The sequence below is a fragment of the Vanellus vanellus genome (assembly GCF_965231255.1).
Source record: "Vanellus vanellus genome assembly, chromosome: 1".
Classification (NCBI taxonomy): Eukaryota; Metazoa; Chordata; class Aves; order Charadriiformes; family Charadriidae; genus Vanellus; species Vanellus vanellus.
The window spans coordinates 85128004-85200092 of record NC_138905.1 but is presented as its reverse complement, the minus strand read 5'-3'; the positions used below and the strand labels follow the sequence as shown (position 1 = coordinate 85200092).

General features: G+C 40.6%; 2 protein-coding genes across 4 annotated transcripts; one reads left to right on the top strand and one right to left on the bottom strand.

Annotated features, from left to right (window-relative positions):
- Positions 1-14473: 14473 nt before the first annotated feature.
- On the bottom strand, positions 14474-25590 carry RAD51AP1 (RAD51 associated protein 1). Of its 3 annotated transcripts, none has more exons than XM_082498751.1 (9): positions 25527-25590; positions 24621-24670; positions 23249-23390; positions 22318-22427; positions 21928-22005; positions 21127-21261; positions 17022-17177; positions 15995-16141; positions 14474-15149 (listed from the first exon to the last, which is right to left on the bottom strand). In XM_082498751.1, the coding sequence occupies exons 1-9, from the start codon at positions 25544-25546 to the stop codon at positions 15022-15024; spliced, it is 966 nt and encodes a 321-aa protein (XP_082354877.1). In that variant the 5' UTR covers positions 25547-25590; the 3' UTR covers positions 14474-15021. The 3 variants fall into 3 exon arrangements, with proteins under 3 accessions (XP_082354877.1, XP_082354878.1, XP_082354879.1); XM_082498752.1 differs by having other exon boundaries at positions 21928-22002; XM_082498753.1 differs by lacking the exon at positions 14474-15149 and adding an exon at positions 15301-15478.
- A 142-nt stretch (positions 25591-25732) lies between these two features.
- FERRY3 (FERRY endosomal RAB5 effector complex subunit 3) lies at positions 25733-47547 on the top strand. Its single transcript, XM_082482385.1, has 14 exons — positions 25733-25834; positions 27095-27289; positions 27584-27729; positions 29144-29325; positions 30958-31057; positions 31148-31269; positions 33562-33668; positions 34407-34604; positions 38030-38158; positions 39287-39355; positions 40924-41126; positions 44996-45053; positions 46265-46332; positions 47304-47547. Exons 2-14 carry the CDS (start codon positions 27112-27114, stop codon positions 47394-47396), a joined length of 1653 nt encoding a protein of 550 aa, XP_082338511.1. The 5' UTR covers positions 25733-25834; positions 27095-27111; the 3' UTR covers positions 47397-47547.
- Positions 47548-72089: the final 24542 nt, after the last annotated feature.

Sequence of the window (72089 nt, the reverse complement as noted above, 5' to 3'; positions counted from 1 at the left end):
CTATTATTTGGGGAAAATACTTTAATAATACTCTCTTCACATGCATTATAAATACAGAGAATGTTAGGGAGATTTCAAAGGAGAACTATTTCCTTAACCACTACATATTATTGTAAAAAGAATAATTGGGATTGAAGTAGATGATCTCAAGATGTGCCTTCCAACCTAAGCAGTTCTGTGACTGTAATTTTGCAGTATCACTGCTAACCGTACACGCAAAGGTTGTGCTGACCTGTCTTTTGTGCTGGTGTTACCACAGTCTTGTCTCACACTTTGGACAATAATACTCATTTTCTTACCCTGTGTCAAAGATACCCCCTGCATGTTCAGCTGGAGTGTAAAATGATGTCATAATCAGAACAGTAATAAATCATATCACCTTGACAAAACCAGAATTTGCTCATAAATCCTTTTTCCTTACAGGGAGATGCACAGAAAGGATAAAGAGTGTACAGAGGAGCTACTGCAGTATGCACTGGATAACATGTCTCAGGAGTGATACAGATCAAAATTCGGGAGTTAGGCACAGTTCCTGCTTAGGAACAGCCTGCCTGTGATGTGTGGAGGACAGAATGCTTCACATCATTTTAATAACATACTTTGCCACTCTTTCTGGAGCAGCTGGAAAAATCTGCCTCCAAATTTCTTTGGCAAGAAAGATGAATCAAAGCAAATGAAAAAAGGGGAAGCAGTAGCTGATCTCAGCAGAGACAAGCTCACTCATGTTCCAAAGTGTACACAGTTCAGCAGAGAATATTTTTATCAGCAAAGAACTCTACTATCACTTATTTTTTATTACAACCTCACTAGGGCTAATGAAGATACAGTGCACAAAGGTGATAAATGAGGAGAATCAGACTTCCTATAAGCAACCTTATAAATTGGGGGTGGAAAACGTATCCCATACAGATCCTGATTTTTCTTTAAATGATGGTTTCAAAACTACTCAGTGCTATATCTGTATCTTGCTGATTTAAATGTTCCCAGGAACTTTGGCAGCTCTCCACTTCACATTTACAGTTCTGTTGCAGGTAGCCTAAATTCAGCCAGCTCTTAGTAAATATATCTCATCTGGCTTTGCTTTATGGGCACACTTCAACCTTCCTAGAAAAGGCTTTGTGCCATTGCATCTGCCCAGCGCTGGCTGCGGGGATCTGTCAGAAGGGCAGATGGAATGGGTGGGGGCAGCCAGGCAAGGCACAAGAGCGCTAAGACCCATCCACGTGGCAGGAAAATGAGCTCAGAAGTGTTCACTTAAGGATCTGTCTCTCAGTCATACCAGCTGGCCTGCCTTTCCAAAACCCGCAGGCTGGCAGTGGCTTCATGGTTACTTCTGCACAGCCGTGTGAACACAGACAGAGAGAACATCTTTTACAAGGGATTTGAGTTCTACCTAAAACCACCACAAAAAAAACCACCCTAGGTATTATTAAAATTATTATGATCAACCTGCCCTGTCGTCATATACGCAGACACAGAGCTTTAGCATACACCATGTTCTGCAGAAAATTAATGCCTTTGATTGATGTCAGATATGAGTAAATTCAATGAATGCTGAAGTAGTCAAGGACAAGCAGGGTTTTAAAACTCTGATGGTTACAAAATTATACAAAATAAAGCTATCATTATGATTTCCATCTTCTCTTCGATTTCTTGAAAATGTTATAACATTTAACAAGCAATATTCAAAGATTTCTTAAAGCCAGAGTAACCCATAATCAAGCAGCCTGTACACTGGAGGCAGTGAATATGAAGAATTTCAGTAGAATTTCTATGGATGAGGTTCTAATATTTAACTATATTTAAATATTTCAGAATATAAGCATTTCCTTTGGAGCTCTCTAGCTTATGGGACTGAAATAGGGGTTTGGGAAAAGAAAGACGATTACCAAAATTGTTCTTTTTTTAAGTTTGGAATCTTATGACCAAGCACAACTAGCTATGAATTGTCACTATAAATGGAAAATGGGGAAAGAAAAATGCCTGTGAGTCTTCAACTAATGGTCCTTAATGGTATTTTAACAATACTATTTGGACACCAGTGCAGGAAGTGAGAGACTCTGCACCTTAAATGACTATAATTCCATTGTCTTGCTACATTTGAGACTAAGGCAGTCTTCAGTGTCAAAAGCCCTTCTGTCCTCTTACCATGACATGATTAAACAAAGACATATTTAATGCTCAGCCAAACTCTTCTACATTGAAGACAATGTGCCTCAGCCACCCTAAAAGGCAATTCTCCCATTATCTTGGCTCCCGCTTAAACAGAGATACTCCCCCATGTCAGGAGAAATCATCCACCTTGTTAAAACAAAAAGCCACCGAGTGCAAAAGATGACAGGTAAAATTAAGTCTCTAAATGCCAAGCAGTGAGAACACATTAAGTTCTTCCTAGGATATCCATCATAGGTCAGCTCAGAATTGCTCCGTTCAGTGAATTCTGATAGGCTTTTCCAAGATCACCAGGAAATAATTTATTTTAAAAAATAAATAAAATTAAAAAATCAAAATAAAAAAAAATCTGGTGAGGCCACAACTGGAATATTGTGTCCAGTTTTGGGCTCCCCAGTTCAAGAGGGACAGGGAACTGCTGGAGCGAGTCCAGCGAAGAGCAACTAAGATGATTAAGGGCTTGGAGCATCTGCCTTATGAGGAAAGGCTGCGAGAGCTGGGACTCTTTAGCCTGGAGAAGAGAAGGCTGAGGGGAGACCTTATTATGGCGTACAAGTATCTAAAGGGTGGGTTGAAGGAGGATGGAGCCAGGCTCTTTTCAATGGTTCCTAGTGACAGGACAAGGGGCAATGGGCACAAATTAGAACATAGGAAGTTCCGTTCAAATACACAGAAAAACTTCTTTATGGTGAGAGTGACAGAGCACTGGCACAGGCTGCCCAGGGAGGTTGTGGAGTCCCCTTCTCTGGAGATTTTCAAGACCCGCCTGGATGCAGTCCTGAGTAATGTGCTCTAGGAAATCCTGCTTTAGCAGGGGAGTTGGACTAGATGATCTCTAGAGGTCCCTTCCAACTCTGAAACTGTGATTCCATGAAAAATCAATCTTAGTTATTACTGGGTATTATTGCTTTGAGCAACCAGGTCTCGTGGAAGGTGTCCATGCCCATGGCAGCAGGGTTGGAACTAGATAATCTTTAAAGCCCCTTCCAACTCTAACCATTCTATGATTCTATGATTATCCTCAAAAGACCTGACCAAAAGCCTCCTGAAATGAAGACTGATCAAAATTTCAGTTGGCTTTGAAGCAAACTTCAAAGTTCTGCACCTGGTGGCCTAAATCATGTTGCTATCGTTAAGAGTGAATTTCCTGAATTGAGTTGGTTTAAATTCAATGTCATATTCTGAGAGGATAAAATGTAGGTAATTGGCAGATACCCCTCACATACCACATCTTTTCCTATTGGGCCATGTTATCCCAGATAAAATGCTAGATAAAGAAGAAACTGCATATATCCAACATTGCTATTGTCTGCTCTCCCCCACCAGGGGTTTAAATAACACACGCTTCAAAAAAATCTTTCATACACCAGACTAATATTTAAAATTAATAACAGCATTCTGGACAGGTCCAGACTGAGAACAATTGAGATCAAGAAGTCCAAGATGTTTCTTCATGCATACTGAGACAGACTACAGCAGGACAGAGAAAAGCACTGTAGTTTCATGAGCATTTAAAACAAGCACTGTTGCTAAAAGAGGGCTGGGGAGGGGGGGAGAAGTCTGCTTCTCCCTTTGCTATTTATTCTTAATCCTCAGCTGTCCCTTTCTTCATGCCAGCACAAATGTTCATGAAGTCTTACAATAAATTGGATCAAAAAATAACTCAGGTTAAAATTAAACCAGCAAATCAAACTCAGCTTAGTTTTAACCTGCATCAGTCCTCTTCCAATTCACCATAGAGTGGCAGGAAACATTGCCTGCAGTTAAGGACAAGCGACCGGGGTCAGGGACATATTTGAGTGCCTTTTTCAGTGGTTATCTGTCTATGCTGCCTCACCATGCTGACAGAACTACCCTATTGGTAGCATCTCTGTTGTGCTTTGACACTGCCATTACTGTCTGACATTTAAACTGGGAGGACAGAAATATCTCAGCAAGCTGTGGCCTCTTTTTCTGGGATTTTTAGAGTAGAATAATTAATATTGTCAATTCCTACCTGCTTACAGTCTCAAAGACAGCCATACCAGTTGAGGAAGACAAGTCAGGAGGACAAGAGAGAGATAGCTGTCTTACCGCTCATGAATAATTCTTAGCCATGAATTCTGTGTCAACCTAAAAATTTTCACCACTTTATTATTATTATTATTTTATTATCATTTATTTAGCAGAACAAAAGGATTGCAGCCACTCTAGCCGGTAAGTCAGCTTCAACGGGGACTCGGCACAAGGGCCTCTATACAAACACATGTAGCATGGGGAAGAAACAAGACAAGTTAGAGACATGCACACACCTCAGGGCTATGATCTTATTGGAACCACAGAGACGTGGTGGGATGGCTCCTATGACTGGAGTGTTGGAATGGAAGGACACAGACTCTTCAGGAAGGACAGGCAGAGGAAACAATGCCCTCTATGTCAAGGACCAGCTGGAGTACATGGAGATCCACCTGGGGATTGATGAGGAATCTACTGAGATCATGGGTCAGGATTAAAAGGAGAGCAGGGGCAGGTGATGTTACAGTGGGGATCTGCTTGACGCCACCTGACCAGGATGACCGAGCAGATTAGGCCCCCACACATAAGGAGCGGCATCGCATTCACAGGCCCTGGTCCACTTGGGGACTTCAACCACCCCGATATCTCTTGGATGGACAGCACAGCAGGGCAGAAGCAATCCAGGAAGTTCTTGGAATGCATTGATGACCACTGCCTTGTCCAAGTGGTAGAGGAGCCAACGAGGAGAGGAGCTATGCTGGGACCTTGTCCTTACCAACAATGAGGGGCTACTGGGGAGTGTGAAGTTCAAGGGCAGCCTTGGCTGCAGTGACCATGAAATGGTACAGTTCAAGATCCTTAGGGCAGCAAGGAGGGTGCACAGCAACCTCACTACCCTGGAGTTCAGGAGACCAGACTTTGGCTTCTTGAGGGATCTGCTTGGTAGGGTTCCATGGGATAAAGTCCTGGAGGGAAGAGGGGCCCAAGGAAGCTGGTTAGTATTCAAGGATCACTTCCTCCAAGCTCAGGAGTGATGCATCCCAACAAAGAGGAAGTCAGGCAAAAAAGGCAGGAGGCCTGCATGGATGAACAAGATGCTCCTGGACAATCTCAAGCAGAAAAAGGAGGCCTACAGAGGTTGGTAGCCAGGACAGGTAGCCTGGGAGGAATACAGAGAAGTTGTCCAAGCACTCAAGGATCAGATTAGGCAAGCTAAAGCTCAGATAGAATAGCCAGGGACATCAGGGGCAACGAGAAAGGCTTCTGCAGGCTTCTACTTTTATAGATATGTCAATGATAAAAGGAAGACTGGGGAATATGTGGACCCTCTCTGGAAGGCAACAGGACACCTGGTCATCTGGGATATGGAAAAGGCTGAGGTACTCAATGGCTTTTTTGCCTTGGTCTTCACCGGCAAGTACTCTAGGCACACTGACCAAGTCACAGAAGGCAAAGGCAAAGGCAGGGACTGGGAGAATGTCAGGGGTCAGTACTGGGACCCCGGATGTTTAACATCTTTGTTGCCAACATGGACAGTGGGATTGAATGTACCCTCAGCAAGTTTGCTGACGACACCAAGCTGTACAGTGCAGTCGACACACGGGAGGGAAGAGATGCCATCCACAGGGACCTGGACAGGCTTGAGAGGTGGGCCCATGCAAACCTCATGAAGTTCAACCAGGCCAAGTGCAAGGTCCTGCATGTGGGTCAGGGCAATCCCAAGCACAAATACAAGCTTGGCGGAGAATGGATTGAGAGCAGCCCTGAGGAGAAAGTCTTGCGGGTGTTGGTGGATGAGAAGCTCGACATGAACCAGTAATGCACACTTGCAGCCCGGAAGGCCAACCATATCCTGGGCTGCATCAGAAGTGTGGCCAGCAGGTTGAGGCAGGTGATGCTGTCCCTCTACTCCACTCTCTTGAGAGAGACCCCACCTGGAGTACTGTGTCCAGTTCTGGGGCCTCAACATAAGAACAACATGGACCTGTTGGAGCGAGTCCAGAGGAGGGCCACGAACATGATCAGAGGGCTGGAGCAGCCCTCCTATGAAGACAGGCTGAGAAAGTTGGGGTTGTTCAGCCTGGAGGAGAGAAGGCTCCAGGGAGACCTTGTAGCGGCCTTCTAGTATCCGAAGGGGGCCTACAAGAAAGCTGCAGAGGGACTTTCTACGAGGGCATGTAGTGACAGGACGAAGGGGAATGGCTTCAAACTGGAAGAGGGTAGATTTAGATTAGATACCAGGAAGAAATTTTTCCCTCTGAGGGTGGTGAGGTACTGGAACACATTGCCCAAGGAAGTTGTTGAGGCCCCATCCCTGGAAGCATTCAAGGCCAGGCTGGATGGGGCTTTGAGCAACCTGGTCTAGTGGGAGGTGTCCCTGCCCATGTCACAGGGGTTGGAACAAGATGATCTTTAAGGTCCCTTCCAACTTAAACCATTCTGTGATCCTATGATTATTTTAAAATTGATTTTTATTAAATATTGAAATGGTATTACTCTTGTGATTACATTTGGAAGAAAGTAAAAGCTTGTGTACTTGCTCTGTAGAGCTGTGATGCACACATTAGCTGAAGGAGTGCGAACAATCCTCAGTCTTACTTAGTTTTGAAATGACCATACAGCATGTTGTATATAGCATGAACTTGTTTAGCTTCTAGTTTCTTTTTTTTTTTTCATATTCCATAAAGTGTAGCTATTCAATAGGAAGGTCCACACAAGCATTCAGATTTCCAGCAGTCAGTTCATTGGATCACTGATTTTCCCTGGTAGCACCAAAATAACAGATCAAAATCTATGCCAAAATGCTAATGATAATTAAAATAATAATTGTCAATAGTCAAGCAGAGATTATTTTTATTGTCAATAAACAACATAATCAGAATTGGAATAATTAACCAGAATTTGACTAATCCAGCAAAGTAAAGTAAAAATCACATGTAGCACCCAAAAGAAATCACAATATCATGAAATCAGCTATGAATTCCACCTTTAATGACTTATTATTGAGAATGAATTGACAACATTAGGAGTACTGTGATTACTTGAGTTCATGTAAGAGCAAGGCAGCTATTCTGCAGTCTGAGTGTTTTAGATAGCTGTTAAACTATTGATATATGGAAGTTGTTGCTTATGTCAAATTTGATTGTAAGAAACATTTAATCAAAAAAAGATATAATTTTGATTTTTCTTCTCATTCTTATTCTATTCCTACCTCTATGACTCTCTCAGTGACTGATTCCCTCACTTCCATTGACCTTTAGAAGAAAAAAAAGAGACTACTTTCCCCATGTTGCATATGGATCATCACTCTGCTTGTGATCCTCCAGCAAAACAGAATCCTTCCAATCCCCTTTGTAGTAATACAAGACATGTAACACACGGCACAGCATGGCTCACTGACTAGCATCAGTTAAAATATATAAATGATTGTGTAGAGCAATTACTTCATTTTTCTATTACTTGTGCAACCCCGAGTTAGAAAAAATATCAATTTTGGAAGGGAAGAGAGGATTACTTGAGAACCTTGCATTATTGCTGTTACTTTTTGTTTTCATGCAGGGAACCCACAGTTAGCAGTTCCCCAAGTCAATAGACCCCTGGGTCTCCTTTAGTCATCAAGGAGACAGATCAACACATCTTTGACAAATTTGGACAATCTTTGGGCAACAATGGTAGAAGGTTGTCAAGAATATGTTGGCTGTATCACAGAGGAAGCTGGGAGGTGCAATGCACTGAAGAACACGGGGTGTCAGGCTGTGAAGGAGGGTGAGAGCCACCTGCTATGGTCTTCTGAACATCCTATACAGGCAAAATCAGGAGAGAAGCACCTTCTTGAGACAGCAATCAAATGTGCAAGGTGAAAGGAGCAAGCCAAGCTAAGACATGGACTACCCTGCCACTGTAGGGTCCTCGATCCTCTCTGACTGCTGAGAGGGATGCTTGTCTTAAGGCACAGGAAGACAGATTTCCCTCCACTTCTTCAAGTACAAGTTCATAATTGCAACTGGTCGTTGTGAGAGGAGCACAGAGAATGAAGGAAGATTTGAGTGAGTACCTACCATCTGGACCTGGACAATAGCTGCCAATTGCTAGGTAATTTCAATACAAGGAAGCACTATGGCATTCTGAATTATTGGTAAATTAAATCTATGCCTCCATCTTCTGAGATCTACACAGTTCTCTTACCTTTGATTGTGCTGAATGCATTCCTTTTCCCAACTTAGCTATGCTGGGGAAGACGACAGATCTGCCTATTCTTACGTTTTCTGGCTTGTAGGTAACTTTGTTCCTATGAAATGGTGACAGAGAAACTGAATCAGCTGCACCGCACTGACAAATTACATCAATATTATTTTTACGCAGGTAAGGGTAGGTAAAAATGCTTGAGAAAAATTATATCAAACATCTGGAAAAGAACTATATGTTAAAGCTGGTAACTTAATGAAATAATGCAGGAAATGCGTACTAACATTATTACGCACTTCCTCTATGGAAATGTATTTGACTATAAATGTGTTGTTGATATACTTTGACAAAAGGTAAGATGATTAATGCTTATTACATTTCCATTTGTGTTTCTATACTAGATGTTTTAGATTCAAAAAAAGATAGTTGGAAAATAGTTAGCTAGAATACCTTCTGGTTATTTTTTATCCTGCTCAGCAAAACATACTAGGTGTTTAAAGCTGCAAGATACATTAGGGCACTAGTACTGTAATGTAATGTAATATTTTATTTATTAAGTGATAATTGCATTTTTTATAAAACAGTTGTGTTCAAAGAATAATAGACATCAAATATGGAAAAGATTTATAAGATCATCCTCAAATCAGCGCATACTTGTTTTCTATAGGAATTAGAGTCAAATCTCACTTTTCTAAGATTGACAGTTACTGGATAATCAAATGCTAGGCTGTTGATAACTGAGAAGCACCAGTCACTGCTGATGCAAGTACAGTATAGATATCTGAATGTCTTCATTTTTATTTTGCCTTTTGTCTACCTCCTCTGGTGCCCGCATATGTCATCCAACTCTTTGATATGCGTACACTTTGCAAATACAATTGTTAACCATATAACTCTACAGTACTGGAATAACGTCCTAATGTACTGCCATCTAACGTTGATTTCTGAAATAGTTAAAACTTCTGTTCACTTTCTAAGAAACATGCACCTGTCTTTTAACATTTCTGCTGAGATGGGGTTCACAGGGTGTTTCTAAGAGAACTACCAGATTACAACTCTTTAGCATCCTTCCGTTTAATGAATCCTGCAAAATTAACAGAATTAAAGGAAGATTTACACAGATCTAGTGGAAGTAAAAAAAAACATGAGATAGCCAAGAGAGATCCTTCATCTGTTCAAAGAGGGAAACAGAAAGACAATTTGTCATCTTTAGCTCTACTTTACAAGATGGTCTACCTCCAAGCAGACAAATATCATATCTTTCATATTTGATCAGTTCTACTGTCTCATATTTCAGATGACTTCTTTGTGTGTCAGAGTCTGATAATTTTGAATGGCACCATAGATACAATTGCCTTGGCCCCAAGGACTGTAATTATGAAAAAGAATCTGGTGAGAGGAGTTATGCCTGAGCATTAAATAGAGAGAAGCTTAAATACACTAAGGAACATGTAGATTCTGTCCTTTACACACAATGCCGATTTGTCAAGCTTTAAGTCCTTTTGTGCTTCAGTCGAGGCTAGGGAAAGATACTCTTTAACATTTTAGATATTAGAGTTATAGTCAAAAGTAATTAAAATAAAAAACAAACAGTGGGAAAAAGAAAGTTAAGAAAATGAAATTTCAGATTTTCAATATCCCAAATTTATGGGAACAATGCATGTTCAAAGTCTTTGTTTAAAATGTAACATCGTGAATATTGGGTGTGTGAAGAGTGAAAGCTTCGGCACAGCAGAGATAGCCTTAATTCAAAGATCTGTTTTTTTCACAGCTTTTTGGCTTCCTCTCAAGAGAATGATGCCACACATGAGTGGAGACAGACCAATAATTCTTTGAAGTAGCAGGACAAACTGTTTTAAAATGCAAAGAGCTGGTTTCTGCGCAGAGGATCACAGGAAGTGGTAACATTTGTTTTTCATCTTTGTGGTTTGCACTGATAGGTCTACTAGTCTGTTGGGTAAAAGAAAGTTGAGACAACAAAAGTGACCAAACATGAAAGACAGATGACATTTATCTGCCTAGAGATAGTGCATTTTGTAATTTATACCCAACCCCCCATCAAAAATTAAAGAACAGCTTAGGGAAGAGCAGCCCACAGAGTTGCATGGAATTCCTGATGCAATTAATCTCAGGAAATGGAATTTGGCCATTCTTGTTGCTATTACAAAAATAACGGGAAAAGGTTTATTTCCCTTATTAGATTTCATGGCTCTGAGCAAGCATTAAGTTACACCTTTATTATTTAGCTACTCAAAAGATACAGAATTTCACAGTACATCTGAGAAGAACCAATACAGACCAGGGAAATGAGGGCTGGGTTTCAGACCTTTTGAACCGTATGATGAATTATTCATAAGATGAGAGTTTCTGAATCAAAAGTAAATTCATTTTTTTTTCAGAAATAATAAAAGTTGAAATAGTGATTTTTGTCTTACGATGGTAACGTGATTGGTAATATATCAAGAGCAAACAGACAATGAATCTGCAAGCAAAAAATCAGTGAAGCCATTAATGGAATGCTTTGCAAAGGCATGGATTAAGGATGATGGCAGCAGCACATGTATTTGACTGAGTATTTAGTGGTAGCTAGTGATTTTCCATATTTCGTAGAGATTTGACACATATCATCCTCTGCACGTGCCATATTCTATAAGATAATGCTAAAGAATGGAAGTAATCATCAGGCATTGGAACGCATTGCCCAGGGCAGTGGTGGAGTCCCCATCCCTGGAGGCATTTAAGGGTCATGTAGGTATAGTGCTCAGGGACATGGTTTAGTAGTGGGCTTGTCAGTGTTAGGTTAACAATTGGACTTGATGATCTTACAGGTCTTTTCCAATCTAGGAGATTCTGTGATTGCTCAGTAAGAATTGCTGGTCTGTTAAGTTGCATTAATTTCTCAGCAGCAAAACTTTGTCATATGTTGCTTCCCAGATACGTTACCAGAAACGGGAAGACAAGACAGAGAAACACAAAGGAAAAACTCAGACTGATAAAACTGTATTAAGAAAATATGTTGGTTAACCATGAGTTGGTTAACAAAATTTTGAGGAAGGGGAAGAATTACACTGCATAGAGAGATTCAAACAATGTGACAACATGTCAGCATTAGACTTTGATTAAACTCCAGCTCTACCAAGTGTGAAGAGATCAGTTTATAGCTGGAGATGTAGGACAGTGTGACAAGCCTACTGGCTACATGAAAAGCTCAAAGATCTCATCTTATTACCACTACTGAAAAGCTTTCTAATAGTGTGCTCCACTAGAATCAAGTTCTGGAACAGATGACCCAAGGAAGCTGGGGGATCTCCACCACTGAACATAGAAACAAAGCCTAAACAAATTGTTTTCCAGAACTTATGAATAAGTAGAAAAATATTTTATAATAAGCACACTAAACAACAGCTTTTTTAGCACAGATTACTCACACATTCTATAATCTATTGCACTAATTTACAACTCATCAGTCATTGCAACCAATTATCTATCCCAAACTCCCTCAATTCTAATTATATACAATGATTTTGTTTTATTTTTCTTAATGTTGTGTGTGCTGGTTTATGTCATTAAATAATTTACCTTTGTATACAGACTAGAAAACCAGGATAAAGAAAAAAATCATATTCATAACACTGATAAAAATCTATTTTGAAGACGACTTCTTACTCTTCCAAATCAAAGAGGTGGCATAGGTGTCCCCAGACACACAGACTTATCCCACCAATCCACTGTACTAAACTTTTGCACTGTAGGTTTCTGCTGGTCTTGTTTGCCCAGTGATCTCCTCCTCTTTTCTGTGGCATTATCAGTACTCTCAAAGAGTAGGAAGGGAGAGATGCACTGATGACACTGAACATCTGGAAGTACATAAATCTGCTTTATGAATATTTGAAGCAATTTCACACTGCTGTGTGCTTAAATTTTAGAAATTTTTAACTGGTTTTTTTTTTTTTTTAAGCTTGTCTCAGACCAAGCCTATGTATCAGTCTTGGAGCACAGTGTCTTCAGGCTTTTGGAATTCTGCGGAGTGTTTTTGTGATGCAGCCCTGTTCCGTATGACCAACCTGCGTCCCCGTGGGCACAGCTCATGCAGATGTGCTAAGGCAGCTTTCAACTGCCATGCAGCTGAATCCATCTCTAGGATTATCTGAAGCCACACTCAATGCTGGAAGACACCTCTGCGGTTCTGAAGCAAGAGGTGATTTCTAGCTCAGACAGGGTATCTACTCACAGTCATGACTTTGAGGGCATTGGCAGCAAAGCTTCCATCTACAAATAGTGATCTCTTCTTTAACAATCTTATTCTTTTTTACTAGTATTAGTAAAAAAAGATGCAGTTCTGAACAGCAGACACACAAACCGACACACTTTGGTTGCTTTACAAATTGAAATCAAAACACATTTCATGTTCATACCATTGCGCAGCTTCTGAAGGAATGATGCACGGATAATTTTATGTAGCGTTGTTTAAAATTTAGAGCAATGAGGGAACTGTAAATGTTATTTTGAGAAAAAAAATTAATTTTCCAAGGTTGAAAGCAGATGGAATGACACAGACAACCTCTCCATTACTAGCAGAAAAGAATAATTACTGTAACAATTACAGCCCCTAAATCAATTTGGCTGCCTTTGACCATGTCCTTTAATAACCTAGGACACAAAAGAAGTAGTCTTTTATAAAAATAATCTGCACCTACCAGCAAGACCTGTTTTCTTCAGGTCAGGTACAGGATAGCTTTGAAACATACAATCAAGAATATTTACTAATGCCCTTTCAAAGACATTTTTTCTAATTGCCTATGGGGAATTTTCACTCAGGAAAAAAAAAAAAAAAGAAAATGTAGAGAAGTACTGGAAAATCCTCATGAACTGGAAACTCATACAAACTAAAGGAGGGGCTCAAGGACAGGTGACGGACTGAAAATTCTGTAAACCCAAGGCGCTCCGTGTTTCTCATTTTGCTGCAGCTGCTTATCCACTGTATACCTCAGAAAGGGGCTACGTAAGTAAACACAAAGGGAATCGAGGAGAGAAATAACCTAACATACATATTACATGCTAATTGTCATGAGTGTTACTCTTGGATACTTACCTTTCCTCCTGTGGGAACCCCTGCTTCACCCTTGTTTGGGATCAGTTTCAAGCTCATCTGATGGCAACCTGCTGCAAACTTGTGTTTTTTGATGTGGCATTTGAGCAAGTTAAGACAACTCACGAAGGAGTTAGACAAGCACTAGAGACAGCAGGCACATGCCTCCCCTCCTAAACTCACTTCGCCCAGCTCACTGGAGCACACTTCACTCAGGGCTATGTGATTCCATGGCAGAAGTCAGGCATCCAAAATGTGGATGATGTGAGACTGTATGTCACAATGCCCACGTTTCCTTGTTTCTGAGAAACACATTCTCATCCACAGATTTCTTGTCATTCCTTCCATAAGGCAATATGCATATTGCTTTTAATAAACGGGCATTTATTACTATCTTTTTTAATGATGTAAGTACTATACAGTTAAAAAGTAATATCTCATACCATAATTTTACTTTTGGCAGCACCCTCCTTTTGCCTGTGTAATTACTCTGAATAGGGCTATATTTGAGCAACCTGGCCAAGTGGAAGGTGTCCCTGCCCACGACAGATGAGCTGGAACTAGGTGATCTTTAAGGTCCTTTCCAGCTCTAACCATTCTATGATTCTATATATTCCATTCAGTCATGACCAGATCCCTTAAGTAATACAGGGAGAAATGCATCTGCTGTGTCATCAGACACAGTCAATATGCTTAAATAGGAAATTATTTACATTGTGGATTAATAAGTTTGAAAGCTCAGTCTCATTACTCAGTATCCTTTCAACACTTCAGTATCATTTCATTTCATCACATCATTTCAGTATCATTTCAACACTTTACAAAATCCACTAACTATGCATGGTATCATGGTCTTCAACAAAGACCAAGGAACTCAAAGGAAAATCCTCACTGTCTGAGCCTGACTAATGCTGCTGACTTCCAACAACAGTATGCAGATGCAGAAATATTTGCTGGACTGTAGCCAAAATTTAGAATCTATTTTCAAAATTAATCAAGTCAATTAATATGATTAATCATATTATATAGAGTATTTTATTTTTTTTAAAAAATACATTCTAAAAGACATTTATAATTATAATACATAAAAAAATTCCTTAAAATCCACATATAAGATATGCAAACATTAACAGATTTTGAGAGTGACAAACTTTCCAAGAAGAGAGTGGAAAGTGATAACTCTTCCAAGAAATATTTTTTAAACTATGACTTTCACTTGTGTTAAGAATACATTTGAGATATCAAATTCTGTAACTCACATAGTGCTGTCTCGACTATTTTAATGCCAAGAGTTTAGATACCAGAGAAATAAAATTATCACAAACCCACAACTCTGAGTATAATACATCAAAGAGCTGGTGACCCAGATGTCACCTTGATTAAATAATACTATTATTCAGTAGCATTTAAGGATGCCTAGCACTTTGCAGAATAAAAACTCATTATAATATTAGATACATACATAAACAACTGTTCTCCAAAGTGGCTGACGCCATGAAGCTTTTGCTGCCCACCCTCTATTTAGAAGTAAAACACTTTCCGAAGCCTTTTCCTTCATGTGGCACTTTGTCACTGACCACTTAACTGCTGGTAGCACTGGGATGCAGTGGTTTGACTCTTGCTAGTCTGGAGAGGCCGAGTCTAAGACACTGAGTAGGTGACTTAACCGAAACATATTTCATAGAGTTATTACTGCTTCCCGATGAAGCTGAAAATAATTTTAAAACAAAAAGAAGGTGTAAGAAGAGGGGAAAAAATAATCATAAGACTATTGTCTTTTATAGATTGTATAGCAGAACAAAAAAAAGTATTCTAAAGATATTGCAAAAAGGTCTGAGCAACATACTGCACACGAAAATCAGCGTACTCACCAGGAATCAATCTATTTGGGAGCCAATGCAGCAAGTATGGGGCACAGTTTTAAGTAACTAGCAACACACTGGACAAGCACATAGAAACTGCTCCCAGTCTACTGTGCGTTTTCAGGTGCTCCAGAGAACTACACAACTGAACACAATTCCAAGTGGGAAAAGAAGGCTTGAAAGAAAGAAGCCAAACAGAAAGAAACGCGTTCAGAAAAGAAGAGTAAATATGAATCAAAATAAGAGGTAGAAGTCAGCAGCAGCATGCTCAAACACTTTAAGAAGATAAATCTTCTAAGCATTAGCTTTACTGATGCAGTTAAAACACTCTGAATTCTTTCTAATATTATTTATTTAGAATAGATAATAATGCAGCAAATACCAGAAATAAAGAAAACTCTTAATAAGAGGGAAATAGTCACAAGACAATCTCTTGATTAAGACTTGATCCACATTTTGGAAAATATTTTATTAACCTCCCCACATAAAGTAAGGATAACACTGTAAGAGGGAAAGAAGCAGGGAGACATATTTTTTTTTTTTTCCAATCTAAGGTCAAAAGAATACCTTTCATTATAAGAGGGCAGTGATTTTTCTGAAATACTGTTTATTCTTTGGTTTGCTTTTAGGAGAGATTGCTAAAAACTGAGTCAACTAATGTGTCTGTTTATAATTACAATCTTACAGGTACCTGGTGGTATCCATTTAGGCTTCTTGTCTGTTACAGGACTTGATGTATGTAAAGGCCTCCCAATGGGTTCTGAAGAACTGGACATCTTCTTTTGTGTTGGCTCAGAATTTTGTTCCATTATCCGTGAAGGAGAAACTACAGCTGATACTTAGTTGGAAAATAAAAGCCACCTTAGAAAGATACTTTAACAAAGAAATCATCCACACTGCATAAGATGATAGATCATTGTACAGCACCAGCCCTCTGCATTGAGTGAAATAATGAATAAATTGTCACATCTTTAACAGTATATATTAATACAGTTAGTCCTATCATACTCTGGAATTTCAAAACTGATTTGAAAATAATCAGTGTAACAATTTCTTGTTGAAGACCTGCCAGATACCAAATTTCTAAGTGGAAAGTTTCTTCTGTCAGCTACACAAAGCAAACCAGTCCTTGTCATAACTAAAACTAATTTTAAACCAAATTACATGTTCTAAACTCAGGCCTGAAATTAAAACACATTACCAAGTCAGACACAAGATTAACATAAAGATAAGAATTTTCTTAAGCTTTTAAAGTAAATTGCGCTAGCAACATAGTGAACAATTAACTCTGAAGGCCATGGATGTTTGGTAGTTTTCACCAAGTGGTTAGTAAAATTAGCATTGTTTAGCTATCTTTGAGTTAAAAATTTATAAGTGTGACTGCAAGAGGAAGCACTGAGATTGTAACAAAAAAAAAACAAAAAAAAAACAAAAAAAAAAAAACACAAAACAACTCAGGTTGTTATTTAACCTTTTCTTAAAAGCTACTATGGATATATAAAAAGAAATAAACTCCATCTATTCACTTTTGCCTGCTTTTATTGTAAGGAGTGTTAGTTTACTATAAAGCAGTTTTTCGTTCAGGAATTTTTTTTTCTATTCTCCTCCCTTTACTCTTCATATAGTCAGTTTCTCAGCCAAATTTATTTATTCCTTCAGTGAAAATAAAAGGAACTTTATTATAAAGAAATCTATTTCAAATTCACGCACAAACTTACCTGTAGTATTAATCTTGGATTTGGGAGTTTTCTTCTCTCTTTCAGCCGGCATCTTTTGTCTGGTTTTCTTTTTATTTCCTTTGGCTTTCTTCTTTTCCATAGCAAAGTCTTCATCATCACCTTCACTGTAATCTGAATCTTCTTCTGACTCCTCACCTACAGCAAGGAAAAGGGATGTCATCTCTTAACAGGCAATGCAATATACTACTACTACAGGGCCTTTTAATCACATTCTGGACATAAAGAACCAGGATATCTTAAAGATATAGTAAAAAAAAAATTCACATATTTATATGCTGACCTGAGAAAGAAATAGCCTCCATAAAACATTTCATACATAATTCTGGGCTCCCCAGTTCAAGAAAAACGGGGATCTACTGGAGAGGGTCCAGCAAAGGGCTACAAAGATGATTAGGGGATTAAAACATCTCTCTTATCAGGAAAGACTGAGGGATTTGGGTCTTTTTAGTCTAGAGAAAAGAAGATTGAGGGGGGATCTTATTAATGCTTACAAATACTTAAAGAGAAAGTGCCAGGGGGATGGGAACAGTCTTTTTTCAGTGGTGCCCAGTGATAGGACAAGAGGTAACAGGCACAAAATTGAACATAAGAAGTTCCATCTAAACATGAGAAGGAACTTCTTTACTTTGAGGGTGGCAGAGCACTAGAACAGGCCGCCCAGAGAGGCTGTGGAGTCTCCCACTCTGGAGACATTCAAAACCCGCCTGGACGCCGTCCTGTGCAACTTGCTGTAGGTGACTCTGCTCTGGCAGGGGGGTTGGACTAGATGATCTCCAAAGGTCCCTTCCAACCCTGACCATTCTGTGATTCTTGCTCTGCACTTTAATAACGGAACGCCCTGGTATAAATGTATACAGTGATGATTTTAACAGCAGAATTACAAGTATTCCATTTGTGCAAGATGAAAAAGTTAAAATTATTTGACAGGGTTTCTGGTTTTTACATATTCTTAGTCATGACTATTTAAAGTTGGAAAACACTATATCTAATTTCAGCTGTAAGAAAGATTTTATAGATTTATTACTAAAGAAAACCCACCAGACATTACCAAATCTTAAAAAGAGTTTATGGGCCAGGATTAAAGGGAGGGCAGGGCAGGAAGACTGAGCAGATGAGGCCCTCTATAGACAGAGAGGAGCAACCTCATGTTCACAAGCCCTGGTCCTCATAGGGGACTTCAACCACCCAGATATCTCTTGGATGGACAGCACAGGAGGGCATAAGCATTCCAGGAGGTTCCTGCAATGCATCGATGATAACTTCTTTCTCCAAGTGGTAGAGGAGCCAACGAGGAGAGGAGCTATGCTGGACCTTGTTCTCATCAACAAGGAGGGGCTTGTGGGGAATGTAAAGCTCAAGGGCAGCCTTGGCTGCAGTGACCATGAAATGTCAATATCCTTAGGGCAGCGAGGAGGGTGCACAGCAAGCTCACTACCCTGGAGTTCAGGAGACCAGACTTTGGCTTCTTGAGGCATTTGCTTGGCAGAGTACCATGGGATAAAGCCCTGGAGGAAAGAAGGGCCCAAGGAAGCTGGTTAGTATTCAAGGATCACTTCCTCCAAGCTCAGGAGCGATGCATCCCAACAAAGAGGAAGTCAGGCAAAAAAAAAGGCAGGAGGCCTGCATGGATGAACAAGATGCTCCTGGACACACTCAAATACAAAAAGGAGGCCTACAGAGGGTGGTAGCAAGCACAGGTAGCCTCGAAAGAATGCAGAGAAATTGTCCGAGCAGTCAAGGATCAGGTTAGGCAAGCTAAAGCCCAGACAGGGTTAAATCTGACCAGGGATGTCAAGGGCAACAAGAAAGGCTTCTACAGGTACGTCAGCGATAAAAGGAAGAAAAGGGAAAGTGTGGGCCCTCTCCAGAAATAAACAGGAGACCTGGTCACCTGGGATATGGAGAAGGCTGAGGTACTCTACAACTTTTTTGCCTCAGTCTTCACCAGCAAGTGCTCTAGCCACACCAACCAAGTCACAGAAGGCAAAGGCAGGGCCTGCTAGAATGAAGAACCACCCACTGTAGGAGAAGACCAGGTTCGAGACTATCTAAGGAACCTGAAGGTGTACAAGTCTGCAGGTCCTGAGGGAATTTGTGGATGAATTTACCAAGCCACTATTGATCAAATTTGAGAAGTCGTGACAATCCGTTGTAGTTCCCACTGACTGTAAAAAGGGGAAATATAACCCCGATTTTTAAAAAGACTTGGGAACTACAGACCAGTCAGTCTCACCTCTGATCCCAGCAAGATGATGGAGCAGATCCTCCTGGAAGCTCTGCTAAGGCACATTGAAAATAACGAGGAGATCAGCAACAGCCAACATGGCTTCACGTCTGACATATTTGGTGACCTTCTACGATGGGGTTACGGCCTTGGAGAATGGGGGAGAGCAACTAGCACCATCTACCAGGACTTATGCAAAGCGTTTGACACTTCCCACATGACATCCTGGTCTCTAAATTGGAGACACATGGATTTGACTGATGGACCACTCAGTGGCTAAGGAACTGGCTGGATGGCTGCACTCAAAAGGTTGTGGTCAACAGCACCATGTCCAAGTGGAGAACAGTTATGAGTGGTGTGCCTTAGTGGTCATCGGTACTGGGACCAGTGATGTTTAACATCTTTGTTGGCAACATGGACAGTGGGATGGAGTGTACCCTCAGCAAGTTTGCTGACGACACCAAGCTGTACAGTGCAGTCGACACACTGGAGGGAAGAGATGCCATCCACAGGGACCTGGACAGGCTTGAGAGGTGGGCCCATGCAAACCTCATGAAGTTCAACCAGGCCAAGTGCAAGGTCCTGCATGTGGGTCAGGGCAATCCCAAGCACAAATACAGGCTTGGCGGAGAATGGATTGAGAGCAGCCCTGAGGAGAAAGTCTTGGGGACGTTGGTGGATGAAAAGCTCGACATGAACCAGTAATGCACACTTGCAGCCCAGAAGGCCAACCATATCCTGGGCTGCATCAGAAGTGTGGCCAGCAGGTTGAGGCAGGTGATGCTGTCCCTCTACTCCACTCTCTTGAGAGAGACCCCACCTGGAGTACTGTGTCCAATTCTGGGGCCTCAACATAAGAACAACATGGACCTGTTGGAGCGAGTCCAGAGGAGGGCCACGAACATGACCAGAGGGCTGGAGCAGCCCTCCTATGAAGACAGGCTGAGAAAGTTGGGGTTGTTCAGCCTGGAGGAGAGAAGGCTCCAGGGAGACCTTATAGTAGCTTTCCAGTACTTAAAGGTGGACTCTTTATCAGGAAGTACAGTGATAGAACAAGGGTTAAAGGTTTTAAACTGAAAGAGGGGAGATTTAGATTAGATATTAGGAAGAAATTCTTTACTGCGAGGGTGGCAAGACACTAGAACAGGTTGCCCAGGGAAGTTGTGGATGCACCATCCCTGGAAGTGTTCAAGGCCAGGCTGGATGGGGCTTTGAGCAACCAGGTCTAGTGGGAGGTGTCCCTATCCATGTCAGGGGGTTGGAACTAGAGATTTTTAAGGTCTCTTTCAACCTAAACCATTCTATGATCATAATATGCAGGCATTCAATACTAGGCTGCTACCAGAAGCAGAGTATGAGGCTAGGCTGACCTCCAATCAGATGCAGCATGGTTTTCTAAGAGTTGAGAATTGGAGGAAGGAAAGAAGGGAGGCTGCTTATATTTTAAAGTAAGCTTAAATGAAGCCATTACTGAAAGCACTAACACCTGACACTACTCCAGAGTCACTGTTTTCAGACAAACCCCAGACAACTAGAAAAAAGAACAGAGGCTCTTTAAAGAGATGATGCTTTCCTGGATGAAGCACGTAGAAGAAATTTGTTCTGACATATTGCAGCAAATGCAGAGAAGCAGTGTCATTCTTGCCATTTTGGGGAATGTGCATGAATAAGCTCCAATGTTTAGACTTAGTGTCAAAGTGCAATTAAGATGCCATTAGTAGTAAAAGATAATGCTTTGGGGTGGGGAGGGGGAAGATACAGTAGAAGCAGTACGCACTTCATTGTAAAATATAAACTAAATGTAAGGCATCACATTCGAAGAGCATCTAAGAAAAGGGTTTTTTATAGAGAAGAACTTACTGGGTACAGACTCTGGCTCAGAGTCAATGGCATGCTCTCTGTCATCACTGTCAACGGTCACTGGAACTTTAGATGTTGCTGTCCTTTGCCTACCATCACCCCTAGGTACGTCATCATCCATAACCTGATTGAGACCTAGAGAACAGAAGGTAGTCGAATTAATTCAAATTCTCAGTAAATCTATTCTCCTTCTCAAAAAGAAGCAGGTATTTGAGTCCCCAGAATTCACTACTGTGATTTTGAAGTATACTATAGAGAAGTATATCACTGGCACTTGTTTTCAGGTGATTCTCATTTTAATCTTTTAACTGACCAAATTGTACTTTCTGGTTGTGAAAGTTAATCTGTATTTATCTGTAATCAAGCTAACAAAAGGACAGAAGAACAGAAATAAAACTGGAAAAATGAAAAGTTTCCAATAGCACAGCAAATGTGTTTGGTCACATTTATATGATGCATAGGCATTATGAACACACGAAGGAGCTGAGGGTAAGTGTAGCTTCATGAAGAAGTAAATAAACTCAGCATCCAAACCCATCACACATCCATTGCTTTTCCAACTAAATTTTAGCTATATGTACCAATCTCATTCAGCAATCCACAGGTTTTCCCATTTTAAGACTGGGACCAAATTTTTAATGAAAAAATACACCCTTCATCCTTCTGTTTTTATTTAAGATTAAAGATTCTTTTTTCCCACCTAATGAAAAACAGAAACCAATAGAAACAAAGAAAAGGTAAACTACTTAAATGTATCTTGAAATGCCATTTCTGAAAAGACAGAGTATGAGAAGAACATACCTAGAAGTTCACTGTCTACACTGCAGTTGGAAAAAGGGGGTCTCCTGCGTACATTTTCTGATTCAATATTCGTACCTGCTTTAGGATCCAGAAAAATATTACTATACAAAAAACACATTATAAACAGTCAACATATTAAGAAATTAAAATAGCTAACATTTTTATCGGTCTAATCAAACTATATGTTTGGAAGATCTTATAAAAGAGTTGTTTTTCTCACAGAAAAACACAAGAACATAAGACGACAGGCACTACCTAGAAATTCTGATTTCCTTATCATGATATCTTGAAACAAAACATGACTTATAACCTATTTCACTGTAAAATAAATTGTCATGTTCAAATTCACTACATATAAATAGAGACTGTTGCATTGAACTGTAAAATAACCTTGTTCTTCAGAATTTTGCACCTCAAGGACATTTGCAGATTTTTCTTTGACGGATAAGGCTAAGGCAACTTCCAAATCTCTTTGATAAAGTTTGTCATCCAAGGATATCCTGGGAAAAAAAAAAAACAAATACGCTAAATAATAAAACAATGACATGAAAGTTACAGATCTATTTCTGACTCACTGAACTTTTAAAAATTCGAATACTTGTAAAGAGGTTAATATTTCAATACATACTTGTAGCGTATCATATTATAAATATTACTTCCTGAAATGATTTAGACAAAGTAACACTAATAATTAAAGCACACTATACTCAAAAGTATTATGACTGCAAAACATCGTGTGTATATATATATATATATAGAGAGAGTAATAACTGGTATTATCACAGAAAGAAGTGGTTACGTTTGCTTGAAATACCACACTGAAGTGTAATACTTATACACAACTTTACTACCAAAATAATCAGATTTCTTTTTTCATTTATATTGACTTTGTATTTTTTATCCTGCTTTAAAGACATTCTTTTTTAAGTAGTCAAACTTGTCTTTATATTTCTCAGTTTTAGGAGTCTCTAACTCAGAATTGTTATTTTGCACTGTAGAGATATCAGGACAAGATCAGACATGTAAACCTGTTTCTGCACCTATGTAGGCCGCTTGCTGGAGTTTTTTATAGCCCTAACAAAATAGGCATAGCTCACTACCAAACTCAGCAAGTTTTCCTGACTCTATGCATAATTACATTATGCCTGATTTGCAACCCTACCAATAAGGCTGAAAATCTTTGTCACACTAATATGTTAGTTGTTTATTCTCAGCTGCTTAAAACTCCAGGGGAAAAAAAAAAAAAAAAAAAAAAAGAAAAAACAAATACTATTACTGAAATCCAGCTTTACAGAGTTAACCACATTTCAACATTTTTAACCTTTTACTAGGTGTCTGCTTTTGTGACGGAGTCAATTCTTTGTGTGGCTTTTTTTGCTTCTCTTTTTTCTCCTTCTTTGGATCCTTGAGCTGTGTTCTGGATTTTTTGCTTGAAGGTGCAGCTATACATGCAAAGTCTTCATCTGTTTGGGAAACAGCAACAAGCTTTAATGAGTTTTACTATATTCTTTCATATGACCAAAAAGAAGTCATTAAACTTAATTTCATCACACAATGAAAATATACCAAAGATAACCTTTTTGAAATTAATTGCATTTTAAAAGAACATAACTATACTAGTCCTTGCATTTTAAAAGAACATAACTATACTAGTCCTAAATATAGTTAAAATGAAAATTTAACAAGACCAGTTTTGCATATACTTTTATTCAGTTATTATTTCAGTTTTTATTACCAATTTGGCAATAAAGCTTCAGTGGCCAATGTGTTACCAGATTTTCAATAACTAGAAGTTCACCTTTTGTATATGCTGAACAGTAATCAATTACAATAGTAATCACTGCCATTAAACAGTTTTAGAGTTCTTGGTGTTTTGAGAATTGTTCCCCTTCTTAAAAAATGTCAGCTGCTCCCTTTTTTCTACTATTTTCATATTGCCTCTTACTAAATACAGTGCATTTCTTCAATTTTCAAAGAAAATTTAGAAGGCATGAAAACTGCCTTTCTTCCAGCTGAAGACATTGCAGATCACAGTGCAAAATAAGAAAAAAAATAATAATCTTCAGTAGTTTTTAAATGATAGGAAACCCTAGATAAGATGACTAATGTTTCTGAGAATTTACTTTTCTTTAATATTACAAGTGGTCACTTATAAACCAAGAGAAGTCATGCACCACACTTAAACTCCTGAAACTAAGAATCCCCATTAATCCACACAATTCACAAGAGATCGTCAATATTATTTACTTTTGCCCTCCCCTTCCCACAAATTCAAATTGTTCCCTAGATCTTGCAAACAGCATGGAAAATAAACAAAAAAAAAAAAAAAACAATATGAAAGCAAACAAGTTCTGTAAGAAAAATGCTAACGCCCATTAGGGCTTAGAAGTAAAGGAGGGCTGTCGTGAACATGAATACCCTGCAATCTATTTTTCTTATAAATGGAACTCAAAATTTGACTCAAAATTTGTTATTAGGTATCCACCAGTTTCCTGACACACTGCTGTTATACTCTGGTTTACAGCCATCATATTCTTGTTGAATTAGGATATTTAACAGCATGCCCAGGTTACTTCTACTGAAAACGAGTTAATAGCCTTCTCAATGAAATAATTCATTAAAAACACTCTTGATGGTATTTTTGGTGGTTACATTAGTGTTTGGCATCTTAGGTATGAGAACATGCCACTTACCATCATCTTCCAAATCCCCAAATTGAGAATAATCCACAATTTTCTTGTTCCTGTGGCAAAAAAACACAATTAATCCTTTCAGGCTGAGCACCTTGACTTGCTCACACCTGATTTTTGAGTCAATCGTGTTTTACAAGAAAAAAAGCAGGTGTTCAAATGTATGCATAACCAGTGCTACTGTATACAAGACGGTTATTAGGAAGAGAGTCTAGATTTTTTTTTAGAAATCTTAAAACAACAGTGCTTTTGGGTGTTCTCGTCGTGGGAGCACTGCATTCTCCCTAAGCACAGGCCGCCGCAGAGCCGCGAGCGTGCAACGGCAATGACTTCTCTCCTGGGTCACTCTCAGGCACTCGAGATGCATTTCCCGTGCACCTCCGACGCCGTTTCCCTCGTGACGCTGCCGCCGGCCCAGCTGTGACCCTACCTGGGGGGGGGGGGGGGTGCAACACGCAGCACTTCCAAGCCCACCCCCCCTTAGCCAGGAACCCACCCGAGGGGACGCCACCCACCGGGGCTGCTCTTCGCGGGACGCAGCCACCCACGCTGCCCGCCCCGGGGAGCAGCCCCGCGCTTCCCTCTAACTAGAAGGGAGACACCGCCGGCCCGCACTCGGGCCCCGCTTTACAACAGCCCGCGGCTCGGTCTGACGGCGGAGGGCTCCGACGGGCACGGCGGCCGCAGGGGCGAGGGGCGGGCGGGGGGCCCACTCGTTCCCTCAGCGGCCAACGGCCGCAGCCGCCGCGCGCGCCTGATGGCTTTCTAGGAAACACCGCCCAGCAGCCGCTGGGCGCGAGCTGCCGGCGCCTGCGCGCCTCGGTGCCGGGCGGCGGCGGCACCTCGCGCCCCCCCCTACCCCACTCCGCACGGCGCGCAGCCCGCGCCGTCCCGCGCCGCTGCCCGCACCTCCTCACCGGCCGCGCCATCCCCGCTCCCGGCGGCGCGCGGCGGCGGCGGACGGCCGCGGGGGCGGGGCGCACGCGCCGGTGACGACACTGCCGCCCCGCCCCTCGGGCGCCGGCAGCGTCCCGCAGCGGCGACGGCACATTCGCCGTACCGCGGGCGGGTGGCGAATCGGCGGCTCCGAGCCTGCAGGTTCTAACGGGGAGGTGGGAACCGCCCGGCGTCGCCGCCTCCCCCCTCAGCGGCCCGGCCCTCCGGCGCCACCGCCCGCCGCGCCCCCTTACCTGCCCGCCCGTCCTCCCGGTACCCAGGTGAGCGCGGAGGGAGGAGGGCGCCGCTCCCGCCCTTTGCTGCGGGGGAAGCGGCTCCCGGCCCTGTGGGCGCTGCCCCATGCGAGCTGAGGGGCTGTGTTGAGCCTGGGGGTTTGGAGCCTTCCCGGGGCGGGGGCGTGACGGTGGACGGGGTCCCGCAGGTCTTTCCCTCCCGCCGCCGGCTTTGCTTCCGCTTTTTCAGTGGCGGGAGCTAACGTTGCTTCGCGTGGCGTGGGCCGCCCATCCGGCGCCCGTGGTGGAGCTGAGGGCACCGGCACCGGCGGTGGAAAGGGGGGTTTGGCCCTCTCTGCTGGGGCCGAGCGGCTGCTCGGCTGTGCTGGGGTCAAAGGCATCGTGGTGTTGTCCTGAGGCGATTTGTTAACTGATTTGTTTAATCCGCTTCCAACACGTAGGTTTGTTCACAACAACAACAACAACAAAATCCCAATCCCTATAAACTGGTCTAATTAATTTTGCTGGGGAAAACATACTTTTTTTTTTTTCTTTGGTTTTCTCCTTTTCTTCTCCGTGGACAGTGTTTTTTAGCACTGGTGATGTTTCAGCTGGTCTAGTGTGTCCAGCTTTGCAGGTAATATTCAGAAAAGAGGACTGTAAATTGAGTGGAGGAGCCCTAGTGGAGGGAAAAATTAGTGATACAGGTATATGCTCCCATCCTGTATTTTCATCCTGTAGACATTTCTCTTGCTTTTCCTTTGGCTTATTTTTCTTGGTATTATTTAGGAATAATGACAATCTATCCTAAAGCAGGTTATAAAATGGCAAAATTAACTTTTTCTAAAAATTACTGCAAACTGTGTCCCCCCCGCCCAGTCTACTACCCACAGAAAGGAGAAAATAAAATCCTAATGCACTGTAAAGGATTTCAGATTTTGAGACATGCATGACAGCAGTTACAGTGTCTCAGTTAAAGTTGGCTATTTATGAAGATTCCTTCTGTCCTGGTTCTTCCTTTGAGTCAGGAGGCTTATACTGTAATTTGTAAGAGTAATTACCCAAATTCATATATTGATACACTCAATTACAGTTTGGAAGCTTTCAGTGTTTTGGGAACTTTAGTTCCAACCTATGTATTTGCAAGTCAAAATTGAGATGACTATGAAGAATTTGGGGGTTTAAGTTTTCTTGCTAGAAGCTTGAAAGCTAGAAGCTGTTTTATTAACACAGCTGTGGTTTTAATTAGCATTTTTTACTGATGATTTTACAAGAGTGTAATTCATGTTATTTTCATTTCTAATGCAGGAAATCAACTCCAGAAGATGAAGCCTAATAAAGGGAAGACCTGCACTAGGGAGAGAGACTATGTGTACAAATTCAGTGCTGGAAATCAACATTTAGTGCTTACTGTGCCCCTCAAATTCCCTGTGCAAGAGAATATTAGTCATTTGCATGGGCGTCTAATGCTTCTGCACAATCTGCCATGCTTTATAGAAAATGGTAAGAATTGATTTTTTAAATTAGTGTGATATATCCATGTCCACAAGTGTCTTACAACCTGCTTTAAGAAACCAAAAGAAGACTATTTACTAGAACAGTCTTTAAAAAACTTGTTTTTAAAACAGCAAAACATTAAAGAAAATTGCAGTCAGTACTAGCAAGTAAGGTGGCCAAGTAAAACATTTTCAGAAAAACTTTATTTTTATGTATCTTAGATGATTACTGATGTGTAACGTGACATGTTTTTCCACTGATGTGTTTTGTTAATGGACCATTCTCTTCTTGTTATAATAGACCTGAAGCAATCTCTTAATAAGTTCATAGAAGAGGAAACTATAAAAGATTATGATAGAGAAGCTGAAATGGCTCTGGAAGCAGTGAAATCAGGAAAAGTAGACATAAACCAGCTGGCAGATACTTGGGCTAAAGCTTATAAAGAGGTAAGATTAAGGCTGAAAAGTTAATATTCAGGACTTGCTTTGTGAGAGTGTGTGCATGTACAGACAGAATCACGTCTGTGAAGATGCAAAATTGCATTGAAATTCACTTTTACTGACCAATTCTTACATTTTTTTCTTTTATGTGAAAGTGATCATGAAGTTTTATCCTAAAAGTTCTCAGTCAGGATTTTCCTGAATTTAGTAGAGTCAAAAGATAAAAAATTGAGAGGTAAATAGCTAGTGATATTAAAACAAAAATAGACCTAAGGGTTATGGTGCATTAAAATCAAAACAAGAGATAGTAAAGTGGTATTCCTATCCTGAATCTCAAAAATAGCAATGAAGACTCCAAAGGGAAAGCGTATAGCTAGAAGAGACTTTTCAGCACATTTTCTGAGTTCATGTGACTATTTTACATTATTTAGCAATGATGAGGCTTTAGCTGGAATAATGCATCCAGTTTTGCATGTGATCTTCAAAATAGAGGAATGTAAAAGAACTGGAGGAGTCCTAGCAAAGAGAAAAAAAAAAGACTGACAGAAACTGCAGCATTCAAGGAAAAGTTTATAGGAATTTAATTAGCTTATCATAGAATACAGAAGAATGTTGTGAAAAAGTCCAAAACATACATCTGTTATAAAGAAAATTGGAAGCACATCATCAGCCTTAATGAACATCAACAAAATGAAATTAACTTAACCTTTAAGAAAGAAAAATCTGTATTAGGTGAGCATAGGAATGTGATATAACATTGAAGGAGTTGACAGTCTACTGTGCTAGCAGTTTCTATTAATAGGTTAGCCTGAGTGCAGGGGTTAGGATTAGATAATTTCTTGACATTTTTAACCTACGTTTCAATGATACAATCTCAATTTGTCATCTGAATCTGGTGGGAATGATTGCAAATGTAAGAAGTGTTTCAGTATAAAGGAGCTTGCAAAACTGGCATCGTTGGGCCATTCTTTGTTCAGTAAAAATTGCTTTTCTTAAATCAGTGTTGTTGATCAAATTCTAGCGACATCTAGTGACATCAGACATTACTCATCCTTTCTAGCAAAACATTTTTGTTTGCACAGCTGGTGTTTTGGGCCCTATCTAAAATTCATCAATTGCAAATATTGTTGTAGATATTACTGTTCTTTCAAAGTTGGTGATGGCTGAAAACTGGTAATTCCTCACTGTAGTCAAAACCTTAATGTTTCTGCTGTTAGTTGCTTTGAAAGAGAAAGAATATGGAAAGGGAGAAAATGTTAAAGCTAAAGCAGAATACAGAAAGCTCAAATTAGGAAAGATACTTCATGTATGTTGAAGGTTGTGCAACAATCTGCATGCCCAGTTGATTTTGCCTGACCGTTGTGAGGGATCCTTCTATGTCCTAAAAGGTACCATATGCTTTAAAATCTCTTATTTTTAGACAATGTTAGAGTATGCGAAACCTGAAGAAACCAGCTGGGATGAAGATTTTGCTGATGTTTATCATGATCTGATACATTCTCCAGCTTCTGAAATGCTGTTAAACCTGGAACACAATTATTTTGTTAGTATCTCAGAATTAATAAGTGAAAGAGATGTGGAATTGAAAAAACTACGGGAAAGGTATTCCTCTTTTCCCCCCCCTCTATCTTACTAAATAGGGGTGCATGCCACTGGGTGTATACAATGTGCAGGACAACCTGTGTCAACTTGTATTTGTCTGTGTAAGCCCTATTTTAGTTGTATGTTTCCCTCTTTAAAGTCATATAATACTTAACCTATATTGTTAGGGTTAGCTATCTTATATTCTCCTCAGTCACTGAAAATGTTAAAAGCTAAGGCTGTCAAAGTAATACAGGGTTTGATTTCCATTGTTCTATCCATGTTTTAAGTGGTATAGTGAAGTGAAGTTTAGGATATATAGAAAAGAAAGTATATTTATGTACTGCGTTTTCCTTTGTTATGATGTAATTTAAAGAAAAATTGGAAGTTCCACAAGATGAAAAGATGAGCAAAAGACTCGAACCAGATTTAAATCAGAAACTATTGAATTTGGAATTTAGGAAAGTCTATGCGGGATCTGGAGTTTCCAAATAAGCTTGAATAGCTGCAGGTGACTGCTCTGCCCACAAGAGGGAACACATACAATGCAGAGTTTTCTGTTTCTGTTTGAGACTAAATAGGTTAAGGAAAATGAATGCACACAAATATAGTATAGATACTGAATACTAGGGAAGCTTGTGGGACGCCAGAATATTCTAATATTCTATAGTAGTTTTAGCATTCTAAGTGGCAATACTCGTCTTGAGTTGTGTTTGTTTAAGCTCACATTTTAAAATGCATGCTTGTTTATACAGTTTCTTCTAGACTGAATCTTACATATCTGTAATTTGGGGATAAATGTTGACAATAATGTGTTAGCAAAACTTTGCTGCTTATTGAGTCTTCTCAAGTACACATCTAAAGGAAAGAACATTTAATCCTCAAAGCAATAATGTTGTAGAGCTCTAGTGTGTATTGACTGGTGGAATTTACCATGTCTATTTGTCATAATTAAGAAACTCCGTATGTCGGTGGCAGCTGAAACTATCCCAGATGAGCGTAGGTGGTGGTCTGTTTGCACAGGAGCTGCTTGGAATCCCTGACCCTCAATTCAAAATTTGTTTTGTGGATATTCATTGCTAAATCTGTGCTAGGGTAAATCAGTTCCTTGCTGAAGAAAGGACTGAATGTGAAAGACTAAGTGAAGCTAGGGATTAAGAACACTAAGGAGGGACAAGGTATTGGACAATCTGCCCTTTAACTCCGGGTCCCCTTGTTGAATGTAGTTTGAGCTGGAAGCTCATCTGACTATTAAAAATAGGTGTGTTTAACCTCCTTTCTGGTGTTTACCAGCCTGCATCAACTGTGGTTGGGGCAGGAGGAAAGCAAGGGACTGAGTAGGTCCATTCCAAAAACTCTTCTAATGATAAGGATAGTGAAGTGCTATATTAGAGTATCTGGAGATACTGTTGCACCTTCTTCTCAATATCTGTGAGGGCAGACTTTAAGTGCATGAATTCCAATTTCAAAATGAGCAGGCAGACAAAGTACTGCACGACTATATGTTCAGTTGTATCTGGGCTTGTGATGAGCATTGACCAGCTAACTGATACAACCAATCATTGTATCAGTAACTGTATCAACAACAATGGGTGTTCTGCCATTTTTTTGAAAGTGTTTCTTGTTGTAAATCTATGTTTGCTTCTTTTTCAGACAAGGAGCAGAAATGGATAAGGTGATGCAGGAGCTGGGAAAGTCGCTGACAGACCAAGATGTAAATTCATTAGCGGCTCAGCATTTTGAATCTCAGCAGGTAAACTAAGTTCAGTGAACTAGAATATGTCATGCAAATAACTGTCTTAAAAAGAAAACCCAAAACAAGTTATTACTGTCGTCATGTTAGGATTTGGAGAACAAATGGACCAATGAATTAAAACAGTCTTCTGCAATCCAGAAGCAGGAATATCAGGAATGGGTGATAAAGCTTCATCAGGACCTAAAGAATCCCAACAACAGTTCAATCAGGTATTTAATTCCTCTGTGATGCTTACTTCCATCTGTAATAGTTCAAAGGACTTGCTTTTATATAGTCTTTATTTCAGATGAGCCATTTAAATAGGATAATTAAAGTAAATCAAAGGCAAATAAACCATCATAATTAAACTTTTATATTTTTAGGAGTTTCTCCATTGTGTAATGTTGTAACCTTTCTGTACTAGAAAGTGTTGTAATGCACTAAACTACTACTTGAGCTGAATGGGATTTCCTCTTTTTTTACCTTTATTTACAACGTCTATCTTTAACACTATTTCACAAGGCTTTCTGTTACCACTTAAGGATGCTCTGCAGAATAATTGTAGTTTAATAAATGGTAACACTATCAGGTGTTTTTTCTTTTTTTCTTTTTTTCCATTTTATGTATACATCACTGGACAGCTGAAAAAATGGAATGTTTTAATGTGAACACTTGTGATAAGAGTTGAATGTGACTGAGGAAATAGCAAGAAAATGAGAATTTGTAATGTGAGGAGATCCTTATTCTTTATCATTAGTAACCACCGCCTTTGCTACTAATAGGAGAATAGAAGGAGTAAAACCTGATGCTTTCCCATGCCTCACCGTAGAAGAGCCTGTCTGACTAGATTTAGGTGGGTGCAGTAAGGAATTTATTGGAAACACAACACCTTTGAATGAAGTGGATGCCAATGATAAGAGAAGACAGGCATGGATCATACTGCATGAAATACTTCCTCACTTTCTCTTAAGTGTTTCCTTTTGGGATAAGGAAGCTGAGTGTATGGAACATGAGGGAAGAGAGAGAGGAGGGGAAATATATTGGAAGATCATGCTGTGTATTTAGATTTCTCACTGCTTTCCTCAGGATTTTGTTGTCTGTAAATTTATGTTTTGGAAGTCTTTTGCAGTTCTCAGGTTAGTCCAAGAATGTCCTAGGACTGTATAGCTCCCAAGCAAGCTGGCCTCTTTCTAAACTAGTGACCAGGTAAAACATGACTGTAGTAGTGACAGTCTGCTCAAGATCTAAGCCCAGTCCTAAAATATTTTTCCGCAGAATTTGCATGTCAGTTTTGTTGATTATTTCCATGAGGCTTTAAAGATAGTGAAATTACAAAGGCTATTTATACTTATCACTGTGAACATCTTGCCATGTTCTGTTCTTCTGCTGTAAAATAAGACCAAGGTGAAGTTGCTTAGAGCTGAAAGCTGGGAGAAATGGACTGCTAGAGGACCAGAGGCAAGTACCTCTGAGGGAGAGTGAGGATGTTTTGGCTTCATAATCTTGGATGTTTATAATGGATGTGAAGTGATAGTATTTGAATCATTGCACTCACATACACTAGTAGAAAGTGTGATCTCTCTGCTTGTGTTGAGTCCTGAAAACTGTAGGTCCATAATGCATTTGAAAATAATGCACGGGAAGTCTATAGTAGGGCAACTGGAAATTTAGAGAGGGAGAAATATGTGTGTGTTACACACATATATAGACATACAAATATATGCATATACACACACATATATATATTTATGCATCTAGTTGCTTATATATGTTTGTGTATATATTTATTAATGATATATCTCAGTTCTACCTCATCGCTAGGCATTTGCAATTAGTGGAATTGCTTGCAAGTTTATAAAACAATCCTTTATGAAACACCTTTGAAGATTAGGCACTTTGAAAATAAAGAGAAACTTTTCATTAATGCAGAAACAAATTGGAGAGGTGTTCATATTCTTTCACATAGCAGAAACAGTACTAATCTATCACTTACTACCAGACAGTTGAATTTAGGAAAAAAAATTGAAACTGGTATCTGAAATCTTTCCTGCTAGTTTGAACACTGTGGAGCATTGTTGTGGGTTTGGTTTTTTTTTAATCTCTCATTTTTTGGGGGTTGGGGGGGGAAGAAATGTTTTATCTAGTAACTTTATCTAGTAAGGTTTTGGCTATTATAAATAAGCTGAGAAAAATTCCTTTTTTTTTTTTCTTCCGTGTTATTCCTATGTTCTTATTATGTTATAACTAGGTATTGTGATTTATTTTTATTTCTCAGTCTCAGAATGCTTTACGAATGAGCTAGGTAATGTAAATCTAATGGTGGAGTCTACTCTTCCTGCTGGTATGCACCTGGAGCGCATGCCAGAAAGGCAAAACCTCAGATGAGTGGAGTTCATTCAAATAGGCTTAGTCTCTTAATTTCCACAGACTAGCTGAGAACACTTTGGATAGCCTTCACAAAATGTTGCTGGTCTTGAACAAAAATTAGGATAAAACTTCCAGTATGTTTCTCATTATTTTAGTGATGAAATTAATGTTCAGCCCAGTCAACTGAGAGAATCTGTAGAAGGAAATGGAAGAATTTATGAAGAGCAAAGGCTGTTAGAAGAAAGTTTTACTATTCACTTGGGTAAGTAAAGTAAACTGACACCAAACGCAAACATAATAACAGATGCTAATAAATAATGTATCTAAGCCGTGTATTATTTCCAGTATTTAACTGTCAATGTATGTACTACATACAGTTTGTAACTGTAGTACAGTAAGTTTGTAATTGTAGTACAGTATGGTATAAACTGTATCAAACAGTATCTAGCTACCTGAAATATACTTAATGGAAAACCTTCTAGAAGCAAGTTTTTATCCACTCTAGCAAGGTGACTAGTGTGGAAAAGCACACTAACATCAAAACACATAGCAGTTAAAAACTATATTTTAGCTTTTCTTATGTTTGGTAAGAAAATGTGGGTATTAAATTTGATTCCCATGATAAATTAACAGAAAAAGAGATGCTTAAAATTTTTACTTCTTGTTCATGCAGTAGAGACTTCTTACACTGCCTTTTTTGACTGCATCAGTATTTCATCCATAGCTTTATAATAGGAAACAAGGCTCGTTTCAGGTATAGATAACCATTGCTTTGTGACAGTATATGAAAATATTTCATTTTTACTCTTATTTTTTAAATTGCTGATATGTATGTAAAACTGGAGATATGGTTAAGAACTTTCTTTGAGTATTACTGATTATATTTCCCTTAGATCTTTTTCACAAAGCTTAGGGGAGCACTTTGGTCACTTGCATTTTAACAACTATCTTGAGTTTCCTCTTTTACTCTATGTGTCAAAATCATTTATATTCCATACAGGAGCTCAGTTGAAGACCATGCATAACTTGAGATTACTGAGAGCCGATATGCTGGATTTCTGTAAACATAAGCGTAATCATCGAAGTGGAGTAAAACTTCACAGACTTCAAACTGCAATGTCTCTCTATTCAACTTCTCTCTGTGGCCTGGTTTTATTGGTGGATAACCGTATTAGTTCATATAGCGGCATCAAAAGAGGTGAGCCCTCTAATGGGGTGTGTTGTGTCACTGAAAACTAATGTCACTTAAAAACTTACTGTCTTCTCTCACAAAAAATATTCCCTGTGAAATTAAAATTTACTGGAGGCACTAAAGTTTTGAACATGGTATTGCAAAAGGTAACAAATGCAAAAGAGATATGGATAAGGATGGGGGAACAGAGTTGTGCTCTGATATGCTGTTGTCTTTCTCATCTCTTTCCTAGGTTTTGTGTTTGAGTAAGGAACGTGTTAGAGTGAACACTTCAGTGTTGATTTCCCTGACTTAGACTGACTTACTATAGGAGCTTTTAACTCTGTAATGCCAGATTAGCATACTGAAATCTATTTGCAAAGATGAAAATTAAACACACTAAAATTTTAAATTGATAAGTAAATGTATAAAAATACCATGTGTTTTAGATATCTGCAGCACTATGAATTCCATTAAAAGTGAACGATAGAAATATTACTTGCCTGCTCCTGGAAAGCTTGGTTAGTAGCCATTTTAAGTGTATGTCTTTTGAGTAACTGGACACTGATGAAGGTGTTTTGTGTCAAGGTTAACCAATGAAACGTGTTCATTCCTGTTCCAATTTTGGTCAGTGGGGCTTTCTCTGAACCACATGATGGACTTTCCCACCTTCTTCTTGAAGTTTAATACCAAAATATTTACACTTGAAACGTCTTTTTGACTGGAGCCACTATTACTCGTCATTATTCTAGAGTGCCATAAAAAAATAGACTTTGGTGGTTGATATTATCTGAAAACAGTGTGCAATCAGGCTTGTAGCAAGAAGGAAAGGGAAGTGTACCAGTAAAAATTGCAGTTGCATTTGTGCTGTTGATGGTTTTCAATTTGCTTTGTTTTGAGAGTATTTCATGCTTGTACTTATTTTCAGTTACTTTTTTTTTAACTGCTTAAATATTTAAACTAATAACAAATAGAGAAGATTTGGTTTTATACTAAATCTTAGGTGATAAGAGGAGATGAACATTTAAGTAATACTGTTAAACACAAAATTGCGTCTTCTAGCCACCAACTAGATCTTGTAGCCGAAGTAGAGGGGAAAACAAGGGACTGTATCACAATCTGTAAAATACAATCCTCAATAAATTTTTATTTCTTCAAGTTTTAAAGGGACTTTGGTGAACTTAACTGTGGGCACATTCCACAGCTGTCTGCAGCACCATTCTTTTTAAAAATGTTGCAGAAATGAACGTGTCTCATATCTCAGCTCCTCTGACCTAATCAGATATATTACTTTAAACCATCAGTGAATGTCTGGTTGTACTGAGACCCCAAACCACTATAGACAGCAACTGAGGTTTGGGCACACTTCTTTAAATCCATTCTGTGGTGCGGTGGTAGCTTCTAGCAGAAGAGCAGTAATAAACTCCTTTGAGAGGAAATTTTGCTCTTAAACTTAGAGGCGTTTGTTGCAAGAGCGCTAGCGAAAACCAGTTTTCTTTCCTGAATGGTTCTTTAAGAAATAAATATGCTAATGGGTTCAAAGGTTCATAAAATTGCTATATAGAAGACCTTTAAATAATATATTGATGCTATTGTTTAAGTAGAGAGGTACTGGCTTGTGAAGTCTATAAATTTCTGGGTTACAAAAGTGCAGAAACAATTTTCTGCTATTGTTTTAAAGCTGGGGAAAAATACAAACCTAATAGCCTTTATTTTGTGATGGACTAGAAGCTCCCTCAAACCTCTGAGATTTTCAAATGCCGTTGGAGTAAATGTGCTTCATATAAGCATGATGTTCATCTAAGCATTTTACATTGTTTTGAGAACACCAATGACTTGGCAAGTACTAAATGGAGAGGCTCCAGGTGTATGAATTCCTGCAACTTACTTGGTTGACCTTATTTGTTTACCTGAGGAAGCTTAAGAATGTGCTTTTTTTTTAGTGTATTTTCTTAGTTATGTTTTGACTAGAGAAAATTTTGATGTTGCATCTTTGGTAAATCTGTTGTCCAAAAATGGTTCCATTTGTCTCAAAATTCAGGATGTACGTGACGTATTTGCAAGACTTGAAAACCATGACTGCAGTGTTTTCTGTATTTCTTACAATGTGTAAACAGTAACTAGCAAAAATAACTTTGAAATCAGATTTGGACACATCTCTAGAAAACAGCCTTGAACAGAAAGTTAAACTTATGTATGAACTTTTCAACATGCTCATTTCATTCAAGACTGTTTTTCTAAGATGGATGAATAGTTTCTTTATTTACTTTATGCATTGCCTAGCTCAAATCTCTTATATTAGGACTTTGTAGGGCTACTGTGACTCAGGTTTTGAGTAGGTATAGCCACAGACAAATGATAAACTAAAACTAAAGTTAATTCTAATTTAAATACAAGAGATTTTTCATTTGTTTGATTCAAATAATATGTCTTGTGACCATACTTTACCTTGATACACACAGAAGACATAATCTTTTGGAATATAAGCTTCTTCCTACCTTGGTTTTGGACACCAGAATTTAATAAAGCCTTTTCAAAATAGATTTTATGATGGAGATGAGACTTCATGTAAAAAGATAAAATACATTAAGATTTTTCTCTCTACCCTGCCTGTTCCTGTTGCAGCCTGTTCACAGGAGTATGCGGTGCTCTGCAGATAGGCAATCAGAGTACATTAAGAACTTTAAGGAGGATTAGAGCAGGTACCTCAAAATGGGAAGTAAGTAGCAATTGCTTAGTATAGTCCAGCTTGCTAATAGCTTGTTTTGGCTCCGACTGATTTGCTTGGAAAGATGGCTGGACATTAGGATAAGGAGCTTAGAATACCAGTCACAGAGGCAGTATGTTATGTTTCTAATTATCAGTATAATATTTCCAAGTCTGATGTAATACTTACTTATCAGGAGGAGGATCTTGCAGCTCGTTTCAGCCAATGACACTGTTCTTTAGCTTTCAGATCTGTGTTTTGAGAACTAAAAGGAAGGAACTGTAATTGCAGCTTTCCACATACGCTGCTGATGAATTTCCCTAGTAGTTTTCATTTTTCAAAGCAAATTGGAATGCGGTTGTTGCTATTGGAAGTATCTATTATATAGGGTTAAATAAAGTATCACAGATTGAAGGACTGTTAGTAATAAGACATCATTTGTAAAGCACAAATAAATTTAATGCATGTTTATTGCTGTTATTTTGGGGGTTTTGGTGTGGGTGTTTTTGTTTGAAGAGCAACAGCACTCGAGGATTTCTTTTCCCCAAGTAATTAATTTATTTCAAAAAATGTTTTGTCTCTGCCATAAATTTATTGGAATTTAAAGTGGACTCCAGCAGGGCTTTGACTGGTTTGGTGGGGGGTTGCCTTTGTAACTGGCCTTGCTTGAACAGTAGAGCAGAATTATGTAATGTTACTAAGCACAGCCTTCTGATGTGGATCTTAATTTTATTTTTTTATATAGATTTTGCAACTGTTTGCCAAGAATGCACGGATTTCCATTTTCCTGGAATTCAAGAACAGCTTGAAATTGTCCAGAAGGTTGTACTTAAGGCTAGAGCACAACGTAGCAGTAAGTCGAAAAGACATCATGGTCAGTGGCAACCAAAATTACTTTCCTTGAAATAGAATAGTGGTCAGCTAAATGTTTATGATTACGGGAAAGTTGATTTCACTCTCAGTTACCTGATCTATAAAATGGAATGTTTGAGTTTATCGATAAACTCTGAGAAGTCTGCATTAAATTCTGTCCTCGCAGACAGCATGTTCACATGATGTCTTTGCTGCCATGACAGACATACCTCACCAAAAAAAAAACAACCCAAAAAAGTATGAGTCCTTAGGTTCTGATCACACTTCAACAGCATCAGAAGCGTATAGGGCCATTGTGCTTTCCTGTGCAGTTTAAACTGCCTGTAGCCTCACGGACTTTATCTTACTTGACTTTTTGATTTCTATTTAAATGTAAAGCTTTAAAAATTGCAGGAGAGGAGTTATGACTTTTCCCCTTCCTTAAAATTGAACACTAAAAACTGAATAATAAATTGACTAAATGTGTATACTTTTTAGTGCTGACCAAATCCTTGTGAATGGTTTATTTTGCAGTTACCACATGGCTGTGAAATTTTCTGACGACATGGTATTAAGGCAGTACTTGTACGTCATGAAACTGTGTTTTTCTTGCAGAGAACTACTTATGTGGTTTAAAAATGTCAGTGTCATGAATAGATTCATAAGAGTACATCGAGAAACAAGTTTTCTTAGGAACCTGCATATTGCTGTAGTCATGAGGAAAATACTGAAAGCTGTTTTTATACTGCTGATTTATGTAAATCTCTAAAATTTTTCTTGTAATACTAGAAACAAATTTATTTTAAATAGTTACATTATTTAAAAAGCAATAGCAAGGTACTATGTAGCTGTGGGGGCAATTTGGAAAGTTTATTGTTATGTTTGAGAATATTATGTTTTCTTTTGCCCAAATGAAGAGGTATCATAAGATGATAAAATAAGAAAGCTAATGATTTCAGATAGGATTCAGTTCAGTGTCTGTTGAAGACGGCAAAAACACTTCCTGTCCACCCCCCTTCTTTTGGGGGACTTTATGGTAACTTCATGGTAAAAATTCACGCCAAGGATCATCTTAGTGCTTCAAACTTTCTTGCCAAAGTGTAATTAATAGATGATATGTTTAATGTTTGTGCTATGTATTTATATACAGAAAACAAAAGTAGTGGAAATGAAGATAAATTAAAGAATATTGAACGAAACCAGTCAAATATTTTGCCAGGTGAGTTCCACTGCATTGTCCCCCTCCTCTTAAAGCAATTTGTGTTATACAGATGCACATTTTTAGCTCTAAAGTCAGAACATAAATTATAAACTAAACTGGAGTTGACCTCAATCAGAGGAGAAGGATGTTCTTGTGGCTAAGGCAGAGAACTGGGTGTCAGGACATCTGGTTTCTATTCCCAGCTTTGCAACTGCATCATGTGACTTGGGGCAAATCACTTAGCTTCTCTATGCCTAAAATTTTTTTTCACAATTTGAGGGTGAAAAAAAGATCTCTGAGCATCTTGGGAAAAGGTGAAGCTTAAATACTAGCAACTAATTTTATTTTTGAAAATAATTACATATATGTCACTGCTGTGATACACTAAAGCATTTTAGAATGTATTTTTTAACTTTGAGAATGTACAAATCCATTCCTCTCAAAGAGGAGGACATCTTCTGTATGTATTGTGAATTTTAGTAAGGACAGCTTCTGTGGAATTTGAAGATGAATACACAGTTGGAGGAGGGAGCAGTGAAATCCATACATCCCGTGGTTGAATAAGAGGGCTTCTTAAAATTGCTTTCATGATTCTCTTAGATCTCATTAGTATAAGTGGATTATAAATGAACTCGGGTCCTTAACAGATAAATCCACGTGAATGTTGCTGCAGTGGCTTGTGTATTATTACTCTTTGATGATCATAGCTGGGGATTACTAACTCCTTAGCAGTCATCAGAAAGGAGTATGTACCCATTCTTCAGCTGTCCCAGTACAAAGGTAGTACCTTAACTTAAATGACCAGTGACAATAGGTTTGAAGAAAAATATTATCTGTTGACTGAAACAGTAGAAGTATTGCGTACCTGCTTTTCTGTTGACTCTAGTATAGGCTTTTTATCTCCAGCAGAAGGGTAAGATGGAGAGACCTGTATTTCACGGCCCCTTACCCTTTCTCTGCCTTTGAAAAAGGGATACCAAGTCTAAAAATAACCCCAACAAGGTGTCTTAGTAACTTTTTGGAAACAACTCCATAACTAATCTTCCCATTACTATGATATATTTTAAATTCTAATGATCACTGATACATTTGTTTTCCAGTAGCTATCTCAGTTGTTATGTACCTGCTATCTTTTTCCGCAGACTTTTCGCATCCTTTATTTTAACCCATCCATTTTTGGTATTTCCGCCTCCCACATCTGTCTGCAATTCAGTACTTTCATTATATATTTTGAGTATTACACCTCCTCTGTGTTTGCTTTTCTGTTTCGTGCTATATATAGATCATATCCGCCTGTACTGTCACTGTTATGTCTTATTACACTAGGTGTCTGTGATGTCAGTGAAACCCATCAAAGCAAGGAAGCAAGTGTAGCATTAATGTAAAACAATGATATTCCAAGAGATCTTAGATCAGTTGGTTTCTAACTTTTTTTAATCTCGTTATGTATGTGTTTTGTATGTCTCTTATGTGTTTGTATTTGCCTTTTGTCTTAACTGACCCTATCCTTACATTGCATAACAATTGTGCTTCAGTACAGATCACTATCATGATATCTTGACTTCTTGGTTTATATTATTCTGTAGGAGAATTCTACATCACACGCCATTCAAATCTTTCTGAAATTCATGTTGCTTTTCACCTCTGTGTGGATGATAATGTGAGATCCGGTAACATAACTGCTCGGGATCCTGCAATCATGGGACTCAGAAACATTCTCAAAGTCTGCTGCACACACGACATTACTACCATTAGTATTCCTCTCCTATTGGTGCATGATATGTCAGAAGTAAGTAAATGTAAAGATTTGGGTTGTTTTTATCTTCTAGAGTGGAACAAAAGTGATTTTTGCAAAAAGTATGTTTCATGCTGGTTTAAGTCAAATGGGACAGTTTATCCCAGTCATGTGCTCCTGTCACATCATTGTGCTGGCACTTATATCTACGTGGTGACCCAAATGACGGAACTGAACCAGTTAGAAACATTGCAGCCAGTTGAATCGCTTTAGTTTTTTATTCCCACCCCTCATTTTGGACACTTTACTTCCTTGATGCAGCACATTGCACAGTTGCGTAAGTATTAATGAAAGATGGGACTACGTGCCTGGAAGTCTTCTGGCAAAAGTCCTTGCTTAGAAACTATACTTTCAGATTCGCTGATGCGATAGTGATACTAGATCCCCAGTTTTAATTGTTGCTAGTTAGAAAAACTTAAATCTTGCTAGTTTTAGCTTTCATTTGCATATCTGTATTTTAAAATACAAATAAAACACAAGACCATGTGCTAATTGTGCTTTGAGAGTGTGTGTTGTTGCTTGCATGTGTGAAACTGAAGAATTATCTTCTTGTCTAGCTTAATATATTAAGTTTTGCAGAGTAAGTGGAAAGTGACCTGCATGATAAGTGTGTTTAGCCAAAACCGCGTTGTGTCAATTGCATTCGCAGCATTGCTTATTACAGTGCTTTGCAGCTGGCTGACCTCATTTGAAACACACAAATATATAACTTGTTGTTGAGGGAAAAGTGAACAATAACAGATTTCTGAAAGTTAACCTGAACTTGGTGCCTTCAGCAGCCCCGGTTTTGAATCTGCGTTTACCACCTACATAAAAACATTTTTGTAAGTGGTTAACCAGGAGCACAGCTGCAGAGATGTTTGCATGGTACACTGTCACAGGCATTCATCATGAGTTTTCTCTGTGTTTTTTCCAAAAGGTTTTCTTTTATGGATAGAAGAGCGGTGTTTATAACCTCACAGAAGTAATGAGTCTACCAATCTCAATGAAGCCATTACATTTCATTGTTATTGGACTTTCATATAAAGCTAATTATATTTTTCTATGAAAAAGCAAATCAGCAATTCTGTTTTCCTTAGTTTTTCTTATGACAAGAACAACAAAACCAGATTTTTCTGTTCTGATCATTAAGTTAAACAAAGGAAAGAAAGTGGGTTTGATATTTGAGAAAGGCAAAAGCGGACAAATTCAAATTCAGGACAACTAAAGCGTTACTGTGTGATCACTGTTCTGACTCTAATATAAACTGATATATAAACTGGGGATTGAAATGGCTCTAATAGGATGACATCGCTAAAAATCCTAGAGCTGACAGACTTTCTTGGTAATTTCAACATAGGAGCCATTGCTGCTGTACGCACAGCAACACTGAGAAAAATGTGACTCTTCAGGGATCTTGGACAGCTCTCTCTATTACCATAAGCTAAGACAAAAATGTTTTGAAAAATAGTAGAAAGGAGTGGAGTATAAGCTGTGTAACAAATGTTTCTGAACATGGTTTGTATATGTAGAGAGACTATTGATGGGTATATTAACCTCAAATGTTTCTCACCTGAGTTTCTGCCTTTTAAATGTATAGCTGCTCATACTGTGTTCAGGATTTGCATAGATATATTTCGAGTACACGTCATGCTCTTAACTTAGTAACATTAACCATTGAATTTTGGTTTGAAATCTTTGTCCCACAAGGCATTTATGGACTTTAGTGTTTTCATTACCTGGTTATGACATGGTTCTGCAAAGGTGTAAGCCCTAAGCTTTACAAAAGAGGCAGCCCCATGTAGCGAGTCTGTCACAGTTTTGCTTGAATGAAAAGGCTTGCAGCATATCTTCCTAATCAGTGAAGTTGGCCTTTTTTATTTTTTAATAAAATTTGACAACAAATTTATCTCAGCAACAAATCGTTGCATCCTAAAAAGGAGTAAAGTGTTGTCTCTGCTGGTGAACAAAACCAAAAGCCCCGGGTGTTTTTTTACTTGCTTGAATGCTGTTAACCAAAACTCGCTATAGGAAAGGGGGTGTTTGCTTTTTTCCCTATCTCTGGCACTCTATTTCAAATTGGTGCTTAGCCAAGCCTTCATAATTTCCTCAACTGTTTCTTAGTTTGCATATAGAGAAAAATCCTGATAACATGGCAAAATCACGAGAACTTAACATTTTTAAAGATGGATTAGAATTGAATCACTACTGTGTCATTTTCAGTTCTTGTGGCTTGCACGCAGTGACGTTCTGGATTCAACCTGTTATTTCTCTAAGTGCCCACAAGACTTAACATCTATGTTCCTCTGAAATAGTCCAACGCATAGTGTCATATCCTGCTGTTTCGATCAGTCCTTTTAAGGTTTATTTCCCTTTATTGATTATGCAAGGTACTCCTGAGTTGCCTCCAGAGCAACAGGACGTTTGTTTTTAGACACTTGTTTTTTGCCTAAGCTAAAATGGTGATCAAAACTAACAATAAGTGCCTACATTACTTGTGACAGAAGGGACACACAGGCAAATAAATTACAACAGAGGCCGAATATTTCTTCCAGAAAGCTTAGAAATGAAAAAAAAATTCTTGTTCGGCATTGTTCTGATTAATGTGTTGTATACTCTAAAAGCAGCATCTATTGATGCAGTGTTTTACATCATGAAAGAAAGTTTTCTGAAAGTCATTTCTAGCTTATGCTGTTTTTAATGTGTTACATATTCTGGGCATGGTAGGAGTTACTCCCACCTTAGTAGGAACTTCGGCTTTCAGCAGTTGTTTAATGCAGCCACATTCAGTATACTGTTTCAGTGTTATCAGTTGGCATTCTTAGATAACCTTGCTTCTCAAATAACTTTCTTTTAATCCTGAAGTTAAGCTCTCTGGAAATGACAGATTGCACAGTATTTGGCATTGCCAAATAAAGGCTGGCTTTACTGAATACAAAATTACATAAAGTGTAAATTTGAAAAGGTACATAGAATGTTAGATTTGTTTCCACCTTTGTATTCAGACTAGAAAGTGCTCATTTTGATGTTGAAGCGTACATATAGGTATTCTTTTCTTTCTGAGAAGTGTTTACAGTGACAGTCATTCTGTCTCTGACTAGGAATATTCATCTTGATATAATTCACTTTGTAGTGTACAACCAAAGAATGTTTAACGTATTGACGCATTTAAACCATTACTTAAATTATTTAGACCAGTGCTTGTAGCCATATCTTAAGATATCTTAAACCAATGTGGTTTCCATATCCTGTCTTGGTATTTAGGTAAGAATTTGCTATCTGTTTATATCTGAAACTCCTCTGTCAGATGAAGATGGATTTTGTTTGTTTAACTCTTAACATCAGTGCATCTTTAGGGGAGAAGGGCTTCTTTCAGTTTCAGTATTAAAGAGGTTTTCACTGAAGGTGGTGGGTATGCCAATGAACCTTAACTAGAATTATCAAGAACAGCTAGGAATCATCAGTTACTGCTGTTAAGATGTGGTCAGGAGCCTGTCTTTGGCTAGCTGAAGCATGAATCTGACAGTTACACATTGGATGTTACACGTTTTTCCTCCACAGGGGAATTAAATAGACGCATTTCCAGTGGCATTGATAGGGTTGTCAACAATATTTTTATTCAAGATCTCGGGTTAAAAATGTATAGACTGTTCTGACACTGGCCTCTCCTACCGATAAGCAGTGGCAGTGCTTTTATTGTCACCTGTAAAGTGTATACCGCCTGCCTAGAGTACTCTGGAAAATGGAATCCCTCTTCATGGCTTGTAATACCTGTTGGGAAAATGAGGTTCTATGGCAGAAATGTATTATTCTTAATAACTTCCCTGCTACTTTTGTTGGTTAGATCCATTGGGCATTGAGGCTTTCCATTTATTATTTTTTAGGAAATGACCATTCCATGGTGCTTGAAGAGGGCAGAGCTTGTGTTCAAGTGCGTCAAAGGTATGTTAGTGAATGCTTCAGCTGGTTGTGTTGCATCTGGTGACACCCAGCCTTAGCTCAGGCTGTATATTTTCCCCAAAAAAGGTGTTCTTCAATAGTTTATTGCTTTTTAAAATATACACTTAGATTTTCTCTTTAAAATTAGTAGCTGTCCTACCAGGAAATAGTCTCAGACTCTTAAAATGGAGACTAAAAATGTTTCAAAAGTATCTTTACAACTTAAACATAGACAGTAGAAGAAGCAGCCCTTACTGCTACTTCGAGCAATCTCTGAAGGAGGGCAAAAGCTGGTGGTTCTCTACAATATAATTTCCACTGTCTTTTGTATTTTTATTGCTTCAAACAATGAGGACTCCCCACATCTTTCCAAGACAAGTTTATATGCTAATTCATCTCTTTGCTGGAAAATCCTCATGACTCAATTTGGTTTTCTGTCTTTCCAAGTGGTGTTACTACTTACTGCATTCTTGTGTGCTGCACTTAAATACTTGAACCAGTCGTTTTGAGTAGGTAAAGCATTAGTAGTGGTAATATTCTGTCTACAACATATTCAAGGAACCTCCTCCTATCATGACCTTTAGTAGTTCACAATGGAGTATCATCCACATAGCTGCTTTCATTAAACAAGTATTTTTCTGAGTATCTTTATTTGCCACGAGCGTGTTCCTGTGGACCTTGTAGTTCATTTGTTATGGTAAGGAAATGCTAGCATAAAAATGCTGTTATAACTTGAGCAATAAAGGAGTGCTGAGCTTTTTCCGTACAAGTAAGTCCAGGTAGTTTCTGTTGCTGCCAGACTGTCAGTGTACTTTTGGCAAGAGGCTTGTACTCATTCACGTGGGTGTGATCACACGAGTGCTAAACTAAAGAGCTATTTCTCAATGAAAGCAAGCCATTGAAAGAACTCATAGCTGTCATATTTGGAGAAGCCTCTTGCTTCTGCTGGCTAGCACTGTCTGTACAGTAGGCCTGGTTATTCTGCTCTTCAAGGGTATATTGACTTTCTCCATAACTCATTAGGTTTTCCAGTTAAAGCAGATTTCAGTCAGGAGATAGACCAAGTCTGATTTAAATGCGATTAATGAGACATCCCTAGTTAAGACAGTTAAAATACTAATGGTATGTGAAAACGCACCCACTGCTTGATAATGGTGTAATTGATGGGGAAAACTGCATAGGTAGTGCATGCAATATGAATGCTATTTTTTTAGGTTTCATGATGGAAATGGCCTCGTGGGATGGAGGAATTTCTCGAACCGTACAATTTTTGGTACCACAGGTAGGTTCAATCAAGTTCATATCCAACCTAGAAGACTGCTGGAACAAAAAGTTAAATGTCAGCAGATCTAGTTTTGATTTCTTTGCTGTGTCCTGCTCTTTTTATGCGAGCTTCAGTTAATCATTGTGGTTTTGGTTCCTTGCCTATAAAACAAGAACAAGAGGCATTTGTATTTTTTGATATCCTGTAGTATCTTCTGAGGATGCTAAAATTTCAAACTGGGAAGTTCACCCTTACAAACGGTGAATACAGCACCTTTGAAAAAGATGCTTTTTTTTATATTGTTTACTCTGAAGAGATGGGTTAACCTTGCATTATTTTTAGGCATTTATTAGTTCTATTGTCTAACAACTTGGAAAGTTGCAATGCACTGAGTTCAGTCATGCTCCCACAAACTCATTAATGACTAGGTATTTGAAGTTACTTGAAATTAAGATTCTGAAATTATTTAATTTGGAGTTCTAGCAGATCTTGAGAAACAGAAAGTTTCCCAAAGGTGGCCACCACTAAGTTTTATGTGTTCTAAAAAGTGGTATTGGAAGTAATATAAAAATCAGAGTTATGTTAGGGAAGAAATAACATGTATTTCTTGACAAAATAGTAAACCACTGAGCAAGGAGGAGGCCAAGAATAAATCAAGTTCAATCTAATTCTGGAATTCGGAGAGCAGGAGTCCTGTAGACAACAAACAGCACTGTCCTGCTTGTGCTAAGCAGAAATAATCAATTACAGGAACAAGAAATGTACTGGAAACAGATATGTCACACAAACAGTATTTTTACATCAATCTTTTTCTTTTAATTGAGTTATATATAGAATTATAACACATAATTTGAAAACAATCTTTGTGGTCTTCTGAAAACAGCAATTCTCTTAATTGTCAAGAAACAAAGTGGAGATACTTAATTCTTCCAAACTACAGAAAAAAGCCATAGCTTACTGGTGATTTTTTTTTTATTTCTTTTTTCCAGACCATTTCTGAGGAAATGTTTTACCAACTGAGTAATATGCTTCCGCAAATCTTCAGAGTGTCCTCTACATTGACTTTGACCTCTAAGCACTGAATTTTGTGCATCAGTAAGATGTATGCTATTGACAAAGGACAAGATTACAGAGATTCTGGGCTGGAATGTCTCCTTTCTGAGGGATGATGACCCTGAAGTGGTATTTGTTGCAACTTAAAGAATCATGTCATCATAATAAAAGATAAAAGCTGTCTGCACTTGGGTGTTAGCAGTTGATTTTTGCCTCTGGCTTTCTGTTTCAGCAGAGCATTAATGTTGAATTCCTCACCTCTATCTGAAAGACATTCAATATAACTTATTGTATGTGATCTACAGAAATATAAGTGATTTCATACTTAAATAATAGGAGTAACAGCTTATGGTAGGCATAGGATCTTCTGGGTGGGCTTCAGGTCCTTGGGTTTTAAAAACACTTTCTGAATTTACTCAGTGACGTTTCAAAAAATATGAACAATGTTCAGTGTCTCCTTAGAATAACTGACATAATTTGTCATGGTTGTGTTTACAATGTCACAGTGACCACAAAATAGAATGTATTTCTCCCTCATTTTACCATTTTACTGTTACAAAATGAAAGACATGAAACAAGCATTTAAACTTCTGCACTTTCTAAATCACAGAAGTGTTAATTATTTTTTTCCTTTCTTATTTTTTGATTTAATCATTTTTTTAAATATGTGAGCTTTTTGCTTTGTTTCAAGATTTCACATTGACAAGTCAGATGAACAACTTAATAGGAATACTATAGTGTTCTGGACTCTGTTGTACAGGTATATTTTGCTGTGTATTAATTATTAATGTTTTATGACTAAACAATCCAATTGGAAATGCTGGGGAGACAGCCAAGCTGCAGCTATGAAATTCCTTGAGACAAACTTGAATCCAGTCAAAAAAAAAAAAAAAAAAGAAAAAGCTCCCATGCCCCTGTCTCCCTGTGATGGGGGGTAGGGGGAAGGTTGGGAACTGCTTTTCCCCCATCTTGGACAGTCAAGCTTTTTAAACTCATCTGCGGACCCCGGAGGCTGGGAGCAATCCTTCAGTGCAGAGAGTGGCCACGGGGAAAGTCCTGTCTGAAACTGGGATCCTCGGGGCTGAGTCATGCTCACAGCGAAGCAGCTGGGGTGGTGAAGGTCTCGTGTGGCTTTCTGAAGCCCACAGTTCTGTTCTTTAGGAAGCTCGGGGATCCTGGCAGAGCTGGCTCTGAATCTGAATTCTCTTCCTGTGTGTTGCTGAAATTCTGCACTTGAAAACTGGAGATCCTGGAAGATGACTAAAAATCAAATTATTTTCTGTCTTCAGTGGTTTGTGTTTTTTTTTTTTAAATATCATCTGGTTTGGTAAATGTGAAGATTGAAAATCTGCATAATTTAAAATTCTCAGAGTGTTAAAGAAATATTAATCAGTTTGTGATTTTTATAAAGTCACTATGTAATTAACGAATTCTTAGCCTAGTATTTTTATCGAGTCCTGCATGCTGTACAGAAGCCACGTAAGTGACCCAGCAAACATCTATTGCTGAACTGTCAAATGCTTTCTTTTCCTCTGCCAGCAACTTCTAAAGAAAAATCATGCAAGTAATGTGACCTAATTTGGTGTTCTAGAAAAGAAGGATGTAAATTCATCTAGAAGGAACTGGATTAATTTTGTTAGAGCTCATTTTACATTGCTGGCCTTATGCTGAAATCAAACTCTGGTCCCAGAAAAGCAAGTGCTCTAACCACTATTCTGTTTGTGAAAGGTGCAGTAGCAGAAGTATCCCCTTTTATAAGTCTTAAGACTTATCTGTGTTGTAAAAGAGGTCTGTCTTACATACTTGGTACTTTTATTTTTATTTTTTTTTTTTCTTTAGTCAGGACACGTAGCAACAAGTAGCCTGTGAAACACCAAAAATGCTTGACCAAATCTTCTGGCTTACACTTCTAGACTCTTTGTTAATAAAAATAATGCCTGAATTCTCCTGGTTTTTTTGCCAAAAGACAAAGACACCGTTTAATTTAGTACCACCTGTGTAAAACTGCCAGTAATTTCTAAGAAAATAATTGGGCTTTTACCTTTCATTTTTTGAATCTGCGTGTTTTCAGTCCTCGGTGGATTACATATGAAGTTTTTCAGCATAATAACCAATTGGTCTTTGATACTAGAAACAACAAGTAAGCTCTAGTGGTGAGGTTTTGGAAAATCAAAGTGGTAGGAATAGTACAGGAAAACTATTAGTTCTGCTTAAAATTGTACCTAAGCCTGCCCCTCGTAAATGCTGAATTGTTGTGTAAAGGACTCTCGATACATCTGTTATTCCTGTTTTTCATATCTAGTCCCAAGGAAGTAGTGCTAACAGCAGATTTTCAGCTGTCTTTGTAGAAAAACAGAATATAGGGATGGGATGACCTCAGCTGTACTTTCTGTTTGATCTGTACCTGGCAAGCATACAGAATGGTAGCATAGACTGTAATTTATGGAGTAAAGCCACGTGAGAAATCCTGTTTGGGTCACGAGAAGCTATTTGAAATTAAGAGGAAAATGACTCAATAGGCATGAGGTTTTCTATTTGTATATACAGTGCAGCATTTCTTGGAGGGATGACACTAGTTAATGCCTTGAAAATGTTGTGTAAAATTGTATGTGGCTTGTATTGGACAAATTGTTATTGCCACTAGGAGAAATGGAGTGAATGTCACTGTTTAGCTCTTTTAACCTGCTTGTGGTGACCAGTATAAACTGCAGGTGCCCTTTGCAGAATCTGAACTGAGACTATTACAAGAAAAAAAAAAAAAAAGTAGAGAGACTCAATTTGTCAAGGCCATAGCTAACTGACTTTCAGCCTATTGTCTTCAGCTGTATGATCTGTGTCCATGTGACTGATGACAAACAGGAGGAGGAGAATACAGACAGCTGAGAAACAGATTTACAGACCTCATCCTGATCAGACTGCTTTTCACAGAATCACAGAATGGTCAGGGTTGGAAGGGACCTCTGGAGATCATCTAGTCCAACCCCCCTGCCAGCGCAGGGTCACCTACAGCAAGTTGCACAGGACAGCGTCCAGGCGGGTTTTGAATGTCTGCAGAGTGGGAGACTCCACCACCTCTCTGGGCAGCCCGTTCCAGTGCTCTGCCACCCTCAAAGTAAAGAAGTTCCTCCTCATGTTAAGGTGGAACTTCCTGTGTTCAGGTTTGTGCCCGTTACCCCTTGTCCTATCACTGGGCACCACTGAAAAAAGACTGTTCCCATCCCCCTGGCACCTTCCGTTTAAGTATTTATAAGCATTGATAAGATCCCTCCTCAGTCTTCTCCAGGCTAAAGAGTCCCTCATCCTTTCCTCATAAGAAAGATGCTCCAATCCCCTAATCATCTTAGTAGCCCTTTGCTGGACCCTCTCCAGCAGTTCCCTGTCTTTCTTGAACCAGGGAGCCCAGAACTGGACACAATACTCCAGATGCGGTCTCACCAGGGCAGAGTAGAGGGGGTGGATAACCTCCCTCGACCTGCTGGCCACGCTCTTCTTGATGCACCCCCGGATGCCACTGGCCTTGTTGTAGTTCCAGAAATTTCACTGTTATGAGTGTCACTGTCCAGAGAGGTAAGAATCACAGCTGAGGTCTTTCCCTCTGCAGTAGTTCACTCTGGATAGCAGAATCTAAGTTAATGAAGCTCAGCTGAAAAATGTTATTTTATAACTTTGCCCGTTTTATGAGAGATGAGTGAAGCCACAGAAGGTGATTATGGAGAGGGGATATAATTTAAAGGAGGAAATTGTGGTTAAGATTATGTGTTCTCACCCAGTTCTGTTATTTTTGTGAGCTGAAAGTTGATAAATTCATCTGATCTATACCTTTTTTTGCCCTCATGAGAAGAAATTTTAATTTATGCTTGCATAGTATTTTGAGCATTAGTCTTGCATGTCACATTTACTTTTATTTCTTGCCTGTACTATGTCCAAAAATACGGTGCTCTTCCCTGGTATTCACACCAAGTCAGAAGTGTAAAGAGATGCCTATCCTCTTCATGTGTCTTTGCCTCGTTGAGGTGTCAGGACAGACCATCAGTGCTGCATAAAAATAACTGTATTACTTCATACTGTATACTGGATGTGGTAGAAGTCAGTAGCAACCACAGAATTAAAAGTATATGTTATTATACACAAGTACAACCAACCTTATTTCTGGTTGTCAAGGGCTTGTCAAGTTCAAGGGCTTGACTTTATGCTATAATAGTGTTTAAACACTAAGTTTTAATCTTGCCCCAAAGTGCAGAAGCAAGTGGAACAAAGCTAATACACATCATGAGGATCAGTGCTGAGGGACCAGCCACAGCAGTCATCAGAAGCGAGATAGTGATGAACTGAGGACCCTGGTAAATCTCGTTTATGCTTGAGAGAAAGAAGAGACTACCTCCAGCAACAGGGTAGAGGTGTACGTGAAGGAGTCCTTAGAAAAGCTTAAGCTATTTGTTAGCAAAATTGCTTTGGAAGACTGGACTAAACCCAGAAGGCAAAGAAGTCTAGCAGTCACAGGTAGTGCAGTCAGCAGATGGGACCAGTTCGTCTGTCGTAAGCTGTGCTCCCCCCTGTGCTTGCTGGCAAAGCGGGCAACTGGCAGCTCTGACAGGCAGGACAGGGTAATACCCCTCGATCGGGAAAGTCTGTAGCTTGATAGCAAATGTGGCTTCAAGTCCTCTCAGATGATAAAAATCAAATTGAACTGTGGTGTTGAATGTGCTGAGCAAGTGCTCAAATGGGTGGGCTTTTATATTAAGTGGGGACCTTCACACGATGGCAGTGTTTGCCAGGATGTACGTCACAGAGTTGGCATGTCTACTAGACTGCGTCACAGAGAGGATGTAGAGTGAAGACAACCTAACTGATAATCTGAATGAGCTCAGACATGGCCTGTTGCTGATGTGCTTCTTATTCTTGAAATTGAGATGAATTTATTAATACTCAGAAGCAGAGCATTTAAATTTCTGGGAAAATTTTCATTCCTGTGCTGTATTCCATAGGTGGGTACCAGCTAAGCATAGGTGGCGGGCTTACAGTGTCTGAAGCAGGCATATAAATTGCATCTTAATTCCCATTTGGAATGCGCTAGCTTCTTTCTTTGCACGTGATCCAGGCTGTCGTGATGATTTTAGGTGATAGAGAAAGCCATAAGAAGCCTGCAAAACTCTTTTTAACATTATTTCTTGGAGATGAGGCCAGATTATGGGAATAGAAAGATGGTTCTTGGTTCTTTATTTCCATTCCCACATCTGTTGGAATAACTTGCAAAGGGAGAAAAATTGCCTCCGCCCTTTATAATAAAGGCTCCAAAAGAGAAAAGCCATTGAAAATAGTCACTGTGACATGTGAGGTCTCGCAAGCTCTGCCTTGTTATATAAACTGCCCCAGGACACCTTATATGGGCAAAGGGTCATGTCCAAAGTCTATTGCTTAGGAGGACCTACCAACAGTATTGTTATAGAGGATGCTGTGTACAGCAGAGGCGACCCACCCATCAGCTCAGACAGATACATCACTGTACCCTGGGTAAGGAAAAAGATGTTTAGTCCGTTGCCTGTGTCCCACTGAATAAGCACAGGGAAGGTGGCTGCTGTCTGTGGAGGAGGAGAGAACCTCTACCAGTGTCTTGGGAGGCGGTGTCTGTCATTAAGCCCAGGGGAAGGCTGGAAAAGTGGGTGACCGACAGAGGTGATGTCAGTTCATACAGCAACAGGCATCATACCTCAAATAGCTGGGCTGAGTGGACGAGAAATGAAGGGCGCCCACTAATCCCATCTAATTAAAGGTATTAGGGGGCAAAGCATAAGGAAAATAAATCCAGTGGAAGAATGCACTGTAAAACAGCCCAGAGAAACTTCTTGTCAGTGAGTGGTCAGCTCTTCTTTGCTAAATTTAATAATGCCTTTCAACCAGAAAAACACTGACCGCGTTAATGATCTCTAGTGCGGCTGTGGCAGAAAGAAGAGCAAAGGTACAACGAAGTCAGCTGGAACAGCAACACAGTTTAGACAAGGCCGAGGGATACGGCTGGGAAGTAACAAATGTGATTTTGCAGACCATGAAACGTTCACTGCATGTCTAGTAGAATGTAGCAGAATGGACTGAGCAGGCCACAAAAAAGACTGTAGAGAGATAGTATAAAGAGTGGGGTGGCAAGTGCAGCTTGGGGAAGATGAGATAGTTTTGGTAAGCAAAGCTTTCTCTGGACGCTTTCTTCCCACATGAAGTATTTTCTTTCATTGGAAAATGCACTGTAGACTTACGTGTAGGGAGCATACCTCTTGTCTCACTGACCAGTTTCTCTGCTTTCAGAACTGATATGGAATGGTGCTTTCAACCAGCCCTACGCAGGGCTGAGAAAAGGCAGAGAAATTTTCTCTAGTGGCGATATTTATCAGTGCCCATAGGGAAGAAAAATTCACAGAACAAAGCAAGGTTCTTGTGTCATGTTTGTAACACAGACGTATAAATACGAAGTATCTAGTATAAAATATTCTATTTAACATAGAAAAAAAAAACAAAACAAAACTAAAAGCTGACAGTGTTAAATCATAAAAGAACTCAAGATGGACCAGTGCGTAATGATATGCTATATCTGCACTTCTCAGAAGAGCTGTGGTAGGTACTGGCATGTTTCAAATGGCTGTTACAGTTCACAATGTCCCCTAAAACTTCACTCCAATCACTAGGCATACAGCAAAAGATACTGCCATAGAAAAGCCACCAACCTTGTGTAGTCCAGGGCCCGGAGGATGTGACATTAGTTTCGATTGTCTTCCTAGTTTTTATTTAGCAGTCACCTTTATTCAGGAGTCACCTTTTGCTCTGCGTTTTGCTAGTGTAAATTCAAAGTCTACTAAAGTTCAGTGACTTACTCCAAAATTACACAGATGTAACTGAGAGCAGAATTTGGCCTTGTGTGCCCTTCCAAGAGTGCTAAGTTTGAAGAGATACAGAGTAACACTGGCTAAATGACAACTGAAGGGGAATATGAAAACCATCTGTAAATATTTAAAGGGTGCAAAGATTAAAGAGGAGGCGGGTTTGTACTGCATGTTCCAAGAAGGGTTTTAACTTAACTAACAGGGATAAAACCGAGCAAAGAAAAATATGTAAGAAGTAGAGAAGCAATATTTCAAAAAACTTAGAAACCAATCTCATCATGTACAAAAATTTCACTGAGAATGGAGAGATATCCACTGTACAATTTACAAAACAACAGGGAGGATACAGCTGTGCCCTTGTGTTAGAAGGTAGTCTTAAGCTGCCTGGGAGATGGCAAGACAGGGCTCCATGTCAGCCTTTCTGATTGCTCAGCTGAAACGGATTGATTTCTGCCTCCTTCTGTTCCATCTTTGGGAAGCACCTGGGTCCAGACAGACACGGTTTGTTCCCAGTTGGCTTAATACGTTGATCAGTTTTAAATCTGCGCAAAGAAGCATACTATGGAGAAAACCTTCCCATTCCTTCGAGACATACTTTCTGTGAAAGACAAAACCTTGGGGGAAGAAGTCCTTCAGTTGAATTAATTCAGGTTTGGACAGGGGGTATAGAGAGTCATATGCTACATGACATTGTCAGCTGTTTCCTAATGGGCTTTGGTTCGTTCATAACAGTGCCAAATATCATCAGAGCATCTTTGAGACCTAGTGGTTTCAACAGGGGTTTGAGGCCCTTGTCGCCATGCAGGAATGGACCTTGTACATATAAATTTAGGAGTGTCTTGAACTGGGAAGTTACCAGAGCCGAAGCTGGTTTGGTTGGCTCCCAAAAGTCTTATTTTAAGTGCTTTAAACTGAACCATAACAGCTCCTGCCCGGCATAAATTATAATCCTCCAAAATGCTCTGTACTCACTCATGCAAGTCATTTATAGTGACTGTTTCAACTTTGTTCCAAAGAACACTTTTAAATCCCGGCAGAAATAGCACCACTCCACAAACAGGGGCCTGCTTCCTTCCGCCACTCCTCATGTGTGCAGCATCCATGTTATCAGTCTTCTGCATGCCTATTTCCGCAGCGGAAATCCTACCAGCACAAGCCAGCCAAGCCTCCTTTTTTCAGAAACGAATCTTTCCTCGCTCACCAATAAAAGGTGGAAATTGCAGTGGGTCAGTGGCAGGAGCTTGGCCTCAAGCTTGACCAGCTACACAAGAGGATATGAGTGCTTCTGTTGAGCAGCTGTTTGGAAACCGCTGCCTGACCACCAGTTGTTATCTTGGATATGTTTTTAGCCATTTCAGGCAATTCTCCCTGCCCATGGAAGTGGTTCTTACTTTCAAGCAGTCCATAAATTATGGGCAGGTCTTGCAAGCTGATGTTACTACATGCGAAATGGTACACTCCACTCTTGCGTTGATAGCTAGTCCCGCTCAGCTGTATTTATGGAGACTTCCTGTTAAGAAACACGAACTGCAGATAAAAATACGTTGTTGGCAATTGCTTAATCTTTCCAAGGTTCGCTTGATTTCTAAACCTTCAAAATAATTCAGGGAAATGCTGCCTAAGCATGAGGAATATTGTGTTTTCCTTGTTGCAGATGCTTTTATTAGTTCCAGTTTCTGCTGTTTCAGTAGATGGAATTTGCTGTGCAGATTGGGCTCTTGCTTCTTCATTTCTGCCTTTAATAATGGATGCACTCTGGAGTCCTCAAGGTAGGTGAAGTTTCCCCATAACACGCTTCCTACTTGTGTTTCTGAATCACTTGGTAGCTGGCAGTTACCATGAGTCCCGACAGAGATGACGATGTGCAGGCAAAGCTAAGTGAGGGACGTAGCACTCAACACGAGTAGCATAAAAACTCTCGATGTTCAGCACATGGCACGCAGCACACGAGTGACCACAGCAGTACAGAAGGCAAAGCTTTATGTTCTGGTTACTGTAACCTTAATGGGAATTAGCTGCCTCACCCTGTAGTACCCACACCCAGCAAAGTCAAACTCCCTATGTTTCAAATTATCTAGTCCTTTTAAAACTCCTGTCATTGCATTGAACAATTTATTCTATTAAGCTGTTATAGAAACTGAAAGACTCATGTGATTGAACAATGTTTGGTTGGCAGTCACACGAAAGACGGGTTTTAAGTGTTTGTTGTTGTTAGCATTGAAGATACATAGTGTGGGCCAGATAATGGTAGGATAAATTGCAGAGAGATTAAATGTATTTGATCAGGAAAAGTTTACTGACTGGGGAAATTGTCAGGCTATAGAAAAGTTAAAATAATTTAAAATCACCTAGGCGTTAAAAATCACCTGGACAGTGGACAGACAGGATGTTCTGTCACACAGAGATGGGAGCAACCTTCCTCCCTGTGAAGCGTTCCCATATCTTTCTCTCCAGCCTTAGGTTCATGTCTACCCCACCACATGCTCCCTCAGCAGGAAGGAAGCTTGCTTGTTGCTTTTGTGTTTGTTGTTTGGTTGTTTTAGATGTTTCACTCACTATTTGCAGGACACAAAGTTCTGTGAGACCAGCGTCCATTACGTATTCCAAGACACTCAAGTCCTAACTCAAATGTTACTGGAATTAGGGAAAATGAAAAGTCACTGACTCAAGAGCACTGGAGTTCTCCAGATCAAATCCTAGGAGATTTGATCCCTTGAATGGATTTCTGTCTGGCCAGACTTTCCTCACAACCTTGACCTTATATGCTTCTGCAGCCAAAAGCACCCACAAACATTGGTGTTCCAACCATTATGGTCTGCAGTGGGGTAAGTCACATGCCCAAACTCTGATAAGGCTTCAGAAGAAAATACCAGCACACACAGGTCAATTGAAGCTAATTACTTACAATTGCAGTCCCATACCAGAGAAAAGACCGTTACAAGGGTCTTCCAGCCATACGTAAGCAGCCACACTCTCTCCCCCTGAGTACAGCAGGATTTGAACTGGAATGGCTCAGTTCTGCTATGACTGTGTTCTCTGAGCTATCAGATTAACTACACTTCAGTTCATGAGCCTATCTTAACTCTCACATACGTAAAATACTACTAGGGGAATTTAACAGGACCCCTCAAAAAAAATAGAAAAACATAGTGAAGACAAGAAAATTCTCTGCTGATCAACTGAATAATGCAGATAAAAATAAAATACTCTGTTCAAAAGCATGACTCAAACCAATGCTAAGACAATACTTTCAAGCAATTTTTACTTAATGTGATCGAGTGATGAAGGCAGAGATGAATCTTTGCAGACATTTCCTAGAAAATCTCTGCCCATCCATTTAAATTTTTGCTCTGTAAAGAGCACCATCGGGGCTGTTTACACTGAAACTACAGAATTTGAAAAGCTAAAGGTAAAACCTGCATATGATGAATCTCACTATTATACAGGCTGACTTTACAGTCAGTCTCCTCCACTCTGTTGCATGCGCAAGCCAAATTCAGGGGGGTTTGTGACAAAGTAATGTCAAATACTGGCCCTACTGAACTTTGTGGGAGTTGCTACTGGATGCAGCGGGCTCAAGATTTCACTTCCCAGCATATAGCTAGCAGTATGTAATGGTTAAATAAGAAGATGAATGTGTGCAAAATATGCAAGACATCAAATGTTTGCAACTTTTCTAAACAAAAGATTGCATAGCAGCCAGACCTAAAGGCTCAAAATCCAGACTGGGCATCAGAAGAACAAGACTCACTTCCTCGGTGTCACCAGTGCCTCATGGCATCTTTAGCCAAGATATCCCCTTTCAACTAATTCATTTGAAAACCATGGGTTATGAAACTCACCCTTGCAAAATTGAGACGTACAGTACAAGAGTGCTGGATAAGTGTCCTAATATACTTAAACCACTGGTGGGCAGATGGTTTTCCAGTAATAATATATACAGCTACTCACCATTCAAACATATACCCTGATAGCAATGTATTAGTGTAATTAGTGCAAATCTCATGAAAAAGGAAACAAATTAATAGACCCTTACACATTTCATTCAGATTGGTAACACTACTCAGGTGCCTAAGTTTTCACAAGATCTGGTCTCTTGCAGAAAAAGGGAAAGCTCTGAACGTTTAACTTGCAGTTAAAAAAATAGAGACAAAAAGACAGACAGAAAGAGAAAAATACATTGCAAAAGGTCTTTGCAATAAATTGAAACAGATACCATCCAGTGTATTCAAAAGATCACCCTAGTCAGAGAATTATTCTTAGCCCTATAGTAATCATCATATGTTAAGTTAGACGGATATCTCTCTACGGCTGGAAATAAGACATGAAGGTCAGCGACGGCTTGATCTTTTCTAGAGTTGGCAAGAGTCCCACTTCAAGTGGGAGGTTAGACTAGATGACTTCCAGAGGTCCCTTCCAACCAACATTTCTATGATAGCATGTTCTCACACCTATATTGCAATTAAAGGGACCATGTTAATTTTTAAAAAAATCTTTGGGATGTGCAGAGCTCATTAAGGTTATTCATACATAAAGAGTTTAAAGGACAGGGCTTTCAGTCATGTTGATTCATTATTTTTGCACACGACACATTAGACAACAGTATATGTTACTTTTGCTTACAGTGGGAAATAATTTGCTGAAAGCAGACAACATTTTCTAGTTTTTCCTCTCCCCAGATTTATTTTACAGTAAGTAAGTATTTATTGATGAGGACGATCAGCCTGACTGTCTGGGTGTGAGACCCACCAGGTGAGTCAGCTGGCGAGGCTCTCCTGTCACTTTATAGACTGAAGGAGATTACTGCCTTACAAGGGTGTGGGACTCAGTAGGGCATGCCATGGAAAAAAGCATTTTGAGATTACATCAGAGACATTATGGGATGTTTAGGGAAAGAACCAGAGGTGGGGAGGGAGGGAGAGATCAAGGTGGACTGGGGAGAAACAAATGTGGGAAAACAGAGGCGTAAGGAGGTTAAAAGGGGACAGTTGCATGTAAACAGGTTGGTGGTGAAGGCACTTGCCTGGCCATGCCGTGCATGTGGTCACCACAGGCTCTTCTGTCTTATTAAACTCTTGTTCCTGACTATTTTCCCAGATGAGGGGCTCTCTATTCTGTGTGCACATGTGTGTGCGTGGAGGTCTGAGTGCCAGTTACTGGCAAAGGGCCTGTGGGTCAAAAGGGGCCATGAGACTGAGAAGCCAGCAACTGGGGAGACTGGAAAGCGTGCCTTGCCTATTGTGTGGGTGTGAGTGCCAGTGTGTGTACTTGCTAATGCATATCATGGTGGACTACCTACAAGCAGGATAAGAGGCTTGGCAACCAGGTATTGCAGTGGCCATAAACAACCAGAGGGTCTGAAAGTTGGCTACTGGAGGGACTGTGGCATCTGGGGGTCAGCTGCTGGGAAGGCTAGTGGAGAGACCTGTTTGTGTATGTCTGTGGTGATGGGGAGGCCAGGGATCCAGGGGCCAGATACTGGAGAGAATCAACAGCTCAGTCCAGCTATGGGAGGGATCCGTAGGGCATGTGTGTGTCTGTGTAGGTATACAAGGGGGTCTGAGTACCAGCAGCAAGGTTTGCAAGACTTGTATGTGCAGGTGCCAGCAACAGGGGAGATCAAAGACCATGGGAAGTTACTGGATAGACTATCTAAAAGCACATCGGCTACTGGAGGGATAGTGTGTGTATATATAGATGTATGTATGTATATGTACGCATACATGCATACACACACACGTATTTTCCACTAATGGTCTTTCATCCTGATAATTCAGAGAAGGTAACAGGATGAGGCCATCTGTGTTGCTTGTGTTTAGTTGAGTGCTGTGTTGTCTGCCTCTGTTGATCTGTAGGACCAGCCACATAGATATGTATGTACGTAGTGTGTGCACGTGCGGCTACTGGGAATACACGTTCAGCCTTGCTACTGGGGGGGACCTGGAGGTGTGGAGCTGCAGCAGCTTTGGCTGGGTTTGGGCTGGATTCAGCAAGCCCCAGAACTCTGGAATCCTCTGACCCCCAAAAGCTCTGACTTCATTTTGTGCTGTTGGAGAACTAACTTAAAGCTTATCTGTCTCACAGCTAGAATAAATCAGACCTACTGATTATACATGTCAAGATTTGGCCTCAGCCGGCAACAAAGAACCACGCGGACGCTCGCTTGACCCCCACAGCCATGGGAAAAATCAGAAGAAAAAGGCAAAACTTGTGGGTTGAGATAGGGCAGTTTAACAGAACAGTAAAAAGGAAGAGAAAAACAACAACAATAACACTGATAAAGGGATATAAAGACATGATTATAGCACCGCCACGCACTGACCGGACCCGGATCACCACAGCCCACCCCCGAGTGGCGATTGCCTCCACCCCACCCCCCACCCCGCCTCCAGCTAGCTCCTCTTATAGCTGGACATGGGACACGTGGTATGGAATACTTGCCTCCCCTGCTGGCTCCTTGGGGAAATTAACCCCATCCCTGCAGGAACCAGGACATTATCCCCCCCTTATTCCATACCATCTATGTCATGCCCAGATTTTACACTTCCCATAGTCTATGGGCCATCCCTCTAAAATGTCCATTGAGCTCACTTAGTCCATGATGGTAGGATCCATTGGTGAGAACAGTCTCTCAGGGCACATAAGATGGTGTGTGGTGCTGGACTGGTGCAGGCTGTATTTGAAGCTAGTGGCTGGTGTACCCAATGCAGTCCATGCCCACAGTCCACAGGTTGAAGATGTCGATCTCAAGGAAATTGCTGGATGCCAGATGCTGAGGTCATTTCTTATTACATCATCATTGCACTTTACTCAGTCTCATCAAAGTCCATCTATCATTGATTTGGGTGATTCTTACTGTAGTACCATTGATAGCAATCATAATAATGATGACACAGTGGCAAGGTCATTTAATATTTAACATCATAAAATTTTATTCATGGGCTATTCTCACCCAAAATCAGATCCCCATGAGGTACGCATCGGACCTCCCCATCCTCTCGCATCACCCACCAAGTGCACCCAGGTCATTGAGCAAAAACAATCCCACGGATGGGTTTGCCTTTGCCTGAGGCAGGGCTAACCCAGACTGTCTTCCCCAATATATTCTTCGTATGCACTACAGGGACTTTATCCCCTTCTACTGCACGTGGAAGTTTTGATTGGGCAGGGCCAGCTCGATTGGCAGATCCCCTGGTGTTAACTAACCAGGTGGCTTTTGCTAAATGTGCATCCCAATGTTTGAAGGTCCCACCCCCCATGGCTCTCAGTGTAGTCTTTAGCAGTCCATTGTATCGTTCTATCTTACCTGAGGCTGGTGCGTGATAAGGAATGTGATATACCCACTCAATGCCATGCTCTTTGGCCCAGGTGTCTATGAGGCTGTTTTGGAAATGAGTCCCATTCTCTGACTCAATTCTTTCTGGGGTGCCATGTCACCATAAGATTTGCTTTTCAAGGCCCAGGATAGTGTTACGGGCGGTGGCATGGGGCACAGGGTATGTTTCCTGCCACCCAGTGGTTGCTTCCACCATTGTGAGCACACAGCACTAGCTTGGCGGGTTTGTGGGAGTGTGATATAATCAATCTGCCAGGCATTCGTGGATAACCTGTGTGATAGTGTCCATGGTCACGAGCCCATCTATCTGTCGCATCTCTTCCTTGATGGCCTGAGGCATCGTGGGTTCACAGAGCTGTGAATAGTTCACCCTTACGTTGCCAGTCCAGATCTACCTCAGCCACTTCAATTTTAGCAGCCTGATCTACCTGCTGGTTGTTTTGATGTTCCCCGGTGGCCTGATTCTTGGGGACGTGGGCATCTACATGACGTACTTTCACAACCAGATTCTCAATCCGGGCAGCAATATCTTGCCACAGTTCAGCAGCCCAGATGGGCTTACCTCTGCGCTGCCAGTTGTTCTGCTTCCACTGCTGTAACCACCCCCACAGAGCATTTGCCACCATCCATGAATCAGTATAGAGGTAAAGTACCGGCCATTTCTCTTGCTCAGCAATGTCCAAAGCCAACTGGATGGCTTTTACCTCTGCAAACTGACTCGACTCACCTTGTCCTTCAGTGGCTTCTGCAACTTGTTGTGTGGGACTTCACACAGCAGCCTTCCACTTTCGATGCTTTCCCACAATTCAGCAGGACCCATCAGTGAACAGGGCATGTTTCTCTTCTCATTTTCTGGCAGTTTATTCTATGGTGGGGCCTCTTCCGCATGCGTCACCTCTTCCTCTAGTGATATTCCAAAATCTTTGCCTTCTGGCCAGTCCATGATCACTTCCAGAATTCCTGGGCAACTGGGGTTTCCCATTCGAGTTCACTGGGTGATCAGTGCAATCCACTTCCTCCACGTAGCATCAGTTGCATGATGTGTGGCAGGGACCCTTTCTTTGAACATCCAGCCCAGCACTGGCAGTCGAGGTGCTAAGAGGAGCTGTGCTTCTGTGCCAACCACTTCCGAAGCAGCTCAAACCCCCTCGTATGCTGCCAATATCTCCTTTTCCGTTGGGGTATAGCGGGCTTTGGATCCTCTGTATCCCCGACTCCAGAACCCCAGGGGTCGACCTCAAGTCTCCCCTGGTGCTTTTTGCCAGAGGCTCCAGGTAGGGCCATTCGCCCCGGCTGCAGTGTAGAGCACATTTTTCACGTCTTGTCCTGCCTGGATTGGCCCCGAGGCTACTGCATGAACTATTTCCTGCTTAATTTGTTCGAAAGCTTGTCATTGTTCAGGACCCCACTTAAAATCATTCTTTTTCTGTGTCACTTGATATAGAGGGCTCACAATCAGACTGTAATTTGGGATATGCATCCTCCAAAAACCCACAACACCTATGAAAGCTTGTGTTTCCTTTTTACTGGTCGGCGGGGACATAGCTGCTATTTTGTTGATCACATCCATTGGGACCTGATGGCGTCCATCTTGCCATTTTATTCCTAAAAACTGGATCTCCTGTGCGGGTCCCTTGACCTTCCTTCGTTCTATGGTAAAACCAGCTTTCAGAAGGATTTGAACTTTTTTATTCCCTTTCTCAAAAACTTCTTCTGATGTGTCACCCCATATGATGATGTCATCAATGTACTGCAGATGTTCCGGAGCTTCACCTTGTTCCAGTATGGTCTGGGTCAGTCCATGACAAATGGTGGGGCTGTGTTTCCACCCCTGGGGCAGTCGATTCCAGGTGTACTGGATGCCCTTCCAAGTGAAAGCAAACTGTGGCCTGCACTCTGCCACCAAAGGGATTGAGAAGAATGCATTGGCGATATCAATCGTTGCATACCACTTGGCTGCCTTCGACTCCAGTTCGTATTGAAGCTCTAGCATGTCTGGCACGGCAGCGCTCAGCGGTGGTGTGACTTCATTCAGGCCACGATAATCCACTGTTAGCCTCCACTCTCCATTGGATTTTCGCACTGGCCATATGGGACTATTAAAGGCTGAGTGAGTCTTGTTGATCACACCTTGAGTCTCTAATCAGTTTAGGGACAGGAATCACAGAGTCTCGGTTAGTGCGATATTGCCGCCAATGCACTGTTGTGGTAGCAATCAGCACCCGTTGTTCAGAAAAGAGCAGGCCGACCTTCCTTCCTCTTTGGTGCCTAACCTCAAAAAAGGGTTTGGGGCTACAAATCCAGACCTGAGAGAAGGGCCTGAACCCTGTGGCCTTTGCAGACACCCTTCAGTATTCCCGTATGACAACAGTAGACGGTTCTTTTACAGTCTGCTTGCTGCTATTCCTGGGTGACTAATGCTCCTCTGCTGCTGTCTGGGAGCCTGAGGGGGCTCTGGATTCAGCCGGTGGCAAGCAAAGTGCTACAGTGCTGAGCATGGGAGCAAACCCATGGGGGGTGGGAAGGGAGCTTTACCAAGGGAGGCTGGAAAAGTGGGGGAGCTCTGAACCCTCCTTGTTCTCCGGCTGCAGCTCTGCCAGCAGAGAGGGTAACTGCCTGCAGCTGGTCACCCTGGCTGCCTTCCTCTCTGCTGAAGTTTGCCACCACCACTGGGTGAAATGCTCCCCAAAATGCTCCCCAAGTCTCTGTAGGCAGAATAGGGTGGGTCAGAAGAGCTCCTCAGTTGCCCTGTATAAACTGACCCACCCCTGTTTGAGTGAAAGGCAGCAGCAACAAGCAGCAGTAGGTGATAATCTTTCAGCTGATGTCATGGCAGTGGGAAGAAAACTTGATCAAGGCTGAGGTATTTATTTGACCAGGGCAGTGGAGACAGCACCCTAATTCCTCTGAGAGGATTTAAAAAAAAAAAAAAAAAAAAGAGCTTTTGGGTCTTTCCTGACTACCCTTCCCATTCACCAGGGTTTTCAGCTTCTCCCCATCAAAAAGGCATCAAGAATGTGGCAGTGCAGGCTGTGTACAATACACGCTGTATCTATGTTGTTCATGTATTTTCTGCTTTTTTATAGGGAAAGATACATTCAGTTGTGACTTTTGGGAAGCTCAGGCCATGCACATAAAGGAAGGCTCTCTTCTGTCTATCCAAACACAAAGCGATGTCTTCATTTTTGAGTACCGAAAATAAAGCAGCTTAAGCAGGTTGGCTCTCAAATGGCAGATATTCAGTGCTTTCTGGATGCCAAGCCCACATGTCTGAAGTTTAATGCATCTAATAAATAGGGGTAACTTGGAATCGCAAGCCATCTTGGAAAGCCTTGGTCTGCACACAGTGCAATGCCATGGTGTAGGGGCACAATCTCTCTGTTTCCCCGTGGTCTGCTCACACGCAGCTATCACAAGTAGCTCTGCAAAGAAGCATTTTGCCCAATAATAACTGCTTGCCAGATGACCTGCTTGCTGCATAAAACATCTTAATTTTTACAGTGGAGTAATACACAGGCTAGACCTGCCAGACACTTAGAAAAACAAAGCAGAACAAGAACAAACGTGGCAAACACAAAGCAACCAAAGAGAGGTAAGAATGGGTCAGGCTGGAGATGGCAACAGGATTCAGCAGAAAATGGTGTAAAAGGCTTTAACCTCTTGTGTTTGTGTCAGCCAGACAGTAATAAAGTACAGCAATCCAGGACCCATTGACATGCACTGCTGTGGCCAGTTCCTAAACCAGTTTCTCAAGGTGGATTTTATTGTGCCACGAACACAATTATTTTTCATAGCATTATTTTCATGATAGGTTATTACACATTAAATTACAGCATTCCCATGCCTTCAGGCTTTTTGTAACAGTAGGAGAAATGGTGGGCTGGAGAAGACAGCTGGGTTTGCACGTGGTATATGTCAGTTTACTTAAGCAGAACCATTTTACTGCTGCTAGAGGAATGCAGCAAAAGGTCAGTGCTGAAACTCCACTAAAGTAAGCTGAGCACACATTCCAGCTGCGAACATATGCTCACTACTTGCTTGATCAAAAAGGAAATTTCAGAGCTCTGCTACATGTTTGCCTTGACCCTGCTCCATACCGCCTGTCTAGTGTGCATCAGACAAACTATTCTTTAATCCTGCATAGAAAACACATTCTGGTTAAAGGATGCTTGGAATAGCTGCGTATCATCATTAGCAGCGTAATCTTAAACTGGCCCATGCATATGGAGAAGTGCATGATATTATGGAGAGGGATGTCAAGAGGAAGTGTGCTATATGAATACATGAAATGTGTGGTTTTATTTCTCAGCCCTGTGCACCCATCACAACCTGACCCTGTCCAAATGAGGCTCATCTTTGCAGGGGAAAAACAAACTCAATAGTATTATTCAGCTCTTGCATTTTCCTTGCCTGTGTCTTCTTCAAATGTTTAATCTTCTAGCATCTACCTGATCTGGTCAGTGTCAGAGGAAGAATACTATGCTAAGAAAATGCACAAAGAAGCCACACCAACTTAATTGGGCTGTTAAAAATTGCAAAAGTGAAGCTCTTATAGCTACAAGAGCTTTTGGCTGATTTAGAACATGCCCTCATAACATCACTTGATAAAAATAAGACTCTGACTTTTTAATAGAACAAATTACTTAGGTTTTATATTTAACCGCAGTCACTGTTAAAGCTATAACTGGTTTTCAGAATATTTTAGGAATCTAATCTTGATCTTCCATATGTTAAAAGCCATCACAACAAATACCTTACATTGCAGTTCCTGATGGAGAAATGACAAGGTGGCTTCAGCCTCAAATACAAAGCGTTTATATTGTGCTCAGATTTCTACATTTTTATCAGAGTAAGTACCAAAAAATATCATTCCAAGGCAAGGAAGGAGGCAGTCTTGAAACACAGAAACTTGCAAACCTGCATGATATTGGGAGAGAGGGCACTGATGTTCTAGTTACTCACAGTCAGTTCTTCAACAGCTCCCAGACTCCAGTGTGATAAACGGCACTAGTATTCAGGACCCCTCAATATACTGGGAGCAGAGGATATTTTGAGACAGAGAGGTGGGTCCCTTTCTGAAAATGGGACTTGCAGGATTTAAAAATATTACCCAATGACCATTGTAATCAACCAGATTAAAACTGGGTTTACTGATCTCACCTTGTCTTTGGGTTGTGCCTTGGCAGGAAACTTCGGTCAGTTTAACGGTATTGTACAGTCATGGATTAGTAGTAAAACACCTAGAATCTTACACAGATTAAAAAGAGGGTGTGAAAAATATGAGGTTTAGAGAATATCTGGTGTCCAGTTTGGGGTATCCCCACACAAGAGAGAGGTCAACAAATTGGAGCAAGTCCAGTGGAGAGCCATTAGGATGAACAGGGGGCTGAAGGACACTGAAGATGTTCAAGGAAAGGCTGAAGGTGCTCTTGGCAGGTTACAAGGATCAAGGTATTGCTAAGCTGTTTGTGACATTTTAGCTTCCTAGTCAAGAAAAAATATTTTCATTTGTCTCAGAAAGATGCCTTTTGAATAAGGTCCTGGATATCATCAGGGGAATTATTCTGTCATCCTGATGTGGAGAATTCACAAAATTTGAATGCCGCAGGTATGTCATAAACATATCCCATCTTCAAGGACAGAATACAAAAGCCAAGAGAGTGTAACTGTAACAGCTTTCCACAGGAACTGGTTTGACCTGGGACCTGACTTGTTACCTTGCCTTTGTGTGCTGAGCAGTGGACTGCTGATGGGACCTGTTAGTAACAGCAGCCCTAGTCTGCTCACTGAGTTTGGGTGCTGGTGAGGACCTGGGACTGCGCCCTGGCTGAAGGCACTGCCCCTGCCCATGCTGCAGTCACCCTCAGCTGCTGGCTTGCCTTCCCTTGTGGAGCAACCCTGTTCTTGCTGCTGCCTGATGAGGTTAAGGATTTGACTGGACAACCTGCTCTTGCCTTGGAGTTAGCACTGCTTTGAGTAGGAAGTTGAACTTGATGAACTCCCCAGGTCCTTTCTAATGTAAATCTTTCTGTGACTCTGACTCAGTAGTTACTCAGGGAGTTAATGAATCAAAGAGAAGATTAATGGGGAAGGGCAGGAGAAGACACAATGAGTTTTCCTGTAATATCACTGACAGTCTAAATTTCCTCCCTTTATGAGCTATTACATGGTTGCTCTTTTTGTACATGCAATGCCACAATAGGCATATTGCAGAACAATGTTGAAATCAAATAAATGAAGCACCCAAAGAATAAACAAGGTATTTCTGCCATAGGCAGTATAAGGCTGAGTCTGTGAAACCTGTCATGGGTATGACAAGGGCAGAAACAGGGAGCTGGAATCCCATGGCTCCTGCAATTTAATTTCAGAAACCTAAAGGATTTGGAGAATCTGTTTTTCTTGCTCTGGTTTCACAAAGTATTCAGAGCATGACCCAGCTTTTGGGAGGTGGCTGGTAAGACTTTTGTCCCTGAACTCCTGCTAGCCCTAAGGGGCTTAATCACATGGAAAGCACATGCAGCTGATGACAGAAGCCAGGGTGTTCCAAAATCCTGCATGGGTCACTTAGAGTTTTGATGCCCTTTAAAAAGTTCTTCCAAGTGCAGATCTGGATGCAAGCAGGGTGAGGATGAGGCATGTTGTGCAGCCACTCTCCACCCACCCTTCTGTAGCTGGGAATGTACAAATGCTCTAGCACAAAACAATGGAACATGGTCTTTGAAACACTCCCTACCCCCAAAAACATCCAGGGCACTGAATCCAGGACACTGAGACACCTGCCTGATGCAAGTATGTGTGAAGAACCTGCAAGGCTTCAGATTGTGGACTTGAGATTGCTTTTGAGAGTTTGAGAAATGTGTCTGTGCCATTGGTAGAGAGGTGCAAGAGGTTTCCAAGCAGGCACTGCCACCACAGATGCTGCTGGATCCAATACCGGTCCACGTACCTTTACCTGCAATTATCTGCTCTATTGCCTGGTAGGCTGCTGGGCATGGGGGAAGGGATTCATCTCCGGACTAAAAGACTTCCACTTAGACGTCTCCATGTGTCTCAGCTCCTGTGAAACACAGACCTTATCAGTGAAGGTAGTGGAGTCCTGAGAGTGCTTCAGCTCACCCTGAAGAAGACATCTACTGGCTGGTGAGCTGTGTCAGTTACTGGGCTCCTTGACTGTATTAACTAGATCCGCAGTGATGGTACTGCACGATTAGATCTTCAGTGCACATGAACCCACTGGAATGCAGGCACCTTCACACTGGTGTCTGAATACAAAGTAGTTTCACACCCCAAGTGGCCTAAGGACTCTCTTGCTAGAACCAGGCTCTGCACTACTTGCCTCTCATGGTGGGAGGCCCTGCATACTGACCCCGTCCCCTCACTCTGCAGTAACTCATTCAGCCTTCCTCTGTGGAAGAGCAACACAACAACAAATGTTACACACCTGACTGCCTTACGGGATTTTGAAGACTTCAAATGTGGTGAGTGCAGCCACAACATGAAGCAGTGTTGCTTTCCCTCACCAGCCGGGGACCAGTGGGCAATCCAGTTGTGTGCTAGAGACATCTGTTATGGTTTGGTCCAAGTTTCGTATTCTATTTAAAGACTAGACTATATTCCCTAAGTACCAAGGATCTGAGGATTTTCACTTCCACCCCTCAGGTAGCTGTGGTCAAGACTCAGGGGTGCCTTATCTATCCACCCATCATCTTCATACCTTCTTTTCCCCCACCAACACAACAGGGTGAATGGGAAAAGAGTGGGGGAAGAGGGCAGGAGGAGATGTCAAAGGCAGGATTCTTTCTATGGAAATTAAACAACAAATCACAATGCCTATCAAAGCTGGATTACAAGCTTTAGAATCACAGAATCATAGAATCATAGAATTGCTGAAGTTGGAAGGGACCTTTAAGATCATCAAGTCCAACCATTAACCTACCCTGACAAAAACCACTTCTAAACCATGTCCCTAAGTACCACATCTACCCTTTTTTTAAACACTTCCAGGAGTGGTGAATCCACCACCTCCCTGCACAGCCTATTCCAATGTTTAATAACCCTTTCAGTGAAAAAGCGTTTCCTAATATTCAATCTAAACCTCCCCTGACATAACTTAAACCCATGTCCTCTTGTCCTATCACTTGTCACCAGGGAGAAGAGGTCAGCCCCCACCTCTCTACAACCTCCTTTCAGGTAGTTGTAGGAGTGATAAGGTCTCCCCTCAGCCTCCTCTTCTCCAGGCTAAACAACCCCAGTTCCCTCAGTTGTTCCTCATAAGATTTGTCCTCCAGACCCCTCACCAGCTTTGTAGCCCTTCTCTGGACACACTTTAGAACCTCAATGTTGCCCACCCTGCAGTAAAAAAGCTTGACAAAACCAGGGAAGAGTTCAGATGACTACACAAAAGGCCCAAGATTCAGACATCTCCTCTGAAATTTGAGGAGGGATCCAGACCAACAGATGAAGAACTGACATGCAGGAGCAAGTCCTCAACTGAGCTAATGATACACAACACAAGGAAGACATGGTTACCTGGGAAACAGCAGAAATTGCCTTTAACCTTCTATACTGGATTACAGCAAATAATCTGAATGGCTTCCACAGTCAGGAATCACACAGAGATCTGGCAAGTTGGCCTCTTGGACCAAATCTCATCATTACCACTACCAAAACCAAATTATTTTTGCTTTCCTGTTAATAATGCTACCCAAATGGGGCATTTAGCATCCCTGTACCTGCAGTGTCCCTGTTCCTGCTGTACTGAGAAAACCATACACATAACAAACTAAAACCAAACTAAACATGTTCCGTGTCATTCCACTCTTTTAATAAATAACACTGAATAGATCTCTGTGGGGGCTGGCAGCCGTCACTTCTTTTTTTTAAGCTCAACATTTTGCCCTTCGACTGCCTGTCCTTGTGGAGTGGGAACAGCTGAGGAGGTGATGAGAGAGACGGTGTGGGATGGTGTGCAGAACACCAGCTTGAGAAACCACAGGTTTGCCATGGAGTCACCACCCCGTCTTATGACAGTGATTTCAACCTTTATAAGATATTCAGAGGCATGCATGACCACCTCAGAACTGTTCTTGAAGAGATTTTATTGTGCTGTGAATGGAGAAGGACCAGAAAGTCAGCTACACTAAAATACAACTCTCACTGATAGCTCTGCACCACAGAAGGATTTTTATGCACTTCCAGAGAGCCCCAAATCTCCAAGTCTCCTTCCAGCCTGCACAGGCAAGAGCTCCATAAGGGAGTCAGTGCAATCACCAGCAGCTTTGGCTGTTCCTCTTCTGACTCGATGCCAACTGCTTCTGCAGGCTATGTGGGCTACCTTCTTTTCCCAGAACATAGAGGAGAAGTTTAAACACAATTTTCTTTCCCAGAGGGCTTCCTACCTCTGGGTTTCCACGCCAAGCTTTAAACAGGCATAAACTGAGGACTGGAATTAAGGTTTTGTCTCGGAATGATCGAGTCCTTGCAAGCACAGCTCATTTCTGCAGATTACTCCTTGAACTGTCATATAAAGAGATCCCGATTGCTTGAATTCCTTATGAGCCCACAGAGGTGCAACATTAAAAACTATGATTATTGGGTAGCAAGTGCCCCAACCTTCATCCTCCACAACAGCCTTGGTGATCCTGGTGTCAATGGGTTGTGAACATCTTTCACGTGATTGTTTTAATTTCTTTCTTCTCTGCATCTGGATGGGCACAATTCCGGACCTTGAGGAAATCTGGTGTTTTCACCCTCATACGCGTGTGAATATAGGCCTTTGAGCGCTTGATGTGATAGTGAAGGTAGTCCCGGGCTTGGATCAGGTTGATCATGTTGTCTCTGGCAGCAGCATTGGTGTGATGGGGGAACAGCACAAGGGTGATGTAGTCAATATTGTCGCCAACAGCCCTGTGTCTTTCAGCTCCAAGAGTGGCTCCCTGTGGCTGAAGAGCACCTGTGGGTCTGTGTGACTGGCCTGGCGACCGTCCTTCAGCTCCTGTAGAAAACGGAAAAGATAAAGGATGCAAGTTCTGCTCTGTTACATCATGGTACATAGAGAAGGTGCTGCAAGAAGGAATCTGTGGCTGTGTCATTAAGAGCAAGATTTATCCATAACGTTGTCTCTGTCCAAACACAGCAAAGTTACTTTGTGTCCCTCTGAACTAACTTCTGTGGTAAATCCTCAGGAGAAAAAGCTGGGTGTGTTTGATGTATCTGTGCTTGACATACCCTCTTCGGAATATGAATTTAGCATGAATAAGCAGTAACCCAAGACTTTTCCAGGCAAGCTAGCTATTTTTTTCCTTCTTCCCTCAAAAAAAAAAAAAAAAAAAGCAGGAATATGTTCTGTCACTTGTGCTACCTGTAGGAAATTAGTATGTGAAAACTCAGTGACAGCCCTTGTGGCAGAATGGGAAGGTAATTATTTTACATGAATTTTGAAGTTGCTTAACTTACCCAGTCTCTTACCCATTTATGCACATACACCAAGATGCATGTGCCCAAGTGGTCTGTGTGGA

Coding starts and splice junctions, on each gene's coding strand:
- FERRY3 (XM_082482385.1), top strand. CDS start 27,112: ATGAAGCCTAATAAAGGGAAGACCTGCACTAGGGAGAGAGACTATGTG. Junction 29,326..30,957: donor TTGAAAAAACTACGGGAAAG/GTATTCCTCTTT, acceptor CTTCTTTTTCAG/ACAAGGAGCAGAAATGGATA. Junction 31,058..31,147: donor AGCATTTTGAATCTCAGCAG/GTAAACTAAGTT, acceptor TCGTCATGTTAG/GATTTGGAGAACAAATGGAC.
- RAD51AP1 (XM_082498751.1), bottom strand. CDS start 25,546: ATGGCGCGGCCGGTGAGGAG. Junction 24,671..25,526: donor ATGGCGCGGCCGGTGAGGAG/GTGCGGGCAGCG, acceptor TTTTTGCCACAG/GAACAAGAAAATTGTGGATT. Junction 22,428..23,248: donor AAGCAGACACCTAGTAAAAG/GTTAAAAATGTT, acceptor TTTTTTTCCCAG/GATATCCTTGGATGACAAAC.